The sequence below is a fragment of the Cicer arietinum genome, chromosome 4, assembly GCF_000331145.2.
Source record: "Cicer arietinum cultivar CDC Frontier isolate Library 1 chromosome 4, Cicar.CDCFrontier_v2.0, whole genome shotgun sequence".
Lineage (NCBI taxonomy): Eukaryota > Viridiplantae > Streptophyta > Magnoliopsida > Fabales > Fabaceae > Cicer > Cicer arietinum.
Window position 1 is genome coordinate 40,073,315 of NC_021163.2, and position 63,931 is coordinate 40,137,245.

General features: G+C 30.1%; 2 protein-coding genes, 1 long non-coding RNA gene and 1 pseudogene across 3 annotated transcripts; 1 reads left to right on the forward strand and 3 right to left on the reverse strand.

The window, feature by feature from the left end:
• Positions 1-1,826: 1,826 nt before the first annotated feature.
• LOC101495429 (condensin-1 complex subunit CAP-D2) lies at positions 1,827-10,825 on the forward strand. The gene is made up of 16 exons (XM_004514667.4): positions 1,827-2,394; positions 2,991-3,154; positions 3,244-4,414; positions 4,662-4,853; positions 5,437-6,084; positions 6,209-6,385; positions 7,264-7,331; positions 7,433-7,655; positions 7,744-7,843; positions 7,952-8,067; positions 8,150-8,207; positions 8,362-8,513; positions 8,603-8,801; positions 9,229-9,402; positions 9,478-9,568; positions 10,392-10,825. Exons 1-16 carry the CDS (start codon positions 1,951-1,953, stop codon positions 10,393-10,395), a joined length of 3,981 nt encoding a protein of 1,326 aa, XP_004514724.1. The 5' UTR covers positions 1,827-1,950; the 3' UTR covers positions 10,396-10,825.
• Positions 10,826-31,862: 21,037 nt separating this feature from the next.
• LOC101495099 (bZIP transcription factor 50) lies at positions 31,863-36,204 on the reverse strand. Its single transcript, XM_004514666.4, has 3 exons — positions 35,655-36,204; positions 33,590-33,813; positions 31,863-32,272 (listed from the first exon to the last, which is right to left on the reverse strand). Exons 1-3 carry the CDS (start codon positions 36,011-36,013, stop codon positions 32,025-32,027), a joined length of 831 nt encoding a protein of 276 aa, XP_004514723.1. The 5' UTR covers positions 36,014-36,204; the 3' UTR covers positions 31,863-32,024.
• Positions 36,205-39,254: 3,050 nt separating this feature from the next.
• Positions 39,255-46,206, reverse strand: LOC101500318 (uncharacterized; annotated as a pseudogene).
• Positions 46,207-49,970: 3,764 nt separating this feature from the next.
• On the reverse strand, positions 49,971-59,777 carry LOC105853031 (uncharacterized). Its single transcript, XR_012162661.1, has 6 exons — positions 59,318-59,777; positions 51,665-51,802; positions 51,275-51,542; positions 50,880-51,171; positions 50,377-50,524; positions 49,971-50,288 (listed from the first exon to the last, which is right to left on the reverse strand). It is a non-coding gene; the product is annotated as an uncharacterized lncRNA (long non-coding RNA).
• Positions 59,778-63,931: the final 4,154 nt, after the last annotated feature.

A 63,931-nucleotide genomic window follows, 5' to 3' on the forward strand; every position in this document is an offset into this window, starting at 1 on the left:
TTTTTGTCTTATGTGGAAATCGAACTCGGTACCTATGGGATGAGTACCACCGCAAATTCATTCCAATTTTCGTGAAAGTTGCCCGTCAAATTTGTTTTCTCAATTGGTATGAGTGATTTTCTGTGCGAAAGTTGTCTTAGTGACATATTTATTTCTTTAATTGGTATGAGTGATTTTCTATGTGTCAGTTGCATGTATTATATCTGGATCTTATAGTTTTAGGAACATACATAGTACTACACAATTTTGTGATAGTTTTGTTGTGATTAATGTATATTCAATGTGATAACAATTTCTCTTAGATGATTTGATGTTATACTGATATATTGATTTTTCTTGAGTTATTTGATCTTAGTGATGTATTTTCCAAAAAAAAAAAGAGTAATCTCCTCTATTTTATTGTTATAATAAGGAGTCAAATATTATTTTGAGTAGCGATATGTATTTGTATGAATGTAATACCTCAAAGTATCATTTTGATTTTTTAATAAAATTTGAAAGAAGTTTTACCCTCTTATTTAAATGATTTTCTTTTTGCTGCGAATTTTCTTCTAAAAAGTATTTTAAAAATGTTACTATTAAAGTATTTTGATTTGGGGTGCTACAATAAACTTATATCCTCCCTTTAAGTTTTCTATTTATTTCTTCAATAGTGTATTTCATTTGGATGTTACTACTGACAAATCAAATGTCTATATCTTTTATGATGTAATTGTAATGTGGGATAATGCCTTTTTCTAATACTATCATGGAAAATATTTTGTTGAAGGTACAAATTTCATAACCTTAAAAATCGAATTTTGCTATTTTTAAAATTTTAACACCAAATATTTCTTTAAATTATAATAATTTCACAAATTTGATTCTACATCACACAGATAGACGTCTAGTGAAGGTTTTATTCTTTCTTTAGTTTCTTATGATAATTTTCACTTTTAACAGATAAATTTTTTAATGCGATTAATTGTTATAGTAATTACATTTCTTCTTATTTTCTAACAAGTATGTTTTAGTGGAGAGCTAACAAATGAAGAATAATGACTATAATCAATAATTATTTTATAAAATTGATTGTACATCACATGGATAGACATCTACTAAATCTTATTCTTTTTTTTAATTTCTTATGCTAATTTTCACTTTTAACAGATAAATTTTTTAGTACGATAAATTATTATAGTAATCACATTTCTTCTTATTTTCTCAACGATTATGTTTTAGTGGAGAGGTAACGAATAATGGCTATAATGAAACATGGATGCTATATTGTTGGGAAAAATAGTGCCCAGTTGAAAATGAGTAGGGAAGATTTATGAGAGATTGTAACTAACATTTTAACGTAGGGTAAACACAGTTAAATTGAAAGGGAGATGTTTGTCACCCAATGAATTAATTAAGGAAAGTTTGCATTATTATGTTAAAAAATAAAGGGGCTGTGATGTGAGTAACATTTTAATAAACATTGAGAAAGATCATTATAATTTCACCTTCAATTTATTGATCTTGGAAGGATATTTAAGCAATAGACAGACATAAATTTGTATTGAAATTATATAGATTAAATGTGGTCAATTAACAACATTTTTTTAATATGTGTAATTTAATTTATTTTTGTTTATACAAGAAGTACTTAAATTTGTTAGAAAATATTGACTTGAGTAACAGAATTGAAGGGAATTTTTTTTTTACAAGAAAATTGAAGGGAAAGTTGTTGCTTCATCATCATATATCAAATATAATTTAATACTATTACATAAAGATATGAATTCAAGTGGGTGTGGGTGTAAATAAATTTTTTGAAACACACTACACTACAGAAGGGACTATTCCCGCTTTTATCCACTTACGGTTTCATTTGAAATTCGGACTATTCCCCAAACCAAACGAGATCCAACACTTCAACAGAACACAAGAAAAGAGAAGAGAAAACCTCTCTCTCTGTCATTTTTGATGGCTCCTCACTTCGTCTTCCCTCGCACACTTCAAGACCTCGAAGAAGAATCACCCGAACACAACCATCTCTTCGTTCAAAACCCTCATAATATCGATTCCCTTTCATCTTCCCAACTTGAAGAATTTGTCAAAGGCGTTTCCTTCGACCTCTCAGACCGAGAAATCCTCTGCATCGAAGAACAAGACGTTTTCGACCGTGTTTACTCTTTGGTTCGATCTTACGCTTCTCTACCTCGCTCGTCTAAACTCAACCTCGTCGAAACTCTCCGTTCAAATCTCGCCGTTCTTCTTCCCAACGTCGATTCGCTTTCAAGAGTTTCTAACGACAACGACCACGTTCTCCTTGTTGACCGCGTCGCTTCTCATCGCAACGCTTTTAAAATTTACACGTTCTTCCTTCTCAACATTGTTCTCGCTGAAGAATCCAACAATGCTCCCAAGGTACGTAATCAATCAATTACTCACTTTAGAAGAACATGAATTTCAAGGGAAAAATTAAAATTTGAATTTGGAGAGTAGATTCTCAATTTCATTAAGCCGAAACAAACATTAGTTTATGAGAACCTATAAATCAAACTATGAGAGTATATCTTATGAAACTAATGCTCCAATTTGTAGGTAATTATATGTAGTATATCTTACATATGAGAGTTATAGGAATTCTCATGAAATTCTGAACTGATGTCTGCAGCAAAACGTATTAGTGTGTTTTTGGATTAACTATTGATGACGGAGTGAAAATTTATCTCCTCTTAACACGATTTTTGAGTAAATTGAAATGTTTGGTTACTTTGAATCAAAATTGATTTTGCCTTAAAATTATTTTTTGATGCAAAATAGGTTATGTAGTAACTTATTTTAGGTTTTAGGCTTTATTAGAGAAAAAACTTCATGTATCGTCATAGATGAAGTGTGAAACCTTTGCTATGATGTGTTGTTAACTAAATTTTGAAATTGAATTCGGGAGTTTTTTCACTCAAGTATTTTATAGGGCAGTAAAATTGTTTAGTTTGAAGCATGTTGTATTGCGGTTTCAGGTGGTGGCTGCAAGTGCCAGAAAGAAACAACCCGCACATTCATGGAATTGGGAGCCACAGAGAGCTCGAATACTCAATCTCATTGCCAACTCATTGGAGATTAACCTTGAATTACTTTTTGGTTCATCTGACCCAGACGAAGGTTACTTGTCTTTCATCACAAAGTGAGTAGTGATATCTCTTTCTGTTCACCTTTTTTCAGTTTGGTGTACCACTAATAGGACTTTCTGTTTTTTCCATCCACTTGTTGTAGAAATGCATTCTCCATGTTTGAAAATGCGGGGCTTTTAAAAGACTCTGATGCAAAGGATGCAATATGTCGCATAATTGGAGCGTGCTCCACCAAGTACCATTACACGGCACAGTCCAGTGCATCCATCATACACCTTATTCACAAGTATGATTTTGTTGTCATCCACATGGCCGATGCAGTCGCGGGTGCCGAAAAGAGGTATTCAAATGGAAGCCTTGCAACTTCCATTGTTAGGGAAATTGGAAGGACTAATCCAAAAGATTATGTCAAAGACACTGTTGGTGCTGAAAACGTGGGGCGTTTTCTTGTGGAATTAGCTGACCGTATTCCCAAATTGATTTCAACTAACATCGGCATTCTTGTTCCTCACTTTGGTGGGGAGTCTTACAAAATTAGGAACGCTCTTGTTGCCGTGCTGGGGAAGCTAATATCAAAGGCATTTAAGGATATTGATGGTGAAGTGAGTTCTAAGAGCATTAGGTTACGTACTAAGCAAGCTATGTTGGAAATTTTGCTTGAGAGATGTAGGGATGTTTCGGCTTACACGAGAAGTCGCGTGCTTCAGGTATGGGGTGAGTTATGTGAGGAACACTCGATTTCAATTGGTTTGTGGAATGAGGTTGCAGAAGTTGCTGCTGGGAGATTGGAGGACAAGAGTGCAATCGTCAGAAAATCTGCTTTAAATCTGTTAATCATGTTGCTGCAGCATAACCCATTTGGTCCGCAGCTCCGAATAGCTTCATTTGAGGCAACATTGAATCTGTATAAGAAGAAGTTGAGAGAGCTTGAGCCTTCAGAAGTTTCTGACAATGAAAATTCTAACCCAGATGGTGAGGTGGAGGATTTGAAATTTGAAGATGTTGAGAAGGAGCAACAAGAGAGTGTGACTGATACATTTTTGTCACAGGAAGAAGATGCAATTCCTTTGCAGAATGCTAGTGATAGTAGTGTGCCTGACGTTGGTAACTTGGAGCAGACTAGGGCCTTGGTTGCATCGCTTGAGGCTGGATTAAGATTCTCTAAATGTATAGAGGCCACTATGCCGACACTTGTCCAATTGATGGCCTCGTCTTCTGCTACTGATGTTGAAAATACAATTCTCTTGTTAATGAGATGTAAGCAATTTCAAATCGATGGCTCAGAAGAATGTCTCCGAAAGATGTTGCCCCTGGTAAGCCATAGTTCTTTCAATTGCCAAACAAGGATATTTTAATGTTTATTTAATTGTTGCTTGAATGTGTTAACCATGACAAGGTGGTATGCTGCTATATGATCCATATAACTGACCCAGTTTGGTTAAAAAATTGATGGCTGTTGTTTCTTAAATGTATTATATGTGTTGTGTAATGTTTTGAATTGTTGATTGTTGATTTTTCTGAAATTGACATTTTTTTTCTGGAATTTGCTCTTGGTTGTAGGCGTTTTCTCAGGATAAATCCATCTATGAAGCAGTGGAGAATGCTTTCAATACAATATACATAAGGAAAAACCCGATGGAAACTGCCAAGAATCTCTTGAGCCTCGCAACTGATTCCAATATAGGAGATCTAGCAGCTCTTGAGTTTATAGTTGGCACCCTGGTCTCTAAGGGGGATATATCTTCCAGCACAGTATGTTTCCATGAATTGTCTCGTTTAATGTGCTGTTTAAATAATTATTAGAATGACTCTGGATTTGCCTTCAGGATGGTATTTTATATCCTATAACTATACTAAAAATATGAATTTTTTGTAGCCCTGAAAAGATAAATGCATTGAGGTCGATAATTTTTCAAGTTTAGACTTGTATATTTCATCTATGGGGATTTCGCGATGAGATACTAAGTACTGAGCCTATATTTTTACAAACATGACTGACTAGCAACCCTACATCCTAGTTATGTCAAATATGAAATGTCAATCAATGCTGTAAACAAGGATGCATGTTTTCCTTTTTAGTTTTTATATCCCGGTTCACAAATTGAAATATGATTTGGGTCTTGGGATGAGTTTGGCTGATACTTTCATGCTTACATAAACATAGGCATGCTTTACGTTGGGAAGTTGGACTGCGATTGATAAAGCTGATCCCATATTTGAATTACTATGGTCGCTGCCTTTTACTTCCTCCATCAAAATAATTTCTTGTTATCATCATATCAAATTTGGCTCTCATCATTGATTTGATTTTCTCAACATGTCTCCACTATTGCAGATATCGTCCTTATGGGATTTCTTTTGCTTCAATGTTGGTGGAACCACTGCAGAGCAAAGCCGTGGCGCTTTATCTGTCCTTTGCATGGTTGCAAAGACATCAACTGGTGTGCTTGGCTCACATTTACAGGACATCATTGATATTGGGTTTGGCCGTTGGTCTAAAGTTGATCCTTTGCTAGCTAGGACAGCTTGTCTTGCTATTGAGAGGCTTTCTGAAGATGATAAGGCAAAATTGTTGGCAAATAATAACAGTGTTCGGATATTTGGCATTCTCGAAAGTTTAGTTACAGGATTTTGGCTCCCAGCAAATATTTGGTATGCTGCTGCTGACAAAGCAATAACTGCCTTATATGCCATTCATCCTACTCCAGAAACCATAGCAGCTGACATGATAAAGAAATCTCTCAGTTCTGTCTTTAAGGATTGTGGTTGTAGTGACATCGACACTAGTAGCAGCATGCCTATCACAGTTCAAGTGGAAAAGCTGAGTAGATGTTTATTTGTCATAAGTCATACTGCCATGAATCAATTGGTCTATATTGAATCCTGTGCCCGTAAAATTCAGAAGCAGAAACTTGCAAAAGAGAAAAAAGACATTGAGAATCAGAGTTCTGACAGTAATGGCACATCAACTGGTACACAGAAGGTGGAATCAGTGTTTTTTACTACTGTTATGTCATACTTCATAGATTCAATTAATAGTTCTCAGCGACATATTTTGATCTTTTATGGTCAAATCTATTTAAATTCGGCTTATTCATGTGTTACAGGATAATGATATAAATGCTGAGTTAGGATTTGCAGCCTCTGAGGATGCTGCACTTGATGCAATGTTTGATAAAGCAGAAAAGGAAATTGTTTCTGGTGGTTCAAATGAAATGAATTTGGTTGGTATCTGTGCAACCTTTTTGGCAAAGCTTTGTAGAAATTTTGGACTACTGCAGAAGGTGATTGCTTTGATATCCTCCTTCACTAAAATTGAACTAAAATTTATTTTTGTATTGATCTTTTCTTGATTTGGTAGCTTTTTGTTGTGTGCATAATGAATGACTGCATTTGGAAACCAGCAGTTACTTTTGAAATGTGAAAATTGGATATAATTTCTATATATAATTAATTCATAATCCCTCACTCTCAATATAAATCACTTTTGCCAATGACGCACTAATTAAGAAACATAGTTAATTTTATTGATTTTATTAAAATTACGACTTTACAAAATTATCCTTCATTAATGGTATGAGGAAGTGAAATTACAAGAATTGAAAAATGAGAGTAATAATTAGTTATGGATATAATAGTAAAAACAAAATTAATGCTTCATTGATAGTGAAAAATGACATAAAATGGGATAAAACTTTTTGCTAGAATGACTTATATTTTTCAGAAGAGGGAGTATATTGCATATGTTGAAGTTGTGGGGTTTTAGAGAAAAGGAGAAGAGAAAATAATAAGGGTTTGAATATTATTGATAATAGCTTAATGCTGACTTTATTACAAAAGATTCAATACTATTCTCTATTTATAGAGAAATATAGACTCAATCCTAAATCAGGAACAAATCATAATAATAAAGAGAGATATTCTAAGATTCTCTATGATTATAAATTGATCATAGAAAATAAATCAAGATACTCTACTATAATATAAAAGATATACTATAAGATATTATAAGATATTTTCTAATATTCTAACAGCATACAAGTTTATAACATTATAACAAAAACTTTTATGAGTTTTATCGTGTTTATCTTAATACGATTTCACAACTTAAATATATTAATTTATTGTTTGATATAAAATGAAATAACTTTCATTTCTTCAGTATCCAGAATTACAGGCATCTGCAATGCTTGCTTTGTGTCGATTGATGATCATTGATGCAGATTTTTGGTGAGTTCTTGTCAATTCTATACCTCTTATCTGGAATTTCAGTCCCTACTTTATCTATGCCTTACAATGAAATGAAGATGTTCTAAGTGAATTGTTTTCAGTGATGCAAATCTTCAGCTTCTCTTCACAGTTGTGGAAAATGCACATTCAGAAATTGTCCGTTCTAATTGCACTATTGCCCTTGGAGATTTAGCAGTACGGTTTCCAAATCTTCTAGAACCATGGACAGAAAGAATGTATGCCCGCCTACAAGATCCTTGTGTATCAGTCAGGAAGAATGCGGTTCTTGTGCTTTCACATCTCATACTAAATGACATGATGAAGGTAAAGGTCACTTCAGATGTTATTGTTCTTTTTTTCCCCTTCCAATTGTGCAGCGCTTTATACGCCGATGCAATAATTTTTCCATAAGGTGAAAGGGTACATTAATGAAATGGCGATGAGATTAGAAGACGAAGATGAGAGAATTTCAAGTCTGGCTAAGCTTTTTTTCCTTGAACTTTCGAAGAAAGGTCTTTCCTTATAATTTTATCTTTTGTGAAAAGTGTCTGCTATTATTCTTGATATTAAATTTATAAAGGTAGAAAGGCATTTAATATAGTCTCCTGACATTATAACAGGAAATAATCCAATTTATAATTTGCTTCCTGACATACTTAGCAAATTATCCAAGCAGAACCTGAGCAATGATTCTTTCTGCCACATCATGCAATTTTTAATTGCTTCCATCAAGAAGGTATACTTGATCTCACATTGTTGACGTTGTGTTATATATTTGTTTGATTGTCATCCTCATCTAGTTTTTTTAAGTACTCCAGGACAGACAAATGGAAGCTCTGGTTGAAAAGCTATGTAATCGGTTTAGTGGTGTTACAGGTATCGTTTTTTTTCTTCTTATTTTTAAATACTCTATATATAAGAAGTTCCACAAGCTAATGCCTAAAATTGTCTAAGCAAATGTTCTATCTTGATCATTGAACCGAACAACTAACTGCTCATAATAATCAATTGTGTCTTGATTTCCCTGCAGATGTCAGACAGTGGGAGCATATATCTTATTGTCTCTCTCAGCTATCATTTACTGAAAAGGGGATGAAAAAACTCATAGATTTATTTAAGACCTATGAACATGCCTTGTCAGAGGATTCTGTTATGGAGAATTTTAGAAATATATTAAACAAGGTAATGACATTTTTTGTTTCTCTTGCGTACTTTATTTTAAAATGGCTGAGGCTTTTTCTAGTTTAATTCAAAATTTTAATTGAAATCAGGCAAAGAAGTTTGCAAAATTGGAACTTAAAACTTGCATTGAGGAGTTTGAGGATAAGCTGAATAAGTTCCACATGGAAAAGAAGGAACAAGAAATTACTGCTCGAAATGCCCAAATCCATCAACAGAAGATTGACAGCAGGGAAGGCTTTAATGTGGATACAAATTCCGATGATAAAGCAAAATCTAATAGTGCTTCAGGTTAACTTCTTAGAGTTTAAAACCTTCAGCTTTTATTATACCTTCTGCTCTCTTCCTAATGAATCTGTAATATTAGTACATTGTCAGTGTAGTAATCCTTGTACATAAGTGAAACTTTTATATATAAAAATCTTGCCTTTTAGTTTGACAATTGCTAGTAATATATATCTTCTCTCCTGTTTAATCTTTTCTCTTCTGTTTCTCCTTTACTTGAATACCTTGAATATACCACATGATTTTACTAAATAATTGTCTAATGTGAAAAAATATGATGAGGAATATGCCACATGATTTTACTAAACAATTGTCTAATGTGAAAAAATATGATGAGGAATTTTATTTTGTCATGCACTTTCTCAATCTGGATGAGGTTCTAGTGAGAATTAATGTTTTACTGTTTTTGCTGATAATCACGTGTTTTCTGCAGATGAAGCAGATGGTGAAGTAATTGATACATACTCTGAAGAGACAAATACTTTGTCTATAAATGTTAAATCAGAATCTAAGCCCGTTCCAGAAGCATGTTCTAGTGCTACGAGTGAGTTGATTGAGTCAGATCAAGTAGATATTGAAGTCCAATCACCCATGGTTAAAACAAGAGGTTAGTGGAAAAACACAGCTTTTGCGAATCCAGTTGATTGTACTATTGTAATTAACACGAGGCTGCTAATTATAGGAGCTCCACGGTCCAGAATTAAAAAAAGCAATGTAAAAGTTGGAAAAGGTGATATCTCTATCACCAAGAAAAGAGCTAATGGTTCAAGGAGGTATGCATCTCTGTATGAAAGTTTAAATACTAATGCATCTTCTGTTTGTATTATTAGATGCTAATTTTCTGATCTTGCATTGGGCATGATAAATTATGCTGTGAAAATAATTTACAGTAATTGGATTTAATAGATTTTTGAATCATAATAAAGCTGGAAAACTTTGGAAAATGCTGATAGTATAATATTATGTTCGTTTGTTTGCTTATTTGGTTTTTGAAGCAAGCAAATGTTCTTGTAAGTTGATTAGTTATATTTGATATTTATACTCTATAAAAAAATCTTTATAAGAGCAACCGAAATGGAGGAGGCTTAGCTTCATGAGCCTTGGTACCAAATTGGTACTCCATTGGGAAAAAAAAGTAAATGAGTACATCTGAGAAAGAAATATGATTTACTAAGCGCTCTCTCTCTCCCTGTAGATCCCACACGAGTTTAATATTAGAATGTAACAACATAAAGTTTTTGATAGATGATATAAGATTATCAGCGAAACTTATTTAATAAAGTTTTTTGAGGTATTGTATAGGACGGATTGAGTGTTTATTAAATATTATCATTAAAAAATTATAAATGAGTGATGGGTACTTAAATATTCAAAATGCGTTCTGAGTATGGTGCTGGTATACTTAGAAGGCACTGCGTACAGAATGCAGGTGTACGATATAAATCGGTAATTTTAATATGATTCATTTACTTATGAAATTTTCGGAGTAATCATAAAAAAAATGAAATGGTCTGACCGAATTAGTTATTTTTACTTGGTTCTGACTGAATAATGACTTAATCATTTGTTGTTTATATACTTTGTATCCTCATGCAGGTAAATACTCAAAAACCTTTGAATGAAAAGATAAGAGTCATGAGTTTGGTTTGCAATTTTTATGGTTATTTATAAACATATGGACTCGAGAGATGACTGCATTATAATGGTTGGATATACCTTGTTTAACAGTGGTGCACTTCTTCTCGGAGGTTGTATATATGAATTGACAAACTGACCATTAAAATCAAATTAATTTGTACTTGTAAAAAAAAGGGACTTAGGCAGGTCCTCCACTGAAATTTGAGTGTTTTGATGTATGGACTTCTATGCGACATCTGTGGTGGGTCGGGCAATTGTAATGCTAATTGAAGCTTCCTATGTTCTGGTGTTGAATGCTTACCTTTGTTTTTTTAATAAAAAAATGCCAATTGGTTAATTAATGTAATTTGCACGAAAGGTATAATTGGGCCCATTTTTCCTCTTTTATTTTCTCCATGGTCTGATATTTTTCTTTTATATAACAAGCAAACACTTTCCAATTTCAAATTTCAAGTGTGTATAATATAGTATAATATTATCTGATGAAATTCATTTCATTTGTAAAATGCGTATAGCTAATATGTTAAATTTTGAATAAAAGAATACGGTAGATTATTTAAGGTAATTGAATATACTAGATATTTCAAATGAAGTTGTAATTAAGGATGAGAATAAACTAGAATTTAAAAGGTTTGAGTTTGACTTATCATTAATTTTTTAGCTTTAAGTTTGGCTTACGATTTATCATAAGATATTTTTTCAGATTGACCTGTCTATTTTAAAAGTCTAATCTGACTTAAAAGTCTATTTAAAAATCTTATTCACATTAAAATATTTAAATGATATATTTTATATTTTTTTAAATAGGTTAAACTAGACTTTTATATATAAAGAAAACTAATAAAATTATAATTAAATATAATAAAATAATAACTAACAAGTGTGCAATGTAACAACCTCTCAAAAAAACAAAAAATAATAAAATGAATCCATAATTATCAAACTCTAAAAAGTCTTTCAAAAAATTACAAATAAAATAAAATGAACTCCATAAACAGTTACAGTTAGCAAAACACATTCAAAATCCAAAGACTAAAAAAATGATATCATATCTTCAAGGTGATTTGTATCTCTTGTTTATCAACCTTCAAAATCAAAAGAAAATATATATATATATATGTTAGACACTGGACTAAAAAATATTAAATAAATAAATGAACAAATTCTTTAAAAAATGAATAAATACTACTTATAAAATATCATATCAAATAAAAAATATTAATATTTGATTTTTTCTTCACATTATACTTATGACGATACCAATCCTCGCCACAATACCAATACCAATGTATATATGTATGTATATATTAAACAAAAAATGATTTTTTCTAACAAAATGAATTAAAAAGAATCTGAAACACCCTTTAAACCCTGAACAATGATTTTTGGCTTAAAAAAATATATTTTTTCCTGAAACAAATGCACCCAATTTTACCTTTGAAACAAACTCAAACATATTCAGTAATAATACAATTAATATTATTATCAACTTTGAAATACTTCTAAAGAGACTGCAACTATTTTATGCATTTTTTTTACAGTCTTTTTATTAACAAATTCACATATAATATTTTGATTTAAGATTTATTTTTATTTATAAAATCTAAAATTAGAACAACTTCAATGGAGTTTCTAGAAAAATTTTAAGATATTTTACAAAGGCTAGCTTTACTAAAGGAATACAAAGATAAAAAAAAATATTTTAAAGTAGTAAATATTGAAAATCTTACCTAGTCTCGAACCGATTCAATAGGACTTTTATTTGAACTGCTTCCTTTAGTCGATTATAATTGTAAACAATAGAAAATTAAGGTTTTTAAGCTTTATATACTAATAATATAAATAAAGGTAACAAATAAATAATATTACTGCTTACATACATCGTGGAGCGTGGGAGAATGACTGGTAGTAAGTTACATAGTATAATAATTAAATAATAATATAAACGATTAAACTTGAAAATAGCGGTAGAAGAAAAGAACGGAGAAAATATGAAACTATTATTGAAGGTTACTGAACATGGAACGACTACTGAGTGATAGTATAATTGATAGGCTTTAAAATAAGAAATAATATTATTAATAAATAATAATAATAAATAACATTAATAAATAATAAAATATATATAGGTCGGCCTGTGAGACATAATAAGTTTTTTTTTTATAAGTTTGAGTATGTCCGTCTTTTTATTAAATAAGCCATGTCAGACCATAAGTAGGCTATATCATAGACTCTAACAGACAGTCTAGCCGATTCCGATCCCTAGTTGTAACTAATTGTGGACTCTATTATCTGTTTTTCACAAAAAAATAACACATTTTTAGTTTTAAATTAACTTTTGACACTATTTTCTTATGATTTTATGTTGTAGGTTAAATAAATTTGTAGTCTTTATAAAATTTTAGTATTTTGTTTTTAATTTTTATAAAAAATTGTTAATTGTTAATTTTTATTTTTTTAATTTTATTTGTTTTTATTTTTTGTCTTTGATTTCAAACTAAATATTTTGTATTTTTATAATTTTTGTATATTTTTTGCATTAATTGTTAAGAACATGTTTAATATTTTCTTATAAAAATTCATAATATTTTAACAAATAATGAATTTAATATAATTTTTTTTATACTTTTAGCATTTAAAAAGTCATATTTAATTTTTTACGGTTTACAAAATTCTAAGTTTTTATAGAAAAATTTCTTATAAAGCCATAAACATTATTACAAAAAATTAATTAAAAATTTAAAAGTGACATGGTAGTTAGTTTAAAATCAAGGATCAAATTGCACATAAAAGAATTTTATTATAGGTATAACTCTTGGAATGCATTGACATCGCTTGTGGTTAAGGGTTTTGCTTTTTATTGAGTAGTTTAGTTTTGTATTTCAGATTTGTTTGATCATACGGTGGAAACACTGTTTGTGTTCTTGTTCTAAACACTATTTATGCTTAGAATGTTTCTTTAATATATTCATTTTTGACTTACTTAAAAAAAAAATTTATGAAAATAAAAATTAACGAATTTTTTTAGGTTTAATTGTAATTTTAGTATATTATTACCAATTTAAGGAAATGGTCTCCCTATTTTAAAAGTCAACAATTTTGGTTCCTCCCTCAGATTTTTGAACTAAAAAATACGGAATTGACATGTTTTTAATGACGTAACATACAATTTTATGATATAGAACCATCTAGATGCATTAATTATTCATATGTCATTAATTAAATTAAAAATATGAAAAATTTCAAAAGTTGCAAGCTAATTATTTAAAATGTCTCACGTTGTCATTTTTAGTTAAAAATCAGAAAGATAAATTAAAACTGTCGACTTTTAAAATAGGAAGACTAATTTCATGAATCAGTAAAAATAGATAAACTAAAATTACAATTAAACCAATTTTTTTATTTATTTATAAATACCGAAAACAAAACAGTGAAATTTTGTAAAACTAAACTTATTTAACCCTAATGTTTTTCAAGTGCCTTCGAATAAATTTTTATTTTGTCCCTCGTTATTTTGTTAAAGTATTTGGATCATGCCAAATTAGTTCTTGTAAATTATTATTATTTTTAAACAAACATATAATAAGATGCGCCTCCAAAGATCTAACCAAGTACAATTAAGCTTTTAAATGACAAACCTATTCCCATAGCTTTTAACAAAATTAAAGTGAACCTTAGTGAATGAGCTGACAATGCTATGCAGTTATTTTTCGATCATTTCCCAATACAAACGGGGAAATGAATTCGTCACCAACTTTACCAAAGATTAAGAATCCCATTCCACAATAATCTTAATGAAATTTTGGAATCAAGCAAACAATAACCCGTTGGATAGGGCAAGAGCCTCGTTGTTAAAGCATCATATAACCTTGTCGTGATAGTGGTGTTAGTTTCAATGAAGTTACTCGCCTTCTTTCTAACGATGGTACGTAATCTCCAACGACCATCGGTCGTTATTTTTTAGGTAATCAGTAGGAGGAGACCACTTATTGTGCACTAACTGATTCTGATGTTTATGATTTGTTGTTTAGGTTGACTTATGAGAAAGGGAAGGTGAACTCTTTGACGATTTTTAGGGAGTTAGCTATTGTGAGTTCAATGGGAGTAGACTGCTTGTTGTACACACCGTTATTGTGAGTGAGCCATATGTCGTAGAGTATGGACCAAGCAATTTCCTGTTGAATAGTCTTGGTGATTGTTGAAATTAATACAAAGCGGGGAACCAAACCAAATTTGGGAAGTCCAAACACAATCTTTGAAAATGTGACTCAACATGAATATCGCACATAAGACAATGAACACCTCACTTTATTATATCCTCTTGTCAATAATAGGTCAAGAGGATAATAAGAATCTATTATCACTTTATTAACCTCTTATCCTCATTGTCTTTCTGGAATATGATCCAATGGAGTAGTCTTAGCTACCCTATTTTTTGTTTTTTTTAATAAATTGGTATGTTTTTATATTTAATCATCTCAAATAAATTTATTTATAAAAAAAATTAATAGAAATAAGTTTATTTTTATATAAAGCATCATATTGTCATCTAGAAATTCATGTGAGAAGAGAGGGAGACACATGCAAAATGAAATGAGTTTTTCCAAACCTTAAGAGTTTGAGGATATTTTAACAACTAATCACTATTATTTTATAGTAACCTATCATATTATATATATATATATTAAGATCTGCGGCTAATTATCATCATGTCTACCCACCAAAAAAGATTTAATTGTTTATATTGAAAAAAATATTTCTAGTCTATTTATTATGTTAGTTATGGATGAATTTGACTTTGTATCATGGAACTCAACTTTTTTAAATAATTGTGAGTTGGTATTTCATTTCTTTTATATATATATGGATCAAGTGAAAGTATTTTATTATGAGATATGAAAGTATCAAATAACAATAATTGGATTTAAATCAATTGTAGAGATAAAATCTCTCACGCTAAAACTATTTTGCACAGACAATTAATCACAACAATTCAGTATAGTTATTATCTTAAGCAGTTACAAAATATAATAACATATTAAAATTTAATGTTAGTGTAAAATTAATTTATATTGTTTCTTTTAACTTTTGATGGCTTTTATTTAAAATATAATAAAAAAAAACATTTTGCGTCTTTTCTCTTATTTCACATCTCTAAAAAAATGAAAGGTAAAACGTGAGATTTATTTTCTGGAAAAAATAAAAGAAATTAATATAGATAAAGGAGCCAATATTATCTGTAATTTTCAATTGCTTGCAATTGCATAATAATGAAGACAAGAAAAATATCCCTTTAGTCTCAAACCCAGTCTTTTTCTCTATCAATCTGAAAGAGCAATATCAGATTGTTAGCAAAGTGTATTGTGATCTGTTATTGAAGTTATCTTGAGTTCTTAGAAAAATGAAAATTATGATCAAAGTTCTTAGATAAAAAGATTGAAAGACAGTTTATATAGTTTCAGAAAAACAACTACTAAATCGATTCACCAATCGATTTATTAAAGTTATAAAACATGTCTAATCGATTTGCCAATCGATTATCGCGAGTCTTGTTTTTCTTTAATCTTGAAACTACATAAACTAATCGATTTACCAATCGATTCTTTTAACACACTTTTCAGAATAAATCGATTCACAAATATGCATAATCGATTTGGCCACAAACTGGGAGTTCACTGAGATATCAAAACATTGTTTCAATCGATTTCCCAATCGATTGTGTTTCAAAAAGTTCTTTCAATCGATTCTCCAATCGATTGTGTTTAAGTCAGTGACTCAGCTATTTTGATGTAAATCGATTCACCAATCGATTTATGTGTATTTGCCTGAAAAGTTCTTACCTGGTGTTTAGTTCAATCGATTACAACCAAACTTAACTTGATTGAAATCTCACACAATAGATTGTCCAATCGATTGTTTTAGTCAAGGCTTAAGTTCCTTTTGAAATTTTGTTTAGGCAATCGATTTGTCAATCGATTTCCTAGTGCCCTGTGACTTCCCAATCGATTTGCCAGTCGATTAGTTTCAATCAGTTTTCATTTTGTGATATGTACAATCGATTTGTCAATCGATTAACCTGTAAATCAGGTTGCCACTGACTTGTTCAATTTTCAATTCTAATTTAGTCAGTCGATTTCCCAATCGATTATACAATCACAAACATATACTTATCCTTGCACCCTTGTTATGAAATCGATTTCCCAATCGATTTGCTTCAGTGAATAATCAACTTTTGTTGATTTCTTGTGTTCCAAGCAATATGTTCCAAGTGTGTAGGATTGGAGTGTTGTTCCTGAAATCTTGCTCAATTCAAATGTTAGATTTATCATGTATTGTATGAACATTGTTGAATTGTTAATTATGTCAAAATTAGGAATCAAAGGATCAAAATCCAACAATTAGAATATTATTTAAAACAATCTCTTAAAAATATATATGGATATTATCTAAAACTCTCATATTCGTAATTATTACCACAATTATTAAAATATTTTTTTTTAAATACTCACAATAAAATACTACCATCTTTAGAGAATAGTTAAAATAATAAAATAAATAAATATAACATCAACACTTTATATTAGTTACTAAATCACAATAAATATATATAAAATTATCATGTCATATAAATAATATAAAAATAAAGAAAATCAATTACAATATTACTAATATCTCAAGATAATTGTTTATAATATAAATAATTAAAATAAGATATAGTTAGAAGAAATCAAGTATAAATATATATGTCTTCATTCTTATCATTTTGTTAGAACCACAAGAAAATTTCTTAACAATTATAAATGCAAATACACACATAAATGTTGAAATAAAAACATTTTTGATGTGTGTTTTAATCACAACAACCCTTATGAAATAAATATTAAGTTTTCTAAATGGTGATCTACTGATGTTTGCATTTGAGTGTTTGTTGAAAAAACATAACTGGTCAAGCTTAAAGCCACTCACATAAACAAGTGCATTGTATCAACTCAACAATGAAAGAATTGAGGAGCCTAATTCATAAATATAAATATGATTATCCTCAAGCCGATGATTATCATCGCAATATGTTGCATCTCAATCACAATAAAATATCTTAGAAGAAGTCAAGAAAAACTATGTGTCAAGATGTGTCTATATGAAAATTAGAGGATGAAGAATCTAGATCTGAGGATGAAGAATCTAGATCTGAGGATGAAGAATCCAGATCCGAGGATGAAGAATTCAGATCCGATGATAAATATTTATCAAAATTTACATCTCAAAATTACTAAAAAAGTAATTGTCTTAAAAGTACAATGGGACAAAAGGTGACAAGTTGTTCATACTATTCAATGTTTACCAAAAGTAAACATAGAAGTGACATCACATGAATCGTGTACTTTTATGTGGAAGACAAGAATTTTCATCCTCACACTTAACATAACCCGAGGATGGACTCTTGAAATTATCATCCTCTCATATATAAAAATGAGGTCTTATGTGAACAATGCAAAAATAATATGCCAGCATTGTTCAAATTTGTACAAAAGCCTTTGAAGTAAGACAAACACATCAATCGTGATTTTCAAGGTGTTGGAAACAAGAAGGAACCTTTAGTGAGGTGTAGTCTTAGCTACCTTATTATCCTCTTGTCAATAATAGGTCAAGAGGATAATAAGAATCTATTTTACAAATTATATTCTAGAAGGTTACCTAACAAGTAAAAAAGGTGTCAACATGTTTACACAAAATTCCAACAATCACATATTGGAAAGAAAGACATACAATCATCTCTCAAAGACTTACATAGATTCGAGGATGATCATCCATGAACACCCTTAAAATTAGGTACATCAAAGGATGAATACAATCTTAAGATGAGGATAGACGTAGAGGATATCCTCATAACAAATCTGACACATACAGAAAAGTACAAAGGTACAAAAAGGTGAAGTACTTGACATGAATGACACACTGGTCAAAGTGGTTGGAAAATAAAAAGAAAAAAGCAACAATCACATAAAGACTCAATAAAATAGAAACTCCATCCTCGTACATAAATCATATATGAAGATAGACGCGGAGAATAAACAACACTTACAAGAGGATGAAATTATGTCCTCTATGTCAAAGAATAAACAATACTAAATAGATGATGAATTTATGTCATCTATATTAAAAGATAAACAACACATATGATATGATGAATTTATGTCATCTATGGCAGAGGATAAACAACATAGAAGATTGGATGAACTTTTGTTGTTTATACATCCTCGTACATGAGAAAATGAGTAAAAGTACAAAAAGTGACGTCCTTGACTCTTAAAGCAAGACACTATAGTTGTTGGGAAAGAAAAAAAGTCAAAAAAACATAAGTCACATCATAATTAATAAAAGTTTCATCCTCTTACTACTCAGATCCGAGGATAGACTGCGACATTCCTCCTCTCAGCATACTTAACCGAAGGGTAAAGACTAAATGACAGTTTTCAAATAAAGACAAGTCCAAGAAAACATAGCAAAGTCTCCAACAACTATATTTTGCTAACCCACATGTTTGAAGCTCCAAAGGCAATTATAAATAGAGAAGTATTAATCTTCAAATATCAAGAGAATCGATCATCTACAAGAAAACATCTAAGTTATTCAAACTTATCATCATTCTCTTCATTCTACACACTCTTCCAAACTTAAACATATTTGATGATCATTTTTATTGAGTGTGCTATATTGTAAGTCTGTCGAGGTCAGTAAAAATACAGTTTTGTAAGCCTGGTGAGGCTAAGAAAACATATAGTTGAAACGATGTAGATTAAATGACGAGTTTCTGAGCACTAGTGAAAATCTCACAAAGCTGTGAGGACTGGAGTTGCCTATATTAGGTGAACTAGTATAAATTTTGTGTGTGAATCTTCTTAAGCTCTACTATCTTTATATTTATTTTATTTATACCATTAACACACTTATCATACATATTTCAAACTCATAGAATTCTTCTTTAGATCATTCTCACTAAGAGGATGATTATTTTCATCTAACCATTCTCACTCCAAAGATAATTTGAGAGGATAATATTAGTGCATTAACTAAATTTTAAAAAGGATCACAATTGAACTCCAATTCTCGTGACATTCACTTTTACATCAGTAAAATCACCTAAAATCTTATTCTCTAAAATATTCACACTAAAATACTGTTATTTTCAAAAAAATAATTAAAAATGATATGTATAATTTATATTACTCATTAAATCAAATATGTATTAAATTATCAAACCACAAAAAAATCATATATAAAGAAAATTAATCATAAAGTTAATCAATGTATATTTTAAAAAACTTTTAATATTAAATTAATTCTTTAAAATCTTATTTAATTAATAAAATAAAAAGAAAGTGAGATAGAAATCTAACAATACAAATGAGATAAAAGAAAAAATATTATATCATATATATATATATATATATATATATATATATATATATATATATAAGTTAGCAGTAACCTGTGTGAAGTACTATTGTACTGTACGCATTAATTATGACCAACATTAGAAGATACAAAATGTCCTTCACCAACGATGAAAAGAAGTAACATGTGATAGATGTAGTACTCGAGTGCATTGATTAACGAGAAAATATGTAATAGTTACTTAATACATTTGAAGGTAAGGAATTGCAATATTGGAGGACAATGAGTTTAATAGGAAAGACATACAACTCTTGATATGTACTGCATTGATGTTTGATGTTGCTGAAAATTGACAGCCATTCATATGCATATGTATTTGGAATTATTTAAGTGAAATTGTGGTATCTTTTGATCAGGAATTCATGGTAATATAGTGTGATGAGAATTGCATTAAATGCTTAGATGTTTGTTGGAGATTTGACGGGATAGTGATGCTTAAAGGCTTAATAAGATTAATGGAAAAATATGTGATAGTGGCTTATGGCTTTGAAGGTAATAAATTGCAATAGTGGAGGACAGTGAGTTTAATATGAAGACATAAGACTGTTGATATGTACTGCATTTGTGTTGCTGAAAATCGATGGTGATTCATATGCATGGGTACTTGGAATTATTAAGTGAAATTGTGGTATCTTTTGATATTCTTCAACCGAAAATTAATGGAAACATAGTGGGACCAGGATTGCATTAAATAGTTGGGTGTATCTAAGAGAATTGTCGGGATAATGATGCTTAAAGGCTTAATAAGATTATTAGATAAGATGTGAGCTGAAGAAAGATTCAAAAAGTGACTAGGTCATAGCTAATAGAAGAAGAAAGTGGCAGAAACATTTTTGTGGAAACCCAAAAATTGTGAGGTAACAAAAAATAATGATCAGATAGAATAATAATAAAGGGTCTATAGATATAAAAATACACTTCAATGTAGAGAATAGAGATGAGCAACAGGAAAACCTCTTAAGTACCTAAGTCCTTCAAATGTAGGAGAACGACGAGCATCTATGTACGAACGCGAGAACAAGATATGTTTTGGGTTGTTTCTCTGAAAATGAAAAGGAATTGAGTCAATTTTACAAAACAAAAGATTGTGTAGCGATTAATGGTAGATTGACAATTCTAATCGTAGTCGTTGGGTTGTTTCTCTATATTTCATAAGGTGTTTTGTTGATAATCATTCTTAGTGTTACACAGTTTAAGATGTAATATGAAGTATTAATAGCTTCAGCCCAAAAATACTTTTCAACATTAGATTTTTTCAAAATTGTTCTTGCTATTTCTTGTAGAGTTCTATTTTTCCGTTCAACAACTCTATTTTGTTGAGGAGTTCTTGTGCAAGATAGATTGTGAGAAATGCCAATTTCATCGAAGAATTTTTTAAGAAAGGCATTAATAAATTCCCTTCCATGATCACTTTTTACAAAAATGATGTTAAAGTCTTGTTCCAGAGAAAATAACTTCCCCATAATTTTGTTTTTATGACTTCACATAGGTTAGGTTTGAAATTAACTTCAAAGTCATTCTCACATAGTTGACTTATGCTTAAGAGATTATGTTTCAATCCTTCCACATATTGAACATCATTTATTTGAGCAAAAAATTTCTTGCCAATTGTTCATTTGCCTTTAGTCTGAGCTTGATTATTGTTCTCGAAAGTGACAGGCCCTCCATCTTTCTTGACAAAAGACATGGAGCAGTTTTTATCACCTGTCATATGTCTTAAGTAGCCATTGTCCAAAAACCGTGGCTTTTTCTTGACACTTAGAGATCCAGGTTGCATGAGGTGTTACATTCACTTTAGGTACCCACTTGGTTTTGGGTCCTTGAGAGTTAGTTTTAAAGCTTGATCCCTTTTTAAGAGAGCATGTTGATTCAGAGTGTCCAATCTTGTAACAATAGGAACACTTTGTTGCTGGTTTTGGAGAAGATTTGAAAAACGAAGTTTTAATCATCTTTGTAGTTGGTTTTGATAAACTTCCGGAATGTTCTCCTTTTTTTAGACTTTCTGGAGAAAGTTCTGTTTTTCTTCCAAAACGTTCTCCCCTTCTTAAGCTTCCTGGAGAAGATTATGTTCTTGTTCCAGAATGTTCTCCTTTTTCAAGTTTCTGGAGAATGTTATGTTCTTATTCCATAACGTTATACTTTTTTAGAAATTCTTTTGTTTTTAATTTTTTCATCTCTTTTCTTAAAATAACATGCAAATTCCATATGTCTAATCTTACTGCAATATGAGCATTTGGTTTTGCATTTGTCCTTTTTTTGTTCAAGAACAAATAAGTTTTCATACATTTTTGTTTTTTGAGTTTTATCAAAATCAAGACTAGCTTTATCAAAGATTCCCATTTGAGATCCCAAGATTTTTTGAAATGTTTCAGTAGCTTTAATAAAATTTAACAAGTCTTTTTTAATAATTTCAAGTTTAGTTTTGAGGAGAACGTTCTCCTTTTGTATTGTAAAACATTATTGGTTTTCTTGTTTTTCAACTTTAAATATTTTTGACTGAGATTCTTTTAGATCTTGAATGACTTTTTTAAGTTCATCATTCATAGCCTGAGTTTTCTCTTTCTCTTCTTTTTCTTTGTGAAATTTTTCTTTTAAAGAACTACACTTTTGAACAAGAAAGTTTGAATCATTTAGCAAGTTATCAAATTCTTTTTCGATTTGTTCATACAAAGGACAAGGTTCAGAATTTGTTACCTCATCTTCTTCTGCATTTTCCATTAAGCATATGTTGACTTCTTCACCCTCTTCTGCATCAGATTCATAGGAGTCATCCCATGTAGCCATCATTGATTTCTTTTTAAAGGGAAACCTTTTTGGTGGTCTTTTACTTCAGGGACATTCAACTTTGTAATGTCCTAATTTATTACATCTAAAACATGTGATTTGGCTCTTGTCCACTTATGTTTTGGGATTTTCTTTTTTGTTTGAAAATCCTTTCTTGATCTGGTCTCTTCTTCTCAACATTCTTTGAATTCTTCTAGTGAGAAGGGCTATTTCTTAATCAACATCTTCCTATCCAATTTCTTATGATTCTTCATCTGTTTGTATTGGTACACTTTCTTGGGATGCTTTCAAAGCTATTGATTTGCCTTTCTTGACTTGTTTATCTTCTTGTAACAACACTTCATGTGCTTTTAAAGGTCCAATCAGTTCTTCTAATCGAAGCACTTCAAGATTTTTGGCTTGGCTTATAGCTGTCACCATCGGTTTCCATATTACTAGGAGACATATCATAATCTTTCTAACTCTATCTAGTACTGAGTATGCTTTCCCTAAGGAGTGCATTTCATTTACAATAGTTGTAAATCTCAATTACATGTCATCAATGGTCTCTCATTTGTTCATTTCAAACAGTTCAAATTTTCTTATGCCTATGTCAATTCTATTTTATGTGACTTGTTCCTTTGTGATGGATTTGTAATGTGTCCCATACTTCTTTAGCAGTTTTTCATTCACCAACTTTTTCGCTTTCTTCCCTACTTAAAGCACAAGATAAGAATAATTGAGCTTTAGAATTTAGGAGTACCTTAGTTTTATCTTCAGTTGTCCAGTCTGCTTCTCTTTTTTCATCTCATGTTGAATCAACTTGGTTTACTCTTGGAATGAAATCTCCTTCTGTTATGATAGGCCACATTCATGTATCTTGAAATTTCCAAAATAGTTGCATCTTATTCTTCAAGAAGTAATAATCTATGCCATCAAAGTATTGTGGCCTGTTTGAGGATCCTCCTTCTACAATGTATTTTGCTTTTGAAATTTTTCTTCTAGATCTTTTTCTCTATCACAGTTTGTAAGTTAATCTTTTTAGAGACTGAGCTTTGATGCTAATTGAATTAGAAATGTCAATTTACAAGGAAGGGGTTTGAATTGTAAATTAACCCTTTTAAAGTTTCAAGTTAAAACTTAAAGATTTTAACTCAAGATTGATCTTGGTTGTGAAAATATAAAACGGAGAACGTTCTTGGTTATGAAAGTAGAAAACGGAGAACGTTCTTGGTTAGTAATAAAGAAACTGTTTTAAGTTATCTATCTAATTCAAAAATCGAATCTGTAAATAAATATAGATAAGAGGAGAGAAATCACGTAGAGATTTATCCTGGTTCACCCAATCCAAGCTACGTTTAGTCCTCACAGTTTGTGAGATTTTTCACTAAGTGTTCAAATAGAGAATGTTCTTGGTTTTTACACCACCAGTTCAGATCAACATTGATCTGTTACACAACTTTACCTTTCTTCCCAGAAAGGATTTCAATAGTCTACCTTTCACCCTTTGAGAGTTCTTTTACACTTTACCTTTTACACCTAAAATGATTTTCTATAAGCAACTCAAACTATCTTCAAGATAATAGTCTTGAGTTTACACAATAATGATTTAAAGTGTTTTGTCAGAATCTGAGAAAGCTCGACACTTGTTTTAGTTTTGATTCTTTGATAGAGAAATGCAATAGAATGATTCTCGGAAAAATTAGAACTAATTCTATGTAAGAATATGAGAGACTTTCGAGTGTGATTATAAGTAAGCAATGATTTGCTTTTCACTTGAATGTCTGACTTTTCTTTAAGCTTGGAGTTCCTTTTATAGGTTTCAATGAGGACTATGACAACTCATATGACCATTGGAAAGGGTTGAGCTGTCATTTGTCAGTTTGCGGATAAGTTCATAATTGAAACAAGAACGTTCTTGACTGAACATTCTTCATTTTACTACTTTATGAAGAAGTTGATCTGTAGCCTTCAAATTATCCATCCTCGATAGTATTTCATGGCCTTTTATCACTTGTACATATAGCTCAGATACTCACCTGAAGCATACATTTCAAGAATGCTCTTCATTCTTGCCAATCAAGCTGGAGACTGATCAGTCTTGACTATCAAGAATGAATCCTGTATAATCCTTTGAAAGTACTAATAACATGAATCCAAGAGCAAATCTTTCTTCAATAGAGGAGATCGTCTGTTCTTGAAATTTCAAAACTGTGGAGAACGTTCTCCATTTTTCAGGCTTCTGCCAAGAACGTTCTTCGTTCTGTCTTTGTATTTTTGCTTCCTTTATAATGTGATTTTGTTTGTAATGTTTAGTACCGATCTTTGATTTTTACAATAAAAAACACATGTTAAATTAACATATCATTTAGAATCATAATTAACATTCTTAATTAACTTTTGTTTGTTTACATCAAAACACTAATTGAGATTTTGTTTTAACAATTAATTGGTATGTATTTCTTGATTATGCATTTTTTCTCAATGTCTGGCTTTCGACTTTAGTTCAAACTTTTGTAATTGGGTTCATGTAATTATCACGTCTTCTATGCTTCCTATTCTGGTTAATGGACATCCTACTGGATATTTTTCTTGTAAGCATGGGTTATGGCAAGGAGATCATTTGTCTCATCTTCTATTTTTCTTAGCAGAGAATGTTCTTATTAGGGGTATCACTTCTTTGGGTGATTTATGGCACTTGAACCCTGTGTCTGGTCCTTAGAATTTTGTCACCCTCTCTCATGTTCTGTATGCAGATGATATTATGGTGTTTTGTAAGGGCACGAAAAATGTATTAGAATCCCTCATGCAGTTGTTTCGTGAATATGGCGCTACTTCTACCCAGCATCCCAACTTCAGCAAGTGTAAATTATTTGTTGGCTCAATGTCTACTAGACGTGTTCAGGATATTGGTTCATTTTTTGGCGTCTCTTCTAGATTGTTTTCACCTTACTCAGAGGAAAATATAAGATATCTTAGTTACGTCCTATTGTTAATCGTATTAAAAGTAAACTTGTTGCTTGGAAGGGTTCACTTTTATCAATTATGGGGCGATTTTAGCTAGTGAAATCAATTATCCATGGTATGTTAGTATACAACTTTCATGTTTATGCTTTTTAAAAAATATGGATTCTTGGTCGATAAATTTTATCTAGTCGGGGGATATTTCTAATAGGAGTATTGTTATTGTGGCTTGGAGCCAGGTATGCTCTCCTTTAGAAGAAGGAGGCCTTGGTCTCCAATCGTTGTACGCAATTTATTCTATTGCCTTGCTTAAGCTTTCTTATGACATGATTTCTTCACATAAGCAATAGGCTTTACTTTTTCACGTTTGTTTCCTACTAGCTAAGAAGTTGGCTGCATATGTCGCAAAATCCTCCATTTCGTCAGGTATTAAAAAATTCCTACATTTGGTATTTGATAACAACTGTTGGAGAATTGGAAACGGTAACTGAATTACATTCTGGTATGATAATTAGCTAGGTTAGTCACTTGTAGATAAACTTGGTTTATCCTCTCACCTCATGCATTCCTTACAGTCTATTATCACTATTTTTTGGTTGATCAATCTTGGAATATTCCTACTTGTTTTGCTCGTTCATTTCTTGATATTACTACTTAGATGGCACATATTGTTACCTTTTCAATTGATTGCGATGACCAAATTAGTTTGGAGTCTTACAAATTATGGATTTTTATCTTTTAAAGATGCCTACAAAACTCTTCATCCTACGGACTTGACACTTAATTGGAGTAAAAAGATTTTGGAGTGTTGTAATTCATCCTTCCAAGTCTTTTCTTGTTTGGTGCATTTTTCGTAATAAGATGGCTAAAGATGATCAATTGTGGACTCGTGGGTGTGTAGTGGTGTCGTGTTGTCGGTTGTGCTTTCAAGCTCATAAAACTAGTACCCGCCTTTTCTTTGATTGTGTTTTTACTACTCAGCTCTAGAACTGGTTGTCCTATGTTTTGCGTATTAAGATTATTTTTTCCTCCATCATTTCTATTCTTGATATATGGAGCTCTCAAGTGAGAGACGTCGTCCTATCTGCCATCATTCACACCAACTGGGTTATTTAATTTGCCGACAATCAATTAGCTTTCAACAACAAGTTGATTAACGTGCACCGCACTATTTATATGGTTTCTTCTGTTGTATCTCTCTCAAGAAAATTCCCTAAGAGTATTGCATCTTCTTCAATACATGAATTCTCTATTCTAATATATTTTTCTATTGACTGTCACACTCATAAAGCCTCTGTTATTACGCAAGTTAATTTGTTGAAGTCTCATTGTGGTTGGATTAAATGTAATAGTTATGGTACATCTAGAGGTAATCTTGACCTCTCTGCCATTAGAGCTATTTTTAGGGACTCTGGTGATGCTATTGTTGGTTGTATGTCATATTATTTAAGTATTTCTACATTATTTAATGTTGAACTTTCTACTACTGAGTATGTTTTTGAGATTGTCCATTCTAAACGTTGGTTTCGTTTTGGATAAAGTGTGACTCCTTGTTAGTTATTCAATCTTTTACTAAATTAAATCTTGTGCCGTGTAAGTTGAAGACTAGACGGTTGAATTATATTTTTCTAACAAGACAAATGCAGTAGTTCTATATTTCCTATATTTATAGAAAAGGCAACATAGCATATGCGCAAATAAGCTTGCTAATATTAGGTTTTACACTGATTTTTTACTTGGTGGTATTTGTCGTCGCCTTGTATTTGACATGACTTTTACCACAATCGATATAGTATTTCTTTTTTCTGTTTTAGTTAATTTTTCTAATGATAATTTCCTCTCTTGCACTGCATTCTTTTTTCCTACTCCTTGGTTTTATTCCTTTGTATTTTTCAAGTAAATTTCTTAATTAACTTCAAAATTATTTATTTTACTTCAAAAGTTGAGTTTTATGAAATTCATTTTATTTACAAAATTTGATCTTTGAAAATTAAGGGAGAAAATTTAAGAATAAAGAAAATTATATATTTAATCTTTTATCATATTTAACTGTAACAGTTTATTCATTTATCTCAAATTTGGTTTTTATGTTTTAAAAGTAGAATGAATTTGTCTTTCATTTATTTATTTTTTTTAAAATGGTAATGTATGGAGCCGCATAATTTTTTTTTTTATCATCTTCATCTCATTCTTGAAAAAAAAATATACATCTCCAAAAACAACCAACGAGAAGAGATGGCCCCTTGTTGATAGTTTCAAATGTATTGGCTCCTTTTTCGTATTTTATGGTAAATTTACGTGTTAATCTCTAATAGCATACAAAACTGTTAACTTTATTACTTGTTTGATTGTGTTTTATTTTTTAATTTTTTAAAAACTATTTTATTAATAAATTTTAAAAAATTATTTTTAAAAATAAAATTTAAATAAAAAATTGTTTGACAACTTCGATTTTTAAAACAGTTTTTAATTAATTAAAAAACTAAAAAATAAAATAAAACACTATTTATCTGTTTTGTTTATTTAATTTTAAAAAATATAATATTAAAAATAATTTTACAAAACTGTTTTTAAAATTAAATAATTCAAACAAATTTTTCGTTTTTAAATTTTAAAATAGAATTTTTTAAAGTGTCGGATTGATGTTTTGTTTTCTTCTCAGTCACAGTGAGAACGAGGAGGTTTTCAAACAAGCTTTCCTCAATCCCTCCGAACAACCTTCGCCCTTTCTCCCAACTATCCAGCAATTTTCTCGACATAATTATTCCAAACCAATCTCATCCCACCGAACCCATTACCCAAAATCAAATCTTGGACACCCTTTTCACTCACAAATCCAACCCCAAATCAGCTCTCAAGTTCTTCAAAGGAGTTGAGAGAAAACGAGGGTTCGTTAAGACCGCTGACGTTTTCTGTCAGATGCTTCAGATTCTATCTTCCACCCCTATGTTGATACAATTATTTGATATTGGGTTGTTACCATATCTGAGTGTTTTAGATGTGATAGTGATTTGGTTTTTTATGAGTTTGGTAGATTTAGGTATATTATTTTTAATTTGATTTTTTGTTTTTTATTTTTAAGAATAAAATGATGAAGTTAATGATGAAAGTATAATTTTATTATTATTTTTAATTCAAAAAATTCTCAAAATAATTCTTACACATCATTTAATGTGGCCTGACACATATTATTTTTAAATAATAAATAAATAAAAGATCAATTTGACACGTTTTAAAACATAAAAAAAAATATTAACCATTTAACTACAATTTAATTTTAAAAAAGTCTAAAAATGTAATCTTATTTTAAAAAATCAGTTAACGTTTTAGTCATTTTTTTTTTCTTCTCGAGTTGGTCTTTTATTTTAATTTTAAGTGACAATTTGATATTTTATGTTTTAAAATGTCAACAATGTTGTCCTTTTTTTTACAAATTTTTTAAACAAAATCCATAACATTCATTATCATCTTCAATAAAATGCAAATTTAATCAAATTCATAACTTAAATCTTTAAATAAACTTATATTTTAATTCTTTATTTGATGTTGTTGGAGATGAAAATATGAGTTTATTTGAATATTTGAGTTATGGATTTGATGAAATTTGCATTATATTAAAGATGATTATTAATTTTATGAGTTTTGTTTGAAAAATTTGATGATTTTTTTTGAATTTTTGTAAAAAAAGGATAACATTGTTGACATTTTAAAACATAAAATATCAAATTGTCACTTAAAATTAAAATAAAGGACCAATTCGGGAAAAAAAAGAAGATAAAGGACTAAAACGTTAACTGGAATTAAGTTAATGAACTCCATATGTAATTTAGCCAAAATATTATGTAGCTTGACAGAAGTGGTTAGAGATTTGACTTATCTAAAATGAAGTTAATTTAAAAAAATAAAATGAATAATATCAATTATTGATAATCAAATAAATAATTGATTTTATATGCACATTCATTACTAATCGTAGATGGTTATAAAATCAATTATTAATTCACTCATTTTATCAATTTCTCCCTTTAAATGTGGAAAATTCAAAGTTAACTATTTCTTAGAATCATTTTGTGCAATAGGGAATCCAAATCAAAGTTACATACTTATAGGTAAAAAATAAATGGGTTGAAAAGAAATTATAAAAAAAAAAATGAAGGTTGTTTTTATAATTTTATGAAATCACAAGGTGAATGTGACAATCGAACACAAATACTTTTTTCAAGGTGAAAGAATGATAAGAACAATCAAACGAGATGAAGATTCAATGTGGTAATTGCAAACAACCTAATGTAGTTTAAAAATATAAGAGTTGTTGGTAATCACCGGTCAAAAAACAGATCCAAAGTGGTAATCCCAAACAATATAGTAATGGTCAATTGGAAAGTGGGTGTGATTACATTGTACAAAAAATTTAGTTACGAGTCTCAAATTCATAACCGGATCTAAATTCATTTTAAGTATCCGAGTAAAATAATATAGTTATAATTCAATTCATTTATTAACCGGTTGGATATCCACTCATGTTTTGCTTTTGGATTTGAATTTTATCCGATTGTTATCCACTCATATTTTATTTTTAGATTTGAAACCTAAATCCTTTCTTGAAATCCTAATTCCATCTAAATTGTAATTTACATGCAAATTTAATTGAATTAGTAAGATGCTCTCTTTCTCTCATTAACACAACAACAACAACAAAACTGCTTATTCTTCTTGGATTTCGACGACAACAACGAGATAGCCATTCTTGAACTTAACTTTATTCTTCCATTTATCTATTTCTTTTCTACATTTCAATCTCTTCCTACCCTAACAGTACTTCATTTTTTTCTTTTTTCTCTCCATTTCTACAGATATTAAGATTTGTATCATTCCTCCCATAACATGAGTTTTCAATAGAAATTTCACCATTTTTATTACCTTAACAAACTATTATCTTTTTACAACAAAAAAACCTATTTCATAAAAAAAAACATTTGCCTTGTTTTATAAAATAAAGTTCGTACCTTTAATTTTAAAATAATGCATAAATACATAACTCATTTTTAAATACTTCATTTTGTACAAATTAGTCTTTTTGTTCATTTTAGATTTTTTATTCCTATTTTCCTTTTGACATCTTATATAAGTTTAACCATCTTTTTTTCTTTCATATTTATATAAATGTTATATATATATATATATATATATATATATATATATATATATATATATATATATGGTCAATATTTTACCCTATTATAAATTATTTTTAAATTTTTCATCTTTTTTTATCTTCCGTTGTTAAATTTGGAGTGTGTTATTAATTGTGATGTAATACAGTGCATAAATTATAATTTACATACTTTCATTATTGATTGAATTATGTAGTGTGGATTTGTTTAAGGTAATAAAAAGAGAAATATGTTCAAGTTTGCTTGTAGTTTTATCATAATAGTTTTATAATGCATCAAATTCTTGAAATTAACAAACTGCATTAAATTTTTGTATATAATATCAAGTTTTTAAATTAGTTAAAAATACACAAATCAATTAAAAATCTTAAACCAATTGCATAATCAAAAACTGATTATTTAACGACAATCGATTTTATAATCGATTTTAAACTAAAAAATAAATTTAATCCATATAATGATTTTAAAATAAGTATATGAATTTAGTTTTTTAAAAAGTGAATCTAGAATGACTATCATTAAAAAAATTATTTTAAAAAGGGATAATATTTGCAATAATCAAATATGAAGTACCTCTAAGTAACTATTGCTAACAACTTAATTGTTTGGTGTTAGAAATCGCACTGCACACACATAATAGCCAAATAGAATAGTAACTTAATTGTTTAATATTTGAAATCGGAGCGCACGCATGGTAGTCAATAAGGTAAAAAATTCAAAGTGCCTACTAGGAAAAATATATTTTGTTCCTAACAAAAAACAATTAATTATTAGAATGTGGGATGGGTAAAAGGATAGTGGTGGTCCTAGTATTGGTGGTCAATAATGCTGGATAATGATTCATGGAAGAAGAGATTCCATGGTGGATTTAGAGAGGGGAACTCTAGCCTTTGTAGGTGGCTTGCTTTGGGTTTTTAAATGGTTTTGGCTAAGATGGTCAGAGAGATCTTTTGGTTGAAAAGAAAAACTATTGTTTATAAGCACTAAAAATAAAAAACCCATGCGGTCTACATACAAAAATAGCTTCCATGTTTCAAATAGGAAGAACACAGAGCACACTATAGTCCTATAATAAGTTCAAACAAGAAAACATAGAAGCTGATACTGATAAATATGACTCCAACATGTTCGGTTTACAACTCTATCTAAAAATCTCAATAAATATAGAAACAGAAAGAAAAGGCAAAGAAAGAAGGAAGGAACAGAACACCTGAAAGGCCCCACTTCAAAAGTTTTAGAACATGAGAAAATCGACTTTCATTTTTGTTCTTGAAGCTTGGCATCTTCTACTTGTTACAAACGACTGAGTCAATAAATACTCAGAGTTTTTACTTTTTGGCCCTTTTAGAGCCACTTTTATTAGACCTTTCTGTTCCATGTTGTTTTCTCTTGTAGGTAACACTGTTAGCCACAGTATGAGGGGTAGACTGAGTTGGCATATGATGCCCATGAACCATAGCAGGGAACCCAGCAGCAGGGATTCTGCAACATGAATATATACGATCAATATTTGTAAATAAATATGATAATCTAATTAACATGAACTCCATTAAATTAAATAAAACTCTCTCTGAATATGGCCACAATGGAACTGACATCTCACATGACTTTCTATTCAGCATGCATAAAGGGAATCTTATTCTTCTCTGAGTGTTTTGAATGTTTATATATTTTGCACAAGAATACAAATCTGGATCATAGCAAAAGGAGGTAGACTTTCATTCTCACGAAGACCAACACGTGGTTTTGTGATTGTCATTATTATACATACAACCCAATTTTTTCCCCGTTTAGACACAAAAGCCTAAACATCACTGCTATCAATCCCATAGAGTGGAGCCAACCTCAAAAATACCATACAAGAAAGCAGATAGCAGGATGACAACTATTTTGAAATTTTTATACAGTTAATATAATTTTTACTATAGTTTCTACTACATACATAAAAACTCAATATCTAGTTCTGATTGATCAGTGAGAGGGTGAACAATTATAGCATGAATGAGACTGAGTGAGAGAGGAGAAGCCAAAACACTGTTATGACGTTTAAGTGCAAAATTCTTAAAATACATCAATCGAAAAGCTCTAGCATTTAAATCGGATGGGAGTTTTATGAGTTTTAGAAGTCTCATTATGAGCTGCGGTGCTATAGCACCGCAACAGCCACTATATTGGCCGCTATAAGCCTATAACAGCTGCTATGGCCGCTACACTTAATCGCTCGACTTCTGCATTTTTTAAAGCAGCCAGTGGCTACTCCACTACACCGCTATGCTATTGACAATACTGCTAAACATAAAATGAATTCACTCAGTACTTTTGATCTGCAAAATCCATTAAAACCTAAAGACGTTTTTAACATCTGATCCACAAAATACAAAATAAATAATAGCAGTTATGAGACTAACAAAGAAAGGAAATACTCTTGCAAATTAAAACAAGTTATTAGCATTGAATGATTCAGGTTTTCATAAATATATCTGCAACAACTTTACTAGCTAAAGATTAAGGTTATAACTACGAGAACTATGATAAAGCCAATAGATAAAACTGTAGAGCATTAGCACAAGATCCATCCAATCAAGAAAATAAGCAACGTTTTTTAGGTCACACAAACAAACCATGCCATAATGAAACCAAATCAATCAAGCGACGTCGTTGCTATCTTCCATATGACGTCAAAAAAAAAATTCTATCTTCCATATGGGTTTACTTTTTAGCCTTTGAATTACACTACAGAAAATAAAATGGCAACAGCAAAGAAGCAGAGGCAATGTGATTCGCAATAGCAAGCCTTACCCAACAAGAGCACAGCAGACTCCTGCATGGTCATGGAAGCACCAAATGCACCACGTGATTGCAAACAAAGCCGCAAAGCATGGTTCTCAGCATAGCAACATTGGAGCAAATGCTCCAGCCTTCTGCATTCCCCTTCAAAATACCTACTCTTCGTCTCAAGGTTTTTCACATACATCTTCTTCCTCTCTCTTGATCTTACAGCAGCATCCCTGTTCCTAATCTGCCTGAAATTCACATATCAAAAACATCTCTTTAGAAGGGCCCCTCAATTTAGAGGAAATATTTACAAAACAAATAATACAACAAACAATCAAGCATTATTCCATTAACTACAAACGGAATCTAACTGTATGAATATAAACTTGGTTGAACTCTACCAAAATTCCAAAGTCTCAAAATAGTGAAAATACAAATTTTTCACTGCATTAAATTAATTTTATTACATTGCAAATACCACATTAGCGTTTGTTATATGTTATAATTGTGAATTTAATAGCACACTGCACACTACTAAATTCACCATCATTATATCGTGCATGTGCAACCATTGAGATCAAACTGAGTCCAGTCACAAGAAAGGTAATAAGGTATTAAAATACTGAAGAAAAAAAAATGTTTTTTCAAAAGAAAAGTTGGTGGCATAAACTTCTAGTGCACTGCCTTCACAACAATATTCATAAAATCCTGATGCCAAGTTCCCAACAACATCAAACTGCTACATCTACTGCATCCAAGTCCAACAATAACAAATAATCTTCCCAAAATAATTCACACATACACACATGAGAAGAAAAAAATAAGTAGATTGGAAACATTTTTTTATTGAAAACACACATCGTTAATTCTACAAACTGAACTTTTTAATAAGAAATTTCTACTTATAAAGTTTTATGAATACAGAGTGAAAGGAAGTTCTAACATATGTAAAATATATTTCTTTATAAGAGTACGATTTTAGAGGAAATAAGAGTAAATGTTGCATAAATTATGAATAAAATGTTTCGATAAACTATCATAGGCCACTTAAAAAAATTAGTTAAAAATGCTTGTCATAACTTGTTTTTATCTTTGTCAAAAAATAATAATATTAACTTGTTTTTATAAATTCTTTTAAACACTTATGCAGTTAATGCTCTGCAGCATGATTAAATACTTATTCAGTACGCGTGATTTTAAAATAAGAGAATGATGTTCATAAAACCTTGATCCCAAGTGCCCAACATCTACTGCAACCAAGTCCAACAATAACAAATGATCCACCCAAAATAATACACACACACACACACAGAGAAGAAAGCAAAGGTAGGTTGTGGTTTTTATATTGAAAATTACATATTTTTAGTTTCATAAACTAATTTTTTATACTCAGTTTCATAAACTATATGTTGAATAAAAAAATTCTACTTGTAAAATTTATATAGGAAACAAAGAAACATGTAACATATGCAAAAATAGGTTACTGTGACTAAATAGGTTACTTTGTTATAATAAGTATAAGTTGTTTATATGAATGAAAGAGAGTAAGCTTAGCATAAAGTTTCTACAAGCGGTTTCTATAACTCTTATGGGCTACTTATCGGTGTCCTATATTTTTTACATTAGGAGTGTCGAAGTGTCCGTGTTGGAGTTTATACTTCATAGATTTTACTAAGCTCTCAGTGAAATACAGATAGGTGAAAATAGAAATAAAAAACAATTCATGATTCTTATAGCATTTCAATAGTAATAACGTCCATGGCAGCAGAAGAACGTCCTAGCTAACAAATGAGCGACCGTATGAGTATGTTGTCTAACAAAGTTAACTGAAAAGTTAATGTGGGACCAATGAAATACTTTAAACTCCTGAATAAGGCCTCCAAACTCCGAGTAGTTCAAGTTTGAGCTGTTGACACACTATCAGAAAATTAAGGAAAAGAATAATTCATGATTCGTATAAACTAATTAATATCTCTAGTCTATCCTAATTACAGGGGATGGATTCCAAATCAAAATACATTGGATTTGTAACATATATGTAATCGAACAATCTCATAATAATTGTTAATATAAACTGTTGTTTATTTACCTTATTTCCTTCTTTGACACGGGTTCATGCGGAAGCACTTCGGGAGTTAATGGATCGACTCTGTCTTTATGAGACGGAACCAAACCTTCATCCGATTCAGGGAGCGGTTCCACGAGAATCTCCGCCAGAAGTTTATCATAGTCGGACTCGGACGACACGGTTTCCTCGGCATCACGCAAATCTGTCATGAGCAAGTTCTCAATATCCGACAGAGAGGGAGGTTCGTCAACGACGGGAATAGGAGGATCAAAGTTTTGATTCTCCGGAAAAAAGTCGCCGACTTCGAATTCTGGTAACTTGTCGAAGAAAGACTCCCAATCCAGTTGGGCTAATGGGTCTTGGCCTTCTAGATTGTTCATGGAACCAGAGATTCTGAAGAAGAAGAAGAAGAAGAAGAAGAAGAAGAAGAAGAAGAAGATGGTGATGAGTGATTGAATGGAATTATTATTAGTGAAGGTAGTACATGGAAGAAGGGTTACAAAAACAAAAAAATGTAAACTGTTGACGAAGAGTCTTGGTGACTAAGGAAAAGAAGAAAAAATGGGAGGGGAGGAAGTAACCGCGTAGTGGAATTCTTATGGCGTCACTAAGCCAATCGGATTGTATTTAGTGGAATCACTCTTACACGTGGCCCGTAAATATAGAGACAAAAAATTCTACTTTTCGTCCCACTAGCTAGTATAATACGGTGCGATATTTTTATTTAATTAAGTATTTTTTATAATAAATAAAATAAAATAAACGAAGTTAATTACTGTAGTTGATAATTACCAAATTAATATATTAATCGTACAAGTTATTAATATAAATAATTTATGATGTGGTTGTATTTGTGAGAGTTAAAATTTCACGAAAATTTATTAGTGATAGTATTGTGGTTGCTATGAAGTATTCCAAATAATATTGATTGGTAGAAAATAAATTTTCAAGACAATGAACATGCAAGTTACAATGAAATTATCGTAATAATAAATCATAGTTTACTAAAATATGTTTTCCATATAAAGAAGTTTACAGTAGAAATGTCATCCATACATTATCAATCATTGTAGGTTGGATTTTGATGTTTAATTAATAATGTATCATCAATGACTTTTGTAATATCGAAAGACAACTTCATTGTATTTATTCGCATTAAGGGTCATAATCTGCACCAAAGCCGTATAACATAATTTGCATCAAGTGTCAGCACCAAAGGCCTGTAACATAATCTGCATGTTAATTAGTATGATCTTATGATGTAATTTCAATTGTATTTTGATTATTTGATGAGATAACATAATGTGAGAAATAGAGTTAACAACATACTTTAACTTTCACTACGCCAAAAATGACATTTTATAGCGCGCTAGCGCTTAATAAATACAAGCGCTGTTGTATGATATTTTAAAAATAATGGAGGATACAACAACGCTTTTTTGACAAGCGCTTTAAAAGACTTTGATTTCACATAATTAAAGGACCTATTAGAGCGCTTTTTGGAAAAGCGCTGTAAAAAAGTTTTTAAAAAAAAATAAGGAGGTCTTTTACAGCGCTTTTGGACAAGCGCTTTAAAAAGTCTGTAAAAAAGCGCTGTAATAGACTTTCAAAAAATAAAATAAGGAGGTCTTTTACAGCGCTCTTTAAAAAAGCGCTGTAATAGGCTTTTAAAAAATAAAATAAGGAGGTCTTTTATAGCGCTTTTTTAAAAAGCGCTGTAATAGGCTTTTAAAAGTAAAATAAGGAGGTATTTTACAACGCTCTTTAAAAAAAAGCGCTGTAATAGGCTTTTAAAAAATAAAATAAGGAGGTCTTTTACAGCGCTCTTTAAAAAAGCGCTGTAATAGGCTTTTAAAAGTAAAATAAGGAGGTCTTTTACAGCGCTCTTTAAAAAAAGCGCTGTAATAGGCTTTTAAAAAATAAAATAAGAAGGTCTTTTACAACGCTCTTTAAAAAAAGCGCTGTAATAGGCTTTTAAAAAATAAAATAAAGAGGTCTTTTACAGCGCTCTTTAAAAAAACGCTGTAATAGGCTTTTAAAAGTAAAATAAGGAGGTCTTTTACAGCGCACTTTAAAAAAACCGCTGTAATAGGCTTTTAAAAGTAAAATAAGGAGGTCTTTTACAGCGCACTTTTACAGCGCTCTTTAAAAAAAGCGCTGTAATAGGCTTTTAAAAGTAAAATAAGGAGGTCTTTTACATTGCACTTTTACAGCACTCTTTAAAAAAAGCGCTGTAATAAGTTTTTAAAAAATAAAATAAGGAGGTCTTTTACAGCGCTCTTTACAAAAAGCGCTGTAATAGGCTTTTAAAAAATAAAATATAACAGTAAATCGCTTCAGTTTCGTCTTTATTACATAAACTTCACTACACTTCAGTGTCCTTCTCCTCTTCATTATCCTTCTCATTGCGAACCCTAATGTCCCTACGAACCATATTGTTAACCATCTCCATTGCAAATCATCTCCATATTTGTTACTATCCCTACGAACATTATTACGTACTCTTCTCAATGAGAGCCCTACTCTGTCCTACGAACCGTTCGTATTTCTGCGCATTCTCGCTATTTCTTCTTAAACGAAACCGTAACCCTATGAACTCTACGTATTTCTTCGCACTCTTCAGGTATTGTATTCATTTATTCATTTATTTCTTATATATATATATATATATATTGTGTCTGTTAATGATAATAATCACATTTATTTGATAGTGTTTTACAAGTTTTCCGAGCTCAAATGGGTGCTACAGTGTCGAAGCAAAAATCAAATAAATCACATGGATTCCAATAAAGGTTTGAAATGTATGGCTTTACAATTTCATTAACAATCAATCCACAAATATTTATTGACTTATATGTTTTATTTTATAGTGCTCTCGTCAAACTAACAACATAGACTGCGGATACTGTATATTACGATTTATGAAGGAGATTGTTGTTATAATCCCAGAAAGAGATCTAATTGAAATAAAGGAATGCATATTACAACGCTTTTTTTAAAAAGCGCCGTAAAACTAATACAACAAGCATCGCGTTTTTAGAAGAGATTTACAACGCTTTTTTTATTTTAAAGAGCGCTGTTGTATCTTTTTACAGCGCTGGATACTACAACGCTTAATTTTTTGAAAAAGCGCTGTAAGTGGCTTAAAAAAAGCGCTGTAAAATACCATTTTTCGCGTAGTGTTTTAATGGTTCGACTACATTCTCTGTAGTATTTATGTCTATAACGTGTTCAATGTTAGTTGACGATCCATCTCAGCAAAATAATAATGATTGAAAATTGTCTTTCTATTGCAAAAATCGACCCAAAAAAATCCAAATTGCTAATTGTATTGTTTACTATAAAACTAAACATATTTGTTAAATTAGATTTATGTATATTATGGTAAAGCATTAATGTGGCATATCCATGATGAAATACTCAATAGATTAGTCTAAAGTACAATATGAATTACTAAATAATTAAGCAACAACTTTTAACTTATTGAAAAGTTGAATAAGTGAGTGATGATCTAAATTTATAGGTTATGTTGATCATTTAGATGCTTTCAATGTGTATAGTTGTATATTTTTTTTTAAAGTCTTTATATGGAATAATTAAAGAAAATAATATACTTACAAATCAAAGAGATTGGAAAACCTCTTTGTATACAACATTGTTTGTTGTATATGATGCCTGCTTATATTTGTCATGTCTTAAAATCTTCAACCCATTCTTGCTTTTAACTCTTGAAATAGCTACATATAATTGACCATGACTAAAGACTGGTTTTGACATGTATATCCCAACGTAGTCCAATGATTGTCCTTGTGATTTATTGATTGTCATACCATAGGAAACAACAATGGGAAATTGTCTCCTAATTAGCTTGAAAGACCAAGGTGATTGAGAAGGTGACATAGACATTCGTGGGATATATATCAAGTTTCCAGTATTTTTTCCTGAAATTATCTTTGCTTCGAGCACATGATTTGCAAGTCTTGTAACAATAAGTCTTGTTCCATTACACAAACCTTCAGATTGATCAAGATTTCGCAAAAGCATGATTGGAGTTCCAACTTTTAGTTTTATTTTGTGGTTTGGAAGGCCTGAGGTAGTTAATGTGCTCAAAAATTCAAGTGTAAGGATATCAAAAGATTCATTTCCATGACTTTCTGAACGATCAACGGAATCTGAACTTAAATACTCATTTTCTTCTCCTATAATTAGTGCAATAAATCAATGATATTAATTGGATATACACATAATTAAATAACTATAATTATATAAATAAAGATTTAATAATAATAATAATAATAATAATAATAATAATAATAATATATGGTAATAAGCTCATCACATATTCATTTATTGAATCAACAATCTCTATTGTTGATGCCAAAATTGCTCTACATTGCAAAAAATCTTCATTCTTGTAATTTTGGATTAAATTTGGATATGTGCTTTGAACGCTTGCTTGAAGTGGATCATTGAAGTTAGTGATTGTCAACTCTGGTGGTATTTGGATCTCTGCATGACCGTCATTAGGCTCTGAAAGCTTCCCATCTCCTAATTTTAAGATCCATTCTAAAAATTGTTTAAGTTCATCCATATTTTCTCTTTGCATTGTTGGCAATAAACACATGTTTTTCATGAGTCATAACACTTGACAATGATCCCAAATATAGGAAGAGTTAATTGTTGCATTAACAATATCTGATCGGCTTCCTCTTGGGATAACCGATAAAATTTGCCTAAAATCTCCACCAAATACTACAACCTTGCCTCCAAAGATAGTATTTTTGAACTTAGTTTCACTCATGACATTTTTCAATGTTTTATCAAGTGCCTCAAAACAAAATTTATGAGCCATAGGCGCTTCATCCCATATGATTAATTTGGTTGCCTTCAGTAGTTCTGCATGATCACTACATTTATCTATATTACATGTAGACGACTCTAGTGTAGGAACATGAATTTTTAACTTTGAATGTGTTGTTCTCCCACCTGGTAGCAATAGTGACGCTATTCCACTTGAGGCCACTGTCTACACAATTTGCTTTCCTGAACGTATTTTTGAAGCCAACGTTCGCCACATAAATGTTTTTCATGTGCCACCGTAGCCGTAAAGAAAAAAATACTCCCCCCTTTTGTCAACTAACCTGTAAGCGTTGCGTACAAAGTTTGAAACTCTTGAAACTGTTCTGCTACATTGTAGTTACGTTCTTCATAAATGAGTCTATTCCTCAATTGTGTCATCATACATCCTTTTGGATATGGCATTGGCTTGTATTCCTTTAAGCTATTTCTGTTATCTTGCAAATGTTTCTCAATTTTCATGAGGGTTAAATTTTGAATCTCCTTATCATTTAGCATCAAATCTAATAACATAGAAATTTTTAATTCTATTGTAGATGGAGTAATAGCATGAGATGTATTTTATGTTGGTATCGATAAAGCTAATTAAATTTGGTATGATGATGCGTATATATTTTTTGATTGGAATGAGTTGGGAATAGTAAATTATTTTGTAAGGTAACATATAAAAACAAATGAATGAATTCAATAAGAAAACCATTTAGTTTGTGCAACAAATAAAATATGCTTCTAGTATGATAACTTTAAGATATTATTTCTAAAATAATTTAGTATCAGCGAACAACAATTGACCACTATTGTAGTTGGAGTAATATTATCATAATAAAATATAGTAATTGGATAATTAATTATATACCTTTGTGGTCAACCAATGCTAACCAATGCCAACTCTTATTCCACACATGAGCTGGTCGATTCATAGTACTTGCCAAGAGCATGGTGACACAAAGTTTCCGCAAGAAATATCCAGATCCCCATTTATGTGCCTCTTTGATAGCTTCAATGTATTCTTTATCATCTCCAAGCAACCCCATTGCAAAACATACATTTTGAAAGCTATCATAAATAAAATTAGAAAATGTCTTTATTTCTTCATAACTTTGTGGGCCTTTGACATGAGTGAGCATCATTCTCAAATAATATAACTCTCCTGTACATGGTGGAACCCATATAAGTCTTCCAACTGTATACCCTTTAGTCTGTGGTTTCCAATATCTTTTACTTTTAACATATACAAACTTGGACACAAATTTGCTATATGTTAATTCTCCAGCTTGGGGATATACCTTATTTACTTCCATCAATGAGGTGAACATGGATTCTGTAACTGATGGTTTTTGCAAAACATTATTAATATTTTCATAATCATGATAATAAATTGACTGTTCACCTTGTAAGTGGAAATACAATCTTTCAACAACCGATTTTCTTCCATGTATTGGGAAAGCTAAGATTCTCCAACACGCTTCACTGGGTGACACATATCTACAATCAAGATATTGTTTAATTTCATCAACTTCTGGTTCTCCGGGCGATGATTCATTTGGCAGTATCGTTGCAGTTATTCTATCACAACCTTTGTTGATGTACTTAAATAAGTACTTGATTGATGTACTTTGATTACACCATTTCGTGTTGATGTGAGCTTGATACTTACGAAGCAAACCTTGGTTGTATGGGACAACAAACCGATTATCTAAATGGATGCCATTCTTCTCAATTGTTTGTGTATTATGACTTCTTTTATACACGGCAAATCCATCTTGATCAACAATTGTTCTATCTTGGTACTTTTTGGGAAATAACTTTGTACATTTTCTATCTTTTGTGCACGGTGCTTTTTGGTTTGATAAACCACATGGTCCATGTATCATGTGTGATTTGACCAAATTGTACAATTCTGGATCATCGACATGGTTCGGAATTTCAGTTGAAATTATTTTGTCAATATCATCTGATGTTGAGTATTTTGTTGATGGATGAAGGAATATCAAGATATGGGCATGTGGCAAACCTCACTTTTGAAATTCAATGTTGTACATATCTATAAAGGTAAATTTTCCATTTATCACATGATGAGCATATAAGTTTACAACATATAAACTATTTATAAATATTAAGAACATTACTTACATGCAAGTATTTTGTCAAGAACTTGTTTCTTTGTCAAATCTGCTAGTAGCTCGTCAAACTTCATTTTAAATATTCTTGCAATTATGTCTGAACGATCAGTAGCTTTTAAATGATTTGATGCCAACAATCATTGGACTTCTGGCCAATTAGGATTACATGTAAATGTAATAAAAAGGTCAGGAAACCCAACATAGCTACAAATAGCCATACCGTCAAAGTATAAGTTATCCATGTAATGACGACTACCGACATATGTTGCTGGTAACACAACTCTCTTACCCTTATTTGAACCTTGAACTTGGTTGTTTCCCTATTTATCATTCAAACTGCGATATTTTTCAACTCGCAATTTTGATTGGTTGTTTCTTAACCACTTGAGATTTTATCCCTCCATCATTGTGAATCCATCAACCAAGAATTGTTGGAGTAATCTTCTTGATCTCATGATTGTTTGTGCTTCATGATCCCTTGACATAATTCTATATGCAAGCCATTCTCGTATTGTAAGTCGATTCCGCTTAGCACTCTTGGTTCCTGATGTCTCTCTATGAGCAATTTTTCGTCTATAACCATCTTTACCATAAGGGAATAGCAAAGGATATTGATATGCTAAATAACTTGGATGGAACTCGTCAATCCTTTTTAGTTTACCACTTTGTGTCTCCATTATAATATCTCTTTTTGAACCTATATCCACATCACCAACTATTAGTGCAGCCACTTCAGACACAGTTGGTTGGTTATATAATCTTCCATCAGATGATCTTTCAGAAATCAAGCGTAGTTTCAAATCATGCTCTTGATTATCTTGCAATCGTACTCTTGTCGTTTTAAATGATTGAGCATGTATGTTGTATTGGTAAAACATGTTACTAAGCTCTTGAAATGTCTGTTGATCAATATTATTGTTTCTATATATTCATAATTTATAATATGAAATTGTTAGTATTGAAAAATGTGATAGGACACATGCAGTTATTTTTAAGGCATATGATTTAAAAATCCAAAATTTATTGATATTTTAGATTAAAAAAATTATAAATTAGCATGACATTTCTCTCTCTCTCTCTCTCTATTATTATTATTATTATTATTATTATTATTATTATTATTATTATTATTATTATTATTATTATATATTAATGAATGTCCGATAACTATATGAAATTGTATACTCAATTTTGTGTTTATTTGTTGCTATAGATGCTTACTGAACATAATATAATTGATAAAATGTATATTAAAAATGCTAACATAATACTTATAGATGATAAGTTTACCTGAATCATTGGATTCTGTTTTGGATCTCATTTTCAGTATCATAAATATATGGTTGTGCAAACTTGGGTGTTTCACCAGGTAGTGGTAACAAACTGCCTATCCTGTTACATGTTTGACCTTGTATTCTCATATTTGCTGGTCCTCGTCCAGTATTAAACCTATTGTCCAACTTTGCTCCCGGAGAAGTGAATGCAAACATCATATTATATATCGTAATATGTTGTTGGAAGTCTTTACTTTTTGGGGAGGCATGCGTGAAAAGTAGTTTTTGAAGAAGTGGTGGTGGTGTCTTTAGTAGGGGAAGTTGCACTTTTCCATTTCCGCAACACATGGAAAATTTTGGATTTGCAGAATGAGAACTTTTATTCATTCGTTCTTGGTACTACATGTTTGCTCCACAATAATTGCATTTAATCATGGCATTGCCAAGATCAGAATATACTGAAATAAATCAACATCAAGTAATTTAATATTAACTACTTTCTAACATATTAAATATTAAACATATTAAATTATAACCTTAAAATTCATAAATAGACCTTTGTTGAGACAAAATCTCTCTCAAATGGTTTTAATGATAACAAAATTAATTAAAAGATTATGATTGAGGTTAATGACTAATCTGTGTTTTTGAGTGTATTCATATAAGAAAACATGTTATTATTCATTAAGGCAAAAAGAAGAAAATTCTGAGTTAAATCTGGAGGATGGAAAATGCTGAGGATTGTCTCGCGAGTTGATGAATATTCAAATCTGCAGAATACTCATCCCCGTTAAAATGAATTGTTTTATTAAAGGCAAAACAATATTAAAGAATAAAGTGTTTGATTCTTTAAACAAAGGCAAAACTTTATTAAAGAATAAATAAAGAAAAGCTTTTGAAGAAAAGGAGTAAGATGGCAAAAGAAAGGAACAAGAAAGGATTACACTAGGATGGGTCTATGGTCAACACATTTGAAAAAGCAACCCATCACATCATGTGCAAAGGCTACAAGAAGACCTATAGATCACTCTTGTGTGAATTAAAAAACAATATAAAGTCAATCTTCAGAAAAGCAACAATAAACAAGCCAAAAGTGAAAGTCATCACATGTCTTAAAGAAAGGAAAGAGAAAAGGACTTCACATGAAGCCTTTACAAGCATTGAATAAAGAAGAACGAAAAGGACATCACATGGTCTTACAAGCCTTAAAGACAGGAAAGAGAAAAGGACAACACATGCCCCAAGTTTCCAGAAAATCTGCAACCTCGTACTTGAGGATGGACTGCATCTGTCCAAGGACAGCTGGATGACGGTTTCGTAATTATAAGAAAAGACCTTGGGCTGTTTGAATTGATTTTCCAACGGTCATAAAAAGCTTGGCATATGAAGTGAACATCATAAGACTTCTATAAAAGGCAGCAAGCTCTTCTTCATAAAAAAACACAACACATTGCATCAAAAAAAATCAAGGATTTTAAAGCTTTTAAGAAGCAACATCCATCTTCTCTTCATACTTTCTACAATCCTACATTAGATCTTTGTAAATCCTTTGAGAAAGTATTTAGAATCAATCACTCTCATATCACATTGTAATTTCCACGTGAGATACACTTGGAAATATTTGAAATCTGATTGTAAGCTTGGTGAAGCTAAAGAATACACACTTTGTAATCATCCTCTGTGAGAGGTTGATCTGTTTGAACATTAGTGAAATCTCACAAAAGTGTGAGGACTGGACGTAGCCTTCATTGGGTGAACTAGTATAAAAACAGTGTGTGGCATTCTCATATCTTTCTCTCACTCTTTAGCTCAGCTGAAATCTGAAAGTTTGAAAAACCCATCCTCGGGCTTGCCATCCTCTGCGAGAGGATAGTTTGAAAAAACACTTGAAAATTAATTTTAACAGCAAAATCCCTATTCAACCCCCCTTCTAGTGATATTTAGCTACATCAACCTTGTCTATTGGCAGATTCTTCAAACGTGTTATTGTTGAGGAAAACTTTATCTTCATCAGTATTACTATTCGCGACATCATCAACTGCATCTATTAAGGGAATCATTTTAGTTTGTTCATTTGCATTTAGTTCGTACATGATTTTCATAAGATAAATCGTATATTTGGCTAATACGGTATGTACCTTCACTATCATCGAACTCAGGATCCGAGACATGTAAGTCATCGTCGTTATTGTCATTTTCATATGTCTGTGTGTTTAATGGGAGCACGTTTGGTAATGCTTTTGATGTTGAACATGAATCTGAATCATCATTTTGAAATTTTCTGAAAAGATTAGCCCCTAAAGCATGTAGTCTAGACATTTGCTTTCCTTTTGTCCGATGGCAGAAATTTGAATGTGGTTGACTTTGTATAACATTCCCCCCTGTCTTTATGTTTGAGGTGTAACTCTGATTAAAAGAAGATATTGAACATTTGTTGTTAACACTCAATGTAATATTAGACAAAAGAATTCTTTGATGATGACATATAACATTTAATTCAGAATTGTGATTGGACATAGTAGAGTGACAATCAAGTTTCATCCTTTTTGCTCTCCTTTTGTCCAATATAGTTTTCCTTTTATGTCTTGCTTTTGTAGCTCTCATTTTTCTAACAATAGTGTAATCATCCATATTATCTTTTATGATTATCTGCATGATGTAGATATACAATTATTTTTGTTTCATGATGGAGGTTAATTTTTGTTTCATGATAGAGGTAGTTATTGTTTCAGGATGAATGTTAGTTTTTATTTGTTTTTTGTTTTTCATGTTAAATCTAAAATTTTATTTATATCATGATAAGTAATAGGCTAAATTACATTCGTGGTCCCTTAACTTAATTTCAGTTAACGTTTTAGTCCTTTATCTTTTTTTTTTTCCCGAGTTGGTCATTTATTTTAATTTTAAGTGACAATTTGATATTTTATATTTTAAAATATCAACAATGTTATCCTTTTTTTTACAAAAATTCAAAAAAATCATCAAAATTTTCTACCAAAACCCATAAAATTAATAATTATCTTCAATATAATGCAAATTTCATCGAATCCATAACTCAAATGTTCAAATAAACTCATATTTTTATCTCCAATAACATCAAATAAAGAATGAAAATATGAGTTTATTTCAAGATTTAAGTTATGAATTTGATTAAATTTGCATTTTATTGAAGATGATAATGAATTTTATAAGTTTTGTTTGAAAATTTTGATGATTTTTTTGAATTTTTGTAAAAAAAAGGACAACATTGTTGATATTTTAAAACATAAAATATCAAATTGTCACTTAAAATTAAAATAAAGGACTAAAACGTTACCTGAAATTAAATTAAGGGACTACATATGTAATTTAGTCTAAGCAATATTATATATTTGGCTAAATTACGTCTGCGGTTCCTTAACTTAATTTTAGGTAACGTTTTAGTTCTTTATTTTAATTTTAAGTGACAATTTGATATTTTATGTTTTAAAATATCAACAATGTTGTCATTTTTTTTACAAAAATAAAAAAAAATAAAATCATCAAAATGTTCAAACAAAGCTCATATAATTCATTATCATCTTCAATAAAATGCAAATTTAATCAAATTCATAACTTAAATCTTGAAATAAACTCATATTTTCAATAAACTTAATTTCAGGTAACTTAATTTGTCTGTAACTTTATTTATATCATGATAAGCAATATTATATATTTTAATCTTACCAAAAACTACATTGACAATGCTAAACGAATTTAGGAATAATAAATATTTGATATTGCTTAACCAAAAACTTTATCAATATTTCACAAAACACATAGTTGTCATTAAACCGTACATTATCAAACCATATTGATTTTGGGAACCGTATTGCACTGAATTGTCATTATTGATTGATATTAATTGTTAAAAAAAAATAAAATATGACTTGATTTTCTATAAAATAAACAAACCAGTTTGGTTCATAAAATAAAATGTAATATATTATTTATAAAGTATGAAAGTTTGAGTTATTTTATAGCCTAATTGTGTAACTTATGTTGTATTATGCAACAAAAAAAAAATACAATTATTTAAGATAGTAATCAATTTGCTCTTTAGTCATATATAATTTTTTAAATATAGAGATATACGAATAATCACTGAGTTTATATTTTTTCAATAGACAACATATCAATATTTTCCATATTACTGTTCCTAAAGACATTAATCAATTAAACACCAATCCTATAATAATAACATTGAACCAAAAAGTTTGTTTATGATAGAGGTAGTTATTGTTTCATGATGGAGGTTAATTTTTCTTTCATGTTAAATCTAAAATTTTATTTATATCATGATAAGCAATATTATATAATTTTAATCTTACCAAAAACTACATTGACAATGCTAAACCAATTTAGGAACAATAAATATTTGATATTGCTTAACCAAAAATTTTATCAATATTTCACAAAACACATAATTGTCATTAAAGCGTACATTTTCAAACCATATTGATTTTGGAAACCGTACTGTACTGAATTGCGATTATTGATTGATATTAATTGTTAAAAATAAAATAAAATATGACTTGATTTTCTATAAAATAAACGAACCAGTATTATTCATAAAATAAAATGTAATATATTATTTATAAAGTATGAAAGTTTGAGTTATTTTATAGCCTAATTGTGTAACTTATGTTGTATTATGCAACAACAAAAAAATACTATTATTTAAAATAGTAATCAATTTGCTCTTTAGTCATATATAATTTTTTAAATATAAAAATATAAGAATAATCACTAAGTTTATATTTTTTCAAAAGACAACATATCAATATTTTCCATATTAGTGTTCCTAAAGACATTAATCAATTAAACACCAATCCTATAACAATAACATTGAACCAAAAAGTGTACTTGTGTTTAGTGTTTACAACAAGACATGATTTGATAATATATATCCCATGATTCAGACTTCATGACACCAAAACATAATTAGACCTTAGGATTACAACATATAATAATAGTTTTTAACATAATTGATGTCATCATCAACTATGTAGCATATAATTTCATTATAGTTCCTATTCACATTTGATTTTCTTGAGTGGTTTTGATGATGATAGTTGGGCACTTGCAATTGCAATTGCATCGTTACCCGCATTTTCTTGTTGGTCATCAGTTGGAGGCCTTTTAGCCGGTGTAGCTAACTGAACATTTTCAATATCGTTTTCACCGGTCATTGATAATGATTGCTACATATTTCATAAAATTTATAGGAAATAATTAGATAATTGTCATAAAGATTTGTGAAATCAGAATGTATTTATCAAAATGATGCACTTATAGAGAGTGATGTAGATATACTTACAATGTCAGATAGTATTTCTTGACTAAGAAGTTCACGACTCAGTTCTCCGTTAGATTTGTTCTAAAAATGGACTTCTATCAATTTAAGTTGTGCAATTTTTAATATATATAATTTATTACAATTAGAATATACAATAAGATAATATGTGGTTTGAATACCTCTTTAATTTGAAATTGTTCCTTAATTACAGCAATAAGTGCAGCATCACTCCATGACTTATTAACATAACATTGTTTTGAAGATGATTGTAGTTTTACACGAAAAGCTAGAGTGGTCCCAATTATATCTTGAAGTTCTAATGGATATATCCTTATGTCAGTATCACCAGCCTTTAACATGTTTCAGGTAAATGAGTTATGTCATATTATGTGGTAAACAATAAATATCCAAACTATCAAGTTACTTGGACTAAGTATTATATACATGCCTCAATCATATTCTTCCTCATTTGAAATGCTGAAATTCCAAGTAGTGAAGTACAATCCTGGTCCCACATAAGGAAGTTACAAAAGCAATTATCGTGGAAAACTTCAATGATCATTTTGTAGCTGTTTTATGTTGTTAGTATTGATACCAATAAGTATTTGATATAAGGACTCTAATATTGATTTATAAATTCTGATAAATTAAGGTTGAATATTGAACTACTCTTATGGGCTATTTGCTTTTAGTTTGCGAACAAATTCATATCCTTATACAACGGTTAAGAGAAAACCTTTCATATAGTAACACTAACCCTTAATAATATACAAATTGTTTCTAATTTATTCCATATGCATATAAGTTAGAAAATTGTAACTATTTAGTTTTACTTTGATTGGACCTTATATTTTGAATTATGAAGAACAAATGAAATTACATACTTCTAAAATATAAAAAACACCACCTATTAAAGTTTGATGTACCTTGGAATTGGTTCGTCAACTTGAACACCACATTTACATTGATAATTTGTAATCCATTCTTTAGCTTTGACTGTGCAATTAGTGCAACCAAGATAAAACCAACTGAATTTGTTTGGCACAACCTTTGACAAAGTTGCCACAGTGACACAACTCATTTTCTAAAAAAAAATATTGTAATTAAAAAAATTGTAACAATTAAATAATGTATATATCTACATAAAAATAGTGTTATGAAATTATAGTTACATGTCCAATAGCCTTGATTTGGCGAAGAGTTTTAGCTTGAGCATTGTACATAAACTTCTCTTGTGAAGTGTACTGAGATAAATATGTGATTTGAGTTTGTAGTTGACTGCCCTGAATGTAGTTATCGATATCATCTATTGCAGGTTACCTGCATTCATTGAAAATTGACTACTTAATAGAAAAAAAAATACTTATAAACAAAACTGTTAACTGAAGGTGAGTGGTCGACATCATTAAAATCGCTTGACCTCTAATCAGGCTAATCATAACTGCAATATTTGGAAGACACTTGTAAAGAGTTGGTCAACTTATTGATTTCTGAATTCCTTGATTTGGTGTGTGTTTTCATAGATAAGAAGTTTAGTTCCACTCCATGCATTAGTGATTGTGGGTTCGTTGTTTCTTGCCATATAGAAGTAATTAATTAACAGCTACATTTATGTATATTGTAACAAACGAAATATTTTATTAAATAATTAGTACTTGTGTTGAATTAATAATACCTTATGGAGGCTTGACCCGTGCATGGTGGAAGATTATAATGATGGGACCAGAGTTGGGGCGAGCATTAACAGAATTGAGGAATTGTGTACCATAAGCCTCCCATAGGGAGCAAGTAATGATGTTTCTGGTGATCAAATGAATAATATCATTTGAAACATGCTTTGTATATTATATTAATTAAATGTAAATATTGTTGTTATCTGATATCTTTGATTTTGACGGTGACACAAATTTTTGTTGTTGATGATGTTGAAGTTGAAGAAATGACCTCATCCACTACCCCAATAATATCTATAAATAAAAAAGATAAGTTATCTATTAAAACACGAAAAAATATAAAAACACATATATATTATTCAATTAAAAAAAAGAAAAAAAGAATTGATAGTATTACCAATTAAGTTGTTATGAGGGTTCTTCCCATTCAAAATGGTGCTAAAAGATACAAAATGATACTGAGTCGGTGGGATTTCAGGGAGATCAATCTCTTCTTCAAAAGTAGCCGAATTGAAAACAATTTTGAATTCATGGAGGCAATATTTGAACTGGAAAGTACTTGGAAAAACTGAAAAGTTATGGATGATGTATGTTTGATTCTCTTTGAGTTTGCCCCTCCATTTAACCGAATCATGTTGTTGTATAACAACATGTATTTGATCCGCCTTTTAATAACAACATGTATATGATCAGGCTTTTAATAACAAATCATTTATAAAATGAGATACTAACCAATAGAATGAAGATATTTGTTAACCAAACATAAATAAAAAGTTAAAATGTAGACCTGTTGATCCATCAAAATAACTTCATCGTGCACATTCCCATTTTTACTAACAACAGTGAAGTAATTTGTTACCCTAACTGCTATTTTCCAAGTTTCATTTGAGGTGTTAATGTCCTTCAATGGTGTTGCATTTCTTGTCTGTGAACCAATGCAAATTTTATTAACATAAATTGAAAATTAATCATTTATTTCAGATTGTAATATATCTCTGAAGATGAAATACAAAAGATTTGAAACTTAAAGAGCCAAGAAAACATAAAGAAGTTGAAAATGCAATTCCAGTTTGTAATAACATTTAGAAGTACAAACAAAAAACCTAAAAAAAATGCAAAAGAATATGAAATGAGACAGATTACTAAGAATAATTTAAAGAACTAAGAAATAATATTTTTAAAATAGATACAAAAAAAAAAAACCAAAATATTAACCAATAATATTATATGAATAAAATAAAATACCTAACAGACCTTCAAAAATAATAATAATAATAATACACCATAGTCCAAGCAGTAAGAATAAAAGCACTTAAATAAGATTGAAAGAAAATCTTAATGTGATATATCTCATCCTAGAAGGAGCAATTTGAATAAGGAAGAATATTGGTTTCACATTGTCAATATAATTTGAATTTATTAATCATAAAATAAAATAAAAAAGGGAATTCTATTTCCCGCGGCGGTAGAAGAGAAGCAGTATGTTAATGTTGTGAGAGTTGAAGAAAGACATTGGAAGATTCGAGAAACAATGATATTGATTGATAGTGATTTGATAAATGTTATCTGTCTTTTTTTTTTTTTTTGTATTTGGTTTCGATTCAACATTATATATTAAGTTAGTTTGAATAAGCAACAAAGAAAGCACTTGAGACCATTAAGGAAACCGCAACCAACATTAGCGCCTCTACCAAATCTGGCTTGGAGAAGACCAAAGCCACCGTTTAAAAATAATATTGTTTGTGATTATTGGAATTTACTCTCATCAATGTTAATTTTGGAAATTTATGAATCTTATTTGAGAAAAAATTTGTTGAATAATGATTGAGTTAATTTGTGATTGATGTGAGAGGAAAACGTGTAGTTAACGTTTCTAGTGGGAAACCGGTATCGGTGAACTGACACTGATTTTTCCATTCTCTTTCTTTCATCATTTGAATATAGTATATTAAATACTAATATTATATATATTTTGCAGTTCCAAATAGAAACAACAATCATTGAAATTGAACGAAAGAGAAGTTTAGTTGCAATTATAGGAAACAACACTCATAGAAGGAAGAATTGAAAATTAGAATAAGTTTAAAGGATGAAGTGATAAACCTTTACCAGACTTGTATCACAGATTGTGGCAATCCCTTTTTTATGGTGTTCTATTTGCGATTTACTTCTTTTTGCCTTGCAGAAATGTTGAAGTGTTGCAGTATGTAAACCATAAATATTTTAAAATGACATAAATTTGTAGAAGTTGAGTTATTTGAAGAAGTTGGGTTATGTGAAGAAAGTTAGAGTAAGTTACAATTGTGATCCTAAAATTTTTGCAAAGATTAAATTTATGAAGAACAAAATTATATTTTTGGTATCGTTGAGAATTCTTATAGTGTATTGTAGATATCTATTTATTTATTTTTTTCTCAATAACATTTAGAACGATAAGATTTATCCTTTTAAGTTAAAAGGAAGACTTTATGCTATATAAAAATATTTATATTTATCTCTTCTAATAATATTTATTTATTTATTAAGACTTATAGAGAAGTTATATATATATATATATATATATATATATATATATATAATAAACTTTTCTATAATCTAACATGCCATTCTTAGTCCTAATAAATAAAAGGATAAATTATATTTTTAATTCTTTAATTTATTTTTAAGTTTCATTTTATTCTCTTAATTTTGTTTATTTTATTTTGATTTCATAAATTATAAATATAGACATTTTGATCTTTTAAGTCAGAATATTAAATATTATTAGAAAGGATTAAAGTGTAAAATATTTGTAACTGAGAATAAATTATTTAATGTATATACTTTAAGAGATTAAAATAAAATGAAAATAATTTAAAAAAATAAAGTGTTCAACATTTATAATATAAAGAATCAAAATAAAATAAAAAAATCAAACTTAAGAGATTAAAAGTGAAATTTAAAAATAATTTTAAGAGATTAAAAAATAATTTAACCTAAATAAATAGTGACATATCATTAATTTAAATGAAATAAAATATGGAAACCATCCTATGTTTCTTTTAATTTTTATAATTAATCCTTTTTTTATACTTGAATTGAATAAGAAAAATATTCATTGAACACTTATAGAGTGTTACATTTTGAGAAATTACGAAAATAATGTGATAAAAAAAGATTAAAAAAAGATAAAGTATTGAATGAGTATATAAAAATTTAAGATCTATATATTTATTATTAAAAAAAATGTTGCTCCAACGTGGTAGCCGCAAAAGCCATATCCATGTACACTATGACAAAGACCTTCACCCTCTTATCAGTATCGGCTGAAAATATATTATCATCTGCCGTGGAGTATCACTCTATCACCTACAACATATGGAGTCAATATTTGTGATTCGACGATACCGACATGTTGTTGCCAAGTTTTGATTGATTTTTCCACATTTGAAAGTGCATTAACAAATTTAGCATGCGCACAAAACCAGTGTTACATGTGTTAGAATACTCATTACCACATACAAAAACAAATTGTTCAGTAGATAGATTGAAATTCAGCCCACCAGAGACAAAAGAAATTTCAATTTGTCAAAGACATAACATATATGTAACTAAAAAGAAACTAATTTTAACAAATGCATAATAAACTCATTTTTAAGAGGAAAAAACAGTTTATTCGTTGAGACTCAAACTAATACAGAGTTTAAGTTATCATTCGTTTATAAATTGAATATTCAAATTCATTTTTATAAAGTTGAATAGCGATGAGTCTTTTAAATATGTTTGTCTATTGATGGTCAATGTCCACAAATTTGATGGCCAAAATACCTTTATAAACATAGTCTCTTATAAAATATTATTTAATCTCTATATATTTTACTCTAAAGTGTAAAATAAGATTTTTGGTTAAACAAATAGTCTCTTATTAATTTTATATTTTTCTTGCTGATGTTTAATCCATAGCAGTTGTGTGCTACAACTTGCTATTATGTTTCTACAATTGATAGAGAAATTGTTCATTTATCTTTTGCTTGACCAATAGATCAAATTGCAACTTTCATTGGTTTTTTTTTTTTCTTTTAATTTTGTCTCTAGCATAGTTAGCAACGCACTAACCTATTAATTTGTACTCAAGAGATTTCTTAAAAAGCAGACCAAGATTAGTAATACCATTTAAATACCTAAAAATTCTCTTAATAATAGTTAAAGGGTTAGACATAAATTGTGCACACATACATTGAACAAAATATCAAGTCTAGAAGTAGTGAGATACAGAAGAGAGTGACACGCTCCGTGTCATTTAAAAAAAAATAATATAATTCTTTCTATATCACTTCTATCCATCTCATTTTTTTCCACCTCACATTTTCCCCTCTTCTTCTCCTTTTTCTTCTCTCCCTCTCGGCCAAGACAACCCCTCCCCCATTTTTTTTTTTGTTTTTTTTCTTCTTTCCTTCTCATTGCTTCTTCTCACTTCACAATACTTAAACCCTCAACCCTTAGAAGGAATTTAATATCCCCAAGAGCATAATTTCTCATACTCCTACAAATTCTCTTGGTTAGGATTTTGGGTTACGGTTTGTGCTCTAAGGAAGGAGAAGTGTACCCATCTCTTGAGAGTTGTTTATTGAGACTCTTTGAGGTAAATACACAACTCTAATGCTAGTATGAATATCTAGAAAAATGTAGTTTTGGTTAAAAATCTTATTTTGTGCTTAGAGTAGATTTAAATGATTTTTATGGTTTCCTAGAGTTAGCTAAACTTTAGAATAATTTTTCTAAAGTCTGAGAGTATTTTTTACACAGATTTTTGAGATGAGGTCCTGCCTGCTATTCTGAGAGTTGTTGGAGAACAAACTTAGGCGATTCTCCATAGTTATGAGTTGACGACGGTCATCGACATATATTTTTTTTATAATGCTATAATTATTATTTTAGAAATTATTTATTTAAAAATTTGGGGAACACAACCTTTGAAATTCATCTCGATTTCGTCATTTATTTATTTCAATGGTCTTTGGTATATAATATGTTATTAGTTTGATTTATGTACGAGTCAAAAGTATTTAAATATTGAATTGTTATGCGATTGAATATGTTTTCCAGGAATTACGATGAAATGAGAGATGATTTTAAATACGTGTTTTGGGAAATCGTTGTTATAATTATGAAATTGTTAACGACGGTGGGTGTACCTAGTTACCTCATTTTGATTAGGGAGAGTTACCCGTTAGATGAAGTCGCCCCTGTGAGAAATGTCATCCATAGGGGGAGAGGGCTAACAACGAGATGTAAGCTCCATAATTGATGCGTGATAATGCGTTGTGGGATTGAAAGGAGAGGGTTATCCGTTAGATGGAACCATTCCTAAGGGAAAGACCACCCTTAGGAGGAAAGGGATATCAATGAGATGAAGTCGCCTCTTAGTTCTCAAGAAATTATATTTTTATTTGTTTGATTTTTATGATGATTTTAAGGTTGTTCATTTTGATTTCGCTTCGTTATTAATTGGATTTTTAATATTTCTATCCAAACGACTAAATTATAAGTTTAATAATTTTATACGTGTATATTTTAATTGAGAATTATCTAGATTTTTAAGTAATATTGTTTAACATAATTGCCACCAGATTGTAAAACAAATATTCGTGTTTTTTTTGTATTTTCCTTCTAGTTGATGGTGGTTGTTGTCTCCTCACTAAGTCTTTGTGACTTACCCCTTCATGTTGTTTATTTTTTTTTAGATTCGCAAGCAGCTGAGTAGCAAGCTATTAGTAGATTCAAGTTTCGATCATATTTGTTTTGGTAGGCCTCTTTGATGGAGGACCTTTTCTTTTTGTAAAGTCTATTGAGTCATGATATAATTTGCAGCTATTTTGATTTTAGAAAGTCTTTTGGGAGATGTACTGAATATTTAGATTATGCTATTTTGATTATGATTGAATTGAGAGTTTAAACATGTAGTATAAAATTTTGAAAACGTTGAAATTATAAAGGATATTCTGTCTAAATTTCGAGAAAATTTATATATATTTTTTTGAAATGGTGAGTGAGAACGATTTAGTTGCTTAATGGTTAACTTAGTTGATAGGCTTGCCAGGCTAGGAGTATAGCTTGTGTGCTAATCATGATATTTAGTTTTTGGGTCGTGACAAAGTTGTTATTAGAGCTAGGTCGTACGTCCTAATAGCTGTAAACATAGGGTGATAATTGATTCTTGTCTGTAAATTGTGTACCTGAGCACAACTTACTTGCAAGAGGCTATTAACACTTTATGAGAGTCTCATCTGTTGTCTGAATCGTTGTTTAAATTCATCATCACTACCTTTCCACATTTTCTTGTCGTCTTGTTCAATTTTTTATCAATGTTCTTTGATTATGTGACAATTCCACCCAAGACTAGGAATCCTACCATAAGGGAAATTGCCGATGAGTCAATTGCCCAAGCCCAAGGCGCTCGCCAACGAGATCGTGTTTCAGTTCGTGCTCGAAATAGGCGTAGAGCTAATGTTGGTGGACGTGGCTTGGATGCCGATGTCGAGGTACCTAGGAGGAGGCGCGAAAATCTAGCAATGGAAGAGTTTGTTGTTGGTATGTAGGGATTACAACAGGTTGTGCAACAACTTGTTGGGGTTGTCGCCGGACAACAACAAAAGGATGATCAAAGACATGAAAATCCCAATAGGCAACAAGAGGTTCAACAAGTTAAGCATCAAACGACTGCTGCAATGAGGGGTATTGAGGTTACTTTACCAGACTTCATGAAGCTTAAACCCCCTACTTTTTATGGGTCTAGTGCGACTGAGGACCCACAATAATTTATTGATAGTCTAGAGCGACTTTGGAGAGCATTGGGTTGTTCTGAGGTAAGAGTAGTGAAATTGACATTATTTTAGCTAATAGGTGTGGCATGTGATTGGTTTGATATAGTGTCACATCGTAGACAAATTGGGTCACCTTCGTTAGCATGGAGAGAGTTATCTCAGTTGTTCATGGCTCATTTTCTTCTGGAGAGTGTTAGAGATGGATTAGCTCATGAGTTTGAGCGATTGGAGCAAACAGAGGGTATAACAGTTTCAGAGTATAGTGCTCGTTTTACACAGCTCTCTAGACACGCTCCTTACCCTATCACTGAGGAGATGTGTGTCAAAAGGTTCAATAGAGGATTGAGGGATTACTTATTTAGATATGTGGTTGGGTCGAATTGTTCTACTTTTGCTGAGGTTTTGAGTTTGGCCTTTCAGATTGAGCAACGATAGAAGGAAAAAGGAGGTAATAGACAAGATTCACAGAAGAAACAAATGATTGAAGGATCTTACAGTAACTATCTGAATCGTATTGGTGGATCTATGTTTGGTTATCAGGGGCATAAAAGACTCATGTCTCAAAGAGGTGATCATAGTGGGCAGTCTTATAGGACAGTGCAGAGTCGAAGATCAGATTCTGGAGCAGCATCACCATCCACTTTCCCCCCCAGAGATATTATGGTGTTTCAGCGACACGATGTTCCATTTGTGGTAGATTTCTTTAAAAACGAATGGAGTCAAATAGATAGTTCCACAAAATTTTGGAAACTAGTTTAGAATGTGTTCAGACTACAATTATAAGACTCATATATATTAAAAAATCTTCATTTTCTCTCTTTAATAAAATACTCTTTATATTTTTATTATTTTTATATATAGTAATATTAAAATAAAATAATTGTACTATAAATAGATAGATAAAATATTTTTTTATATGTCTTAACACAAAATAGACGTAGACCCAAACTTAAATAAAGCATTTGACATAGGTCAGATTTAATTTTTGTAAGTAGACCTAGTCTATTAAACCAATGTTCGACTCAACCAGACTTATTATCACTCCTAATAATAAAATGGAATTAAAATATGATGTCATATAAAATTAAATTATTTACGATGTTATGTTAAATATAAAAAATATTTAATTTCATTAATATATTGGATGCAGTTGTTTCATAGTGTCTAGAAAAATCATTTTGTTAAAAAAAAATATTTTTGGCTGAAAATAGTAGATTCTCATGTTTGTCTCGTGCCATGGATGAGATAGAAAGATGACACAAAAGTGAAAAATAACTTAATCCACTAACGAGAGAAGATGATGTAATTACTCTTACTTTTTTTGGAAAATCTGAAATTGTCTTCTATCAATTTTTACTAGGATTTTTCTCTATTAGGTTTCATTCAGAATTTTCTCCTTCATTGTGGGATGTTTTTCTCCTCCTCTGTGACCAATTTTAATAAACATAAATCAAAAAATTATTTTTAAATAAATCTTTAAAAAATAATATCTAAATTTTTTAAACTAAAATAATTTATTTAAAGTTAAACAAACACACCATTAACTTGTAAATCTATTAAAAAATACATATTTAAAATGTTAATATGAATTAAACTATAAAATAAACTAATAGACAATAGATTCAACATATTCTTACCTCTACCTTCCACACATAGTCCAGTGAAACCGCTCAATCCGGTCTCGAATGGGTTTCGAAGCTTCGAGAGTCGCAGAAGCATCAAGGTTAACGCAATTAGCAAATTTGACATCAATCAAATCCTTCGAAGCAAGCAAATCATAGTCCTTAACGCTTTTTCAGTAACAAGCTTGCAGCCCTGAAGCTCAAACCTCACCAACCGTGAAAACACTCTGGCAATCTCAATTAACCCCATGTCATCAAGGTCAACGCAGCTACTAACAGACAAGGATTGAAGCCAATGGCAAAGGGAAATTCCGTCAAGTTGTGACCCAATTGTTAAGAAAATCCCTATAAACTGACCAAACTTAACATCCCTCAGATTGGGACACTTTGAACTTAACTTCTCCAAAGCAAAACTACTCTCAGTGACATTTTTACAAACATCTAGAACCAACTATTCCAAAAGGGGAAGCCAAGAGTGTTGATCTAAATATTTTTTTTTTTTATATATGTTTTAACGACAATAAATATTATGAATAAATGTTAAGTTTTATTAATGATAATCTAATGACGATTGCACTCGGGTTTTATTTAAGCAAAATGAATCACATAAGTGGACAAATAAAAAATCATTCACATCAACAAATACATAAATATCTACTCAATTATAAAAAAAATTAAAGTAACTTAAAAATATTATTTCATGGAGATATTAGAAGGTAATCTTCAAAACAAGTTTATGAACTTATGAGAATCAAACAAGTCAAAAATTGTCTCAAGAATCAAATGCAACAAGTGTTCAGAACGTTAGGAACCAAAAAATAAGAATAGTGATCAAAATGATCATTTGATACCTTAGAAAATATGTCTAATGGATGTATTATAAATTCAAACATATATGAAAATAAATAAAGAAGTCAAAGAACATTTTTATAAAATAATCTCAAAAGAAATATATCATAAACTATATCAATCATTCAAGAGAATGATTATTGCATCTTCAAGATAACATCTTTATGAAAAAACTGTCCAATATATTCATACTTATATTAAAGTTTCTCAGTGATACTTGAAGGACAAAACACAACATGTGTAACACCAAGAAAAATTGTAGGAAGTATTGATCCAACAAAAGATTTATCCTTTCATATAGAAGACATCATTCTCAATTTTTATGAAAGAATGTTCTCATGATAAACAAGTTTATTGCACTCAAAAATATTCATATTAGTTCAATAATATGACAAGAATCAACTTTGGAGAAGAAATCATTTCAAGATTGAGTCTTTTATTAAGTTATTTGTTAAAAGAGCGATAGAAGAACATTCACCAGAATATTTTGGTTGTCAATTAAAGAACAATTGACAATAGGGATCTTTTTGAAAGGGCAAGATGCAGTAAATCAATTGGCATTTCACACATGAGTTTTCCAATATTTAATGAGCAATTAAAAGTCAAAATTTGAAGGTCTACTTGAAAAAACAAAACATGTTCAATGATACCTAAATTGATGACGAAATTATTGCAGAACATTGTAGTTCATTATGGTTGTCTTAAATAAAAGACAAAAGACAAATGAATCAGTTTTTGGATCACTAAAATCTTGTTCTAAATTGAAATAATTCGCACATGGGTTACCGAAAAGTAATCAAGCCTCAAGAAAGTCAAATTGTGAATGTGCACTTGCAAAAAACACATGCAAATTGATCTATAGTTTTGATCTCCATATTGATTAGCTGGAAGAAAGTACAAATGACACAAGTTCACTGCACTAGCACTATTTTGTATAAAGTTAGGCATGTTTCTGATCATAACAGTGCCAATTGACAGTTGACAACTCACTCTCACACTTATTCATATTTTCCATCAGACTCAAAAGCAAGAAAATTTTTGGGTTTGTCAAGAACGTTTTGGACATTAATACAAACATGTGTTTAATTGTTTTAAAACATATATGACACTTGATTGATGTGTCTAATGGTTGTATTCAGTTTAAACTGAATATTTAAAGTCTCTCATCATATATAAATTGACGATCAATTGGAAGATAAATGCAAGAGTTCAATTTGCAATCTACCAACACTTGTTCAAGTAATCACAAGTCAAAAACTCTTCAAGCAAACTCCAATTCTCTTCAATATATGCGTGGATCATCATTTACTGAGTCTGTCTTTATTTATTTCAAACAAAGTTGAGAATCATTAAATCACAAACACTTTTTATCATACACATTGAAATTAACTCAAGTCTATATTTTATGTTAAATTGAGTGTGTTTGTAAAAATTCATTCTAGATTGAAAGGTGACAGTAAAAATCTTTTTTAGATTGAAAGGTAAAGATTGTGAGTGATCAAGAGAAAATGTGTGAGGGAGAACATTCTGGTTCTGAAGCACATGGAGAAAATCTCACGGTTGTGAGGACTCGACTAGTCATAGTTGGGTGAACCAATATACTTTCTGTGTGTGATATTTCTATCACTTATCTTTAATTATTTGCACACACAAATAACAACTCACTATTATTATTTTTATTTATGACTTCTTAACTTCATATAAAATGTCGAGAACATTCTAGTTAGTTAAGAGATTACTAACCAACTTTTGATTATCAAGTTCAGTCTTGAGTAAAATATCAATTAATGTGCATGAACTAAATTTTAAATGGATCACAATTCAAACTTACATTCCTTGTGACTATTCATTCCACTTCAAAGAGAACAACGCTACAAGTACCACATGACTTGTTGGTGTAAGCCCTAGTGTCAATCTATTTTATATAGATTATTATTTGTATCATGGATTTAATTCATATATCTAATTTTGGGTATATGTACAAGAAATCATTTATTATATTATTAATCGTATAATTTGGTCCCTAAAAATATACCACTTTTTGATTATAGTCCCTATAAGTTTTTTTATTCGGATTTAGTCCCTGTAAAATCAGAGACAATGGACTTTGGTCCGTAACGTCAAATCAACATTAAAAAAATGAAGAGTTTTCCAAAATCCCCCTAAATCTTTCTTTTAATTTTTATTCATATTTTCATTATAAAATAACACTAATTATTAAATGATCAATAAATAAATTTATTACTTAATGATATAAAATATTTTAATTTTTAATATATCATAAAAGAAAATGTGTTGGTGTGTATTTATAGGGCCCCTGTGTTATGACAGTTTATCAACTATTTTTTTGCAGGGACCAAAGACACATTTAAACTTATAATTTAATAAAGTCCTTAAAATAGATAGTTAGTTAATAGAACATCAAGTGTTACTTGATCGTGAGACTCTATTGTACATTAGAACATTATTTTTAAAGTGTCCATAGTCAAAGTTTTATTGTTAATTAGGACAACAATAATACATCCATACTATTAAGTGAGTAGATTGATGATCGCATCTCATGAGTCAAGGATATGAGATATCAAATTGTCACAAAGGTATAAATAGTAGGAGTAATAATTATACTGAATTGACCAACCATGAGAATGCTATATAATTATTGTGTAAAGTCATTAGCAATTCTCATGTGATCATAGTGAATCGTCATTTGACTTGAATTCGTTACAATCCCTACATAGATACTTATAGGCTTTAAGATTATCAAACGTTGTTTATAATAGGACAATCTTAAAGGTGGTTAACTATTGGACCTGTAATAAATCATGTGGAGGCATGTGAGTGATGTAGATAACATTTTCCCCTCCAACATAACATAACTTATGTCTTGAGCCACTTGATAATGTGAGATAGTGGAAATGCATGGCCATGCTAGAATGAACCAATATGTGATATTGAGTCCATTAGTTTACGTCTAATATCAGATATGATCGAAAAAAAAAAAAAACATTGCAAGGATGATAAATATTGTGACTTGCATTCAATCAGACATTTGGACGAATGAACAATTATTGCACATTAAATAGTGATTGCGGTAAGGTTTAAATTACATAACTGATTTTCTCATGATTTGGGTAGCGATGAAGCGTTGCTGGATGACAATCATTGTTTATAAATTATAATATTTTACATTATATAAATTATAGGTTTAAATATGTCTTTGTTCCTTGCCATTATAACCTTTTTATTTTGGTCCTCGTAAGTGTTTTGTTTGGTTAAGATCCCTGTAAATCTATACATTATAATAAAGCAAACATGATAAACTGGCAAGTTTGACACGTGTCAACAAACTAGAGTTTTAAGAAAATATCAAGTTTCTATTAATAGAAATAATACGTGATTATGGCCAATTAAAAAATAAAAGGAATGAATTAAAAATAAAAAGTTTTTTTTGTAAAAAAAGCATAAAACATCTGTTACATCACGATCTTTGTCCACGAGAATTTAATGGTCAATTAAAAAATTAAAAATAAAATACAATACACCACAACTTGACTTTTCTATGCGTCATGAGAAGTTAATAGCCAATTAAAAAATAAGAAAAATAAATTAAAAATAAAATATTTTTTTTTTAAGAAAAAAATAAAACTTCCATTACATGAGAAATGCAGAAGTGAATGACCAATTAAAAAATAAGAAAATAAATTAAAAATAAAATCTAATGCGACCTGACATTTCACATTTTACGGTTGAGAATTGAGTGGCCAATTGAAAGGTAATTAT

Bases quoted from the DNA above. Each gene is read 5' to 3' on its own strand.
- LOC101495429 (XM_004514667.4), top strand. From the start codon at position 1,951: ATGGCTCCTCACTTCGTCTTCCCTCGCACACTTCAAGACCTCGAAGAA. The intron at 8,068-8,149 runs GTATACTTGATC...TAAGTACTCCAG, and splicing joins TAATTGCTTCCATCAAGAAG to GACAGACAAATGGAAGCTCT. The intron at 8,802-9,228 runs GTTAACTTCTTA...TGTTTTCTGCAG, and splicing joins AAAATCTAATAGTGCTTCAG to ATGAAGCAGATGGTGAAGTA.
- LOC101495099 (XM_004514666.4), bottom strand. From the start codon at position 36,013: ATGAACAATCTAGAAGGCCAAGACCCATTAGCCCAACTGGATTGGGAG. The intron at 33,814-35,654 runs GTAAATAAACAA...TGTGAATTTCAG, and splicing joins GTGTCAAAGAAGGAAATAAG to GCAGATTAGGAACAGGGATG. The intron at 32,273-33,589 runs GTAAGGCTTGCT...TTCATGTTGCAG, and splicing joins GTCTGCTGTGCTCTTGTTGG to AATCCCTGCTGCTGGGTTCC.